Below are 72,089 nucleotides of genomic sequence, written 5' to 3'. Positions count from 1 at the left end.
CATCAGCTCCTTTATTGCCCTCTCACCTGTAAATATAAACGATGGGCTTGGCAACCCAGCCAATTTCCCTGGCTTCTTGTTGCTGGCACCACTGATCCAAGAGACCCCTGGGAAAGGGGCAGTGGGAGTCCCTGAATCTTTATGAATGTCCCTTTTAAATGGAGAAGGCCCAGTAGTGGGAACCCGTCCCTTTACTCCAGCACCAAAATAATTGACCTTTTTTAGACCTTGGCTCAGTCCGAGGCCAAACAAAATGAAAGTCCTCATGTCTCTGGGGTTCTTCTGACTCTTTATGTGGCCTTTCCTCTGCCCCTTTCACTGGCCTGTGCCCTTAAAATGCTTCCCTTCTCCCCCCTTTCTGTTGACACAATTTACTCCACACTGCCCACAGTTTACTCCCCTGGGAGCAGTGTTTTCCATCTTGGTGTTGGAAATGCCACTGAGAGCCTGACTTGTATGAACCCTGACCCAGGAGCAGTGAGCAGAGCCCTGCAGTGAACCTTTTCCAGTGGGATAACCCTGACCCAGGAGCAGTGAGCAGAGCCCTGCAGTGAACCTTTTCCAGTGGGATAACCCTGACCCAGGAGCAGTGAGCAGAGCCCTGCAGTGAACCTTTTCCAGTGGGATAACCCTGACCCAGGAGCAGTGAGCAGAGCCCTGCAGTGAACCTTTTCTAGTGGGATAACCCTGACCCAGGAGCAGTGAGCAGAGCCCTGCAGTGAACCTTTTCCAGTGGGATAACAGAAATTCTGCCCCATATCCTTTGCAATTGAAATGTTATTTGTGTCAAAGTTGACAGTTGTACAATCTCTTTCCAGGATTTTTTTCTTTTCCTGGTTGATCTAATTAATAAGGATGGAGCCTCCATCTGCATTTCCATTGGCATTCTGTCACCTGCCCATTGTGGCATTTGCCACTGACACTGCCAGTTCACCAGCCCCAGTTGGCATATTCCTTGCTCCTGGTGACCATCTCACCCAGCTTTGTTCTCTGGCTTAACCTCTCCTCCTTATCCCTCCTAACATCTTCCACCAACCCTGCCATCAGATCATCAATCACTACTCTGCAGAATGTTCACCTCTTCAGAATAGGGTTCTTGTTATCCATGACAGCATAATGAATGAATCTATCATCATCTTGGTACTGACAGAACTCTGGTTTACAAGCACCAACATCTTCCCCCTCAACAAAGTCTCCCTGCTTAGCTACACCATCCAATGCCTGCCCTGGCCAAAGGAGCTCTTATCATGAGGTCTCAACAACTCCTCCTATTCATCTGGCATCTTCAGCTCCTATGAGCACCTCCTATTCTTCCATCGTCATTGAGTAGTGCTCTCTCAAGCTGCTCATGACTTTCTCATCAAGATCCCCTTCCTTTTCTCTTCCTTAGCTTCATTAACCTTGGTAATTTCAAATTAAACCTAATCTCTCCAAGACTTCTCTCCTCTGACTTTGCTGCTCCCTATCTTCACACAATCGCACCCTTCATATAAACTTCCCCATGCACATCCATGGCTACCCTCTTAATGGCAGCATCTCTTGATGTCGCTTCACTTTTGATGTCTTGATTATCAACAAAACTATTGCTGACTTTTCACATCTCCCTTGCCACTCACATTGTTTGCCTTGTCTACTGCCACGACCCTCACCATCCACACTGGAATAAAAACAGTCTCATTATGTCACTCCCAAACTCCCAGCTCCCTCTTTTCTGACACATCAAAACATCTGTGCTGCTGTTAACGTGCTTAATTGATCCCTCAATGGCCTTGTTCCAAGCACAGCACTCACTGGATTTCCACCCTTGCCACTGACTCAGTACAAGCCCCACCTTTGCCCCCTTAAATCCAGCCATTAATCACCAGATCAGGCACAACCAGATCTCCTTGTCTAAAATCTCTTACTACTCCAGGATCACTGTGGAGGACAAGGACTCTTTTTTCCCACTTTCTCCACCATTACCCCCAATATTAATTGTGAAGCACTTCTGGATTTTTTCATCCCTAACGTCAAAACAATCATGGAAATCCCCTTGCTACTAATTGCCCATCCTCTCACTTGTTAGTCCTAAGTTCTCCAGTTTCCCACTCTCTCTAACCTGATTCCTCAGCAATGCAGTTTCTTTCCCATCTCCCCCATCCTTCCTGAGCTCATTTCCTTGACACCCACTTTCTGCTCCCTTGATACCCCCCTCCCAATTTTACTGCTGACTACCCACTATCCCTCCTAACCCCATGCTTTTCAATATTGCAGATGGCTCACTTTGCTCAGGCACCGTCCATCTACCTTGCAAAATTGCTGACCACAGACCCTCCTAAACATAAAACCTACCCTTGACTAATCTGTTCTCTCCAATGACTAAACTGTCTATAATGTCTTTATCCTCTCTATAGTCCTTGAATTTGTTGTCACTTCCCAGCTCTGTGTCCAACACTCCCAAAACTCTATTCAAATCCCTTCTGCTTGGTTTGGTTTGGCACAGACAAGGTCACAAATGCCATCGTCTGTAATTATGACCATTATAACTTATCCTCATTATTCTTTTTGACCTCTCTGCAGTGTTTGATCCAGTTTATCATATCAGTTCCCCACCATTGTCCCTTCTTTATCATATCAACCCCCTCCATTGCCTTTCCTCCATGATCCACACAGAGGGGCTGTTTCATGTGGTTCCATTCCTACCAGTTCAACTGAAACCAGTGGATCTCGAACAATGGCTTCTCTTACTGTTCCCCCAAGGATCTATCTTTAGCCCCTCCCCTCTTCACCTACATAATGACCCTCAGCAACATCATCCACAGGCAGGTAGTTAGCTTCCAGTCATATGGTGATGACACCCAATTCTAACTCTATGACACTTGCCTTAATTGCACAACCACCTCTGTGCTGCCAAACTGCCTGTCTGATGTCAATTGATGAATATGTCAAAAATCCTTTGAACATTGAAAAGATTGAAACATTCATTTTCATTCTTAAACATAAACTCCACTCCCTCGACATGTTTTGAATGATATGGTAGAATCCAGAACAAGAGAGCATAAGTTGAAAATTAGAGATAGGCTATTTAGGAGTAAAATCAGGAAGCACTTTTCCACGCAAAGGGTAGTGGAAATCTGGAATTTTTTCCCCAAAAGATTGTGGATGCAAGGCAATTGAAATTTTGAAGACTGAGATCAATGTACTTCTGTTAGGCAAGGGTATCAAGGGGTATGAAGAAAAGGCCTGTATATGAAGTCAAGATACAGATCAACCATAATCTAATTGAAAGGTGGAACTGGCTCAATAGGCTGAATGGTCTACTGCTACTCCCATGTGCATATGTTTATTTGCCATTGACTGCATCACACTCACTGGCCATCTGCTCAGGCTGAATGAAACTATGAACCTTGTTGTTATACAGCTCAGAGCTGAGCTTCAAACAATGAGTTCAGTTAGAACAAGATGGATTGAATGGCCTTTTTCTGTGCTGCAAACTTGTATGGTTCCAACCCCAAATCGTATTCATTACCATGTTCACAATATCACCTGCCTGCAAATCTCCCGCCCCACTGACACCCTTATTTTCTTGCCACCTCTAGATTCGATTACTTAAATTTCTCCTCCACTATCAATAAACATCAGCTTGTTCAAAACTCAGTTGCCCATATCCCACTCGCTCATCATCATCATCATGTTGATCTACATTGGCTTCCTGTCCCCCAGTGTAATAAATGCTCAATCCTTCTCTTTATCTTCAAATCCCTCTATGGCCTCTCCTGAGCCTATTCCCACAATCTCCTCCAATCTAACAGCCCTTTCTGCAAACTTCAGTCTTTCAACTGCTGTTTTTTGTGCATGCCTCTTCCCTTTGTCCCCCCATTGATTTGCAAGCCCTCAGCTGCTTCTCTTGGGAACTGCTTTACTAAAATCTTCCAGCTGTCTACTTATTTTTCCACCTTTAAGAACCTTTTGAAGATCCATTTCTTTGACTAAGCTCTCAGTCACCTCTCCCTAATTCTGCTACCTTGGTTCTGCACATGTATCTTTATTGTGATGGAAACCACACCTGCCAAATGGAAACATATTAATTTCATCATATGGAACATTAGGGGCGGCACAGTGGCGCAGTGGTTAGCACCGCAGCCTCACAGCTCCAGCGACCCGGGTTCAAATCTGGGTACTGCCTGTGTGGAGTTTGCAAGTTCTCCCTGTGTCTGCGTGGGTTTCCTCCGGGTGCTCCAGTTTCCTCCCACAGCCAAAAGACTTGCAGGTTGATAGGTGAATTGGCCATTATAAATTGCCACTAGTATAGGTAGGTGGTAGGGGAGTATAGGGACAGGTGAGGATGTGGTAGGAATATGGGATTAGTACAGGATTAGTATAAATGGGTGGTTAATGGTTGGCATAGACTTGGTGGGCCGAAGGGCCTGTTTCAGTGCTGTATCTCTAAATCTAAAAAAAAAATCTAAAAAATTATTTAAACGTTTGCTGGACATTGAAATAACTTGTTTAAAAAGACCACAGGACTGAGTGGCTGAAAACATGGCCGCACATTTGCATTCTGGGAGACAGTTACCCAGAGAGACAATGGAAGTACTCCTGGATTCAATTAGCCAGATGGGTTTTGTCAATAGTGATGATCAAAAGACATTGAGAGTGTAAGAGCTAGTATTCCACCATCCTACTGAGAGTGCCTGGTAAGCTTTGAGGTATCCACAAACCTTGTAGGTGAGGCTGTTTCAAACAAGGAGTTAGTCACATGACTAACCTGCGGGCCAACCTGGAGTTTGAATTGTGCTCACAGTAAAGTTTTGGGACAGAATGCCTTTTGAAGACGAAAGAGAAGCAAGGCCCCCCCCCCCGCCCCCCACCCCCTGCCATCTCTCTCTCATGCAAAGTTCCAGGGACCCACGGAAGTAACTTAAGCCTCAAGACAGAAGACCAGCAAAACGAGTTTCTGATATGTCTTCCTTTTTCCTCAACCGAGGATTTTCCCCCCCACCATGGTTGACAGGGCCCTCCACCGTGTCCGGCCCATTTCCCGCACCTCTACCCTCACCCCTTCCCCTCCCTTCCAGAACCATGACAGGGTTCCCCTTGTCCTCACTTTCCACCCCACCGCCCTCCAAATCCAAAGGATCATCCTCCGCAACTTCCGCCACATCCAGCATGATGCCACTACTAAACGCATCTTCCCCTCCCTTCCCCAGTCAGCATTCCGAAGGAATCGTTCCCTCTGTGACACCCTCATCCACTCCTTCATTACCGCCGACACCTCGTCCCCTTTCCATGGCACCATCCCCTGCAATCGCAAGAGGTGTAACACCTGCCCATTTACCTCCTCTCGCCTCACTTTCCAAGGCCCCAAACACTCCTTTCAGGTGAAGCAGCAATTTACTTGTACCTCTTTCAATTTAGTATATTGTATTCACTACGCACAATGTGTTCTCCTCTACATTGGAGGGACCAAACGCAGATTGGATGACCGCTTTGCGGAAACCTCCGCTCAGTCCATAAGCATGACCCCGAGCTTCCGGTTGCTTGCCATTTCAATACCCACCCCACCAGCTCTCATGCTCACATCTCTGTCCTTGGATTGCTGCAGTGTTCCAGCGAACATCAATGCAAGCTCGAGGAACAGCATCTCATTTACCGATTAGGCACACTACAGCCTGGTGGACTGAACATTGAATTCAATAATTTCAGAGCATGACAGGCCCCCCCTTTTTATGTTTAGTTATTTTTTCTTTTCTTCTTTTTTCTTTGGTTATTTTATTATAGTTGTTTTAGTTTGGTTAGTTTGTTTCTACTGTGCCTACCCACTGTTTCTGCTTTTTAAAAAAAATTTTAATGTTGTGTTTGGAATGCTTTGCGCTTTACAGTCAATTCACACCCTCTCTGTACTAACGCTTTGTCTTTCAGCACACCATTAACATACCGTTTGCCTTTGTTCCATGACCTTCTGGTTGGTTATTCTCTGTGACCTTGTCCTATCAACACCTCCCTCTTGTTATCTCTTGCCCCACCCCCCACTTTACTTGCTTAAAACCTTTTACATTTCTAATATTTGTCAGTTCTGAAGAGTCAATGACCTGAAATGTTAACTCTGCTTCTCTCTCCACAGATGCTGCCAGACCTGCTGAGTATTTCCAGCATTTCTTGTTTTTATTTCAGATTTCCAGCATCTGCAGTACTTTGCTTTTATTAAACAAGTTTGAAAATGTGCTTGGGCCCCAACGAGAACTGCAAGGCTTAACTTCAATCAAAGACTTTACATCCAACCCTAAACCAGTAACTGAATTCCATCTATTAATTCAAACCTTCCCCCCTTTAATTCTTTCTCCTCCTCTGTAGCTATTTGTGTGTGTGTTTATCATGTATGCATATTAGCATGGTCGCGTCACATATTCTTAGTAGTTTTAACTGAGTTAGAGTTTTAAGGTTAACAAACTTACACATTTCTTGTTTAAATCTGAGAAAACCTGCCTGGTTGATTTCTTTACAAGTACAATTAGAGAGCAGTGAACAAGGACTCACTGAGGGGAAGCTAAAAACACTGTGTTTTAAAAGTTAAACCCTGTTACTGCCAAACCAGGAAAAGGCCGAGAGTGGAACCCCACACCCCTTCCTCACCTGGTCATAACAGAAATTTGGGGGCCAGAGTCCCGGATTGGATCTACAGACAAACGAGAAATTGGAAGTGAGAAGTCAAATTGATCCCAATCAAAAAGTGAAAAGACTTCAATACAGGTTTTCTTGTGGTTGTGTGTGCTAGAATACTAACATGTTCACGACTGAAGTCAGTAACTACCCACGCCAGGGTGAAGTAACTTGGGATAATTTAAAAGCACAAAGAGTTGAAGAATATGGCTGAGCAGTGTGGGCTCACTTTCCATGCCAAAGCCAGGAAATCCGAACTCCTAAGACGAGTGTCAAACTGCTTTTCCCTCGAATCTGAAGAATCAGAAACAGGGTTAGAAATAGACTCCGGCAAGGTATTGCTAGCAAAGATACAATTGGAACAGAGGAAACTTGAGTTAGAAGAGAGAGAGAGAAAGAACCTTCCAGAAGGAACGGGAGGAACGAGAGCTGAGGCGGCTTGAGTTAACTAGGGGGCGACAGAGTAACCCCAGTGAAAGCATAAAAAATAAAAGTGGTGCGGAGATGTGTAAGGAATTTAAAAAGTTTTCCTAATTAATTCCAAAATTCAATGAGAGAGACATGGAAACATTTTTTGTATCATTTGAGAAACTTGCCAGGCAGTTAAAATGGCTGGCTAAGAGTGTTGGACTCTTCTGCTGCAAAGTAAGCTCACTGGAAAAGCCCATGAGGTTCATTCCCTGTTGGCAGATGAGAACTCATCAAATTATGAACTGACAAAAAATGCTATCCTTGGGGCACATGAGCTAGTACCAGAAGCTTCCCGCCAGAACTTCCGACCCCTCAGGGAGCAAGCTGATCAAACTTACACGAAGTTTGAGAGAAGTAAGCAGCTGGCTTTTGACCAGTGGTTGAGGGCTCTTGAAGTGCAGCCCAGCTACAAAAATCTCAGAGAGGTAATTCTCCTTGAGGAATTTAAAAACTTTCTCTCCTTCTCCATAAAGATGTGGAGGAACAGAAAGTTCATAGAGCAAGGCAAACCGCAGTTCTGGCTGATGTGTTTGCTCTAATATACGTCGGTTCCCCAAGGGAAAACCTTTCCCAGTCACCCCCACAAATCTGAAAAGGACACAGGGTGGGAAGGTGTTAGGAGACCAAGCAGTCCAGGGACAGAAAAGAAAGCAGGACAGACAGGGGGCCCTCCTCCAGCCAAAAAGGAAGGTGCTGTAAGTAGGAGTGACACCCAGATACCTGTGTGCTTCCATTGTAATAAAGCAGGTCATCTAAGAGCTGACTGCTGGAAATTACGGGGAAAGCCTGTAAGGTTAATCAGGGCATACCCACCCAGTGAAGGAGAAAGGACCCTGATGGAAAGCACAGTTGAACAAGCTGCGGCTTTAACTGCAGCAAGAGTAAAACACAGAAAACATACTGCTGTGGGTGCAGTAGAATTTAATAGGATTGCTGAAGGTTATCAGGATTTTCTGTCTAAGGGGATAGTAACCCCATATCCCTCGAGCGGGGCAAGCAAGCCCATAGTAATCCTCAGGGACACAGAGGCCACTAGATCTTTTTTACTGGGAAAAGGCCTGACCTTTCCCCCAGTGAGTGCAGTAAATAGCAGAATGGTGGTAAATGGTATTGGAGGGCAGTGTACACCTGTACCTTTACACTGGGTACACTTGGAGTGCGACCTAGTTTTGGGACTGGTGACTGTAGGGATTGTCCCTAGTTTGCAGGTTGACCTGCTCCTATGTAATGATATGGTGGGGGTGAAGATGGTAGCTTCCCTAGTAGTGAAAGAGAGACAACAGGAGGTCAAAGAGACAGGCCAGTCCACTGCAGTTCCCCTGAATGTGTAGTGAATTAGGCCATGACCAAACCATCTCCCCCAGAGCAGACTGAATTGATGCTGCAGGCAGATGACCATGAGGTCTGTCTGTCTGATACTTCCTTTGGAAAGTTAGAAGACCAAGGGAACGGATTAAATGGATCTTCCCTAGCTGAGGCTCAGCGAGCCGATCCAGTATTGAGAGAGTTAGCCCAGGCTGCCCAGTTTGAAATTGAAGCAGAGGGAGTCCCTGATTGTTACTATTTTAAAAATGAGGTACTGATGAGGAAGTGGAGTTCTCCTCAAGGACCTGAGGACAAAGAGTGGACAGTGGTTCCCCAGTTAGTGGTGCCGCAAAGGTAATATTAAGAATGGCCCATGAGATTACAGTGGCTGTACATGTCGGTATACGAAAATACCAAAGCCCGCAAAAGACAGCAGTTTGACTGGCCAAAACTCCACAAGGATGCGGTGGAGTACTGTAGGAGTTACCACATGTGCCAGATTGAGGGAAACCCCAACCTGCAGTGAAATCTGCATCCCTCATTCCTATATCGGCTTTTGGGAAATTCTCCAGCAGAGGGCTGGTGAATTGTGAGGGACCACTGCTGAGAACAAAAAAGGACAGACAGGCACAAGGCTGGCAAACGTTAGAGAGGAAAAGGGGCAAAGAGGACAAGTTAAAGGAAGTACAGGAGGATTCCCAAAGAAAAACCCCTAATGTCCGGTCAGCCCACCCTGAAGTGTTGGAAAAATTAGACCTCATATCCTCCTATGTAAATGCAGACACCAGAAGCATCCCACCAGAGTTGCGAACAGCATTTACAGAAACCTGCAAGGACAAAGCACATCCTCAAGAGGGCAGAAAAACTGTGAGGGTGATGCCTTACCTAGTCGAAGTGCTGCAGGGGAGGGCAGTAAAATCTGAACAAATACCTGCAAGCAGCAGTGTCTCAGAGGACAAAGGGAAGATTAGCAAAGAATCCACCCACACAGTCAGGAGAAAAGGGAACCAACCATCCCCTAAAGTGAAAAGAACTTGCATGACTCAGCAGAGCACTGAAAGAGAGATCACAGTGGATCCACCCACTGCTGACTCCCATAATCAGAACTCCAACTCTGAGCTAATTAAATATAACTCTCCCCCTGCAGACCTCAACAGGGACAAAGGCACCCTGGGCAATCATGGAAATGTGCAAACTGCAAACCTCCCCAAAAATCACATGAACGTATTGCGGGCTGATAGTGAAGAAACTTTAAACCCCTTGGGCAACACATAACTGTCTCAGACTCTCCTTAAGAAAGGGGACCGTTTAAAGCAGCACTGCTACAAAGGAAAGACGGACTGTAACAATTTTTAAGATTTCTGAATGAATGAGAGAAATGCATGCGTGCTTTCCAGTACTTTCGCTTCTTTCTATTTTATAATGAAATGCTCCCCCTAATGTTGAATTTCATTCAGCTGGATGTGGAGGTGTGATGGAAACCACACCTGCCAAATGGAAACATATTAATTTTGTCATATGGAACACTATTTGAATGTTTGTTGGACATTGAAATAACTTGTTTGAAAAGACCATAGGACTAACTGGCTGAAAACATGGCTGCACATTTACATTCTGAGAGACAGTTGCCCAGAGAGACAATGGAAGTACTCCTGGATTCAATTCGCCAGATGAGTTTTGTCAATAGTGATGATCAAGATACATTGAGAGTGTCATGCAGGCCCCCACCTGCCAAGAATGAGACACCTTAATTTCGCCATTGATTTTTAAACTGTTACTGGAGTAAAGAAAGAACTTATTTTTAAAAAAAACACAAGACCTTTGACTGGAAATACATTTGTACAATAAAAGACAGTATTTGGAAAGAACAAAGGGGCCACTTCCTGCTCCAATTTAATCTACAATGGGCTTTTGATTACAAAACGTTGAATGTGGAGAGGCTAGCCTTCCAGGTTAACTGCTAAGATGGCCGAATGCATAAACCGACGTGGTCAGACCAGTTCAATCACTTGACTAACTGGCTGTTGGAGTTTTATTGAATTTGAACTTGCCACATAGTTTTAAAACTCAGAAAGCTCTTTGCTCCTGGACTGAGAACTTCTCTCTCCTGTCTGCTCCTATCTCTTTCTCACGGAACTGAAGACACATTGAAGACACATGAACCCCAAGAGAGAAAATTCTCCTACAGTGAACAAGGTTTAAGAAGAATACTGGGCCCCATCAAAAAGCAAGAATTACATACAAGCAAGAACTACCTACTAAAGGACTACAATAAGCTTGAAACACAGTAACAAGAAACTCTTTTTATATTGCCTCAAACCTCTGCACTATTTTTCTTCTGCTCTTTTCTGTCTCTATTTGCATGCTAGCCTGGTGCGTGGCATGCAGCCATAGGCATTAACCAAATTAGAGTTTGTTTAAGTTTTAATAAATTTCACTTTTCTTTTTTAAACCTAAGAAAGCCTGTTTATGCTCATTTCTTTGCCTTATAATTGGAAAGTGGTGAACAAGGATTCCCCAAGCGGGAGCTCAAAACACAGTGTGCTTAAAAATTAGAACCCTGTTACAATAAGACCAGGTGAAGGCTGAGAAAGACCCCTAGACCCCTTTCTCACCTGGTTGTAACAAGAGTCATTGAATGTGTAACAGCCTTCATTCCACTCCCCATTGAGAGTGTCTGGTAAGCTTTGAGGAATCCACAAACCTCGCAGGCGAGGCTGTTTCAAACAAGGAGCTAGTCACATGACTAACCTGTGGGCCAACCTGGAGTTGAGTGAATTGTGCTCACAGTAAAGTTTTGGGATAGACTGCATTTTGAAGACAAAAGAGAAGCAAGGCCTCTCTCACTCTCTCTCTCTCTCTCTCAAGCAAAGTTCCAGGGACCCATGGAAGTAACTTAAGCCTCAAGACAGAAGACCAGCGAAACAAGTTCGAAAGTGTGCACTGGGCCCCAATGAGAACTGCAAGACTTAACTTCAATCAAAGACTTTACATCCAACTTAAAACCAGTAACTGAATTCCATCTACTACTTCAAACCTTCCCCCTTTTAATGCTTTCTCCTCCTCTGTAGCTATTTGTGTGTGCATTTATTGCGTATGCATATTAGCATGGTCGTGTCACATATTCTTGGTAGTTTTAACTGAGTTAGAGTTTCAAGATTAATAAACTTATACCTTTCTTGTTTAAATCTGAGAAAACCTGTCTGGTTGATTTCTTTACAATTACAATTAGAGAGCAGTGAGCAAGGACTCACTGAGGGGAAGCTAAAAATACTGTGTTTTAAAAGTTAAACCCTGCTACGGCCAAACCAGGAAAAGGCCGAGAGGGGAGCCCTAGACCCCTTCCTTTCCTGGTCATTATGTTATTCTTATCAATTTTTGCTTTCTTCCTCACCCCCCTCCACTGCTCCCCCAAAGCTCCTTGAGACATCTTCTATTGGAATCGTAAAGGATGGCATTAGATCCCATCAATGTGTAGTGATCAAAAGTAGGAACCCAGGCAGATGTCCCCCCTAGCATTGAGCTACGAGAAAACTAAAAATACAAGCCTGAATTTTCGGTGTCAATACGGCAACATGTCAGAGAGGCCCAGTAATGTCCGGAATGTGCGCACTGTAGTGCATAAATTTAGAAGTTGTGGTGGGCCATTCCATTCTACTTCGGAGGCCTCACAACTTCCACTGTGACCTGCAGATTTAAACGGCAAGTAAGAAACAAGTGAGAATCTGGGCTAATTGGCAATTAATAATGAACTATTCAGATAGAAAAATAATAGGCTGGTATTTCCAGGCATTAAGAAGACTACTCTCATTTCACAAATATTTAATAAGGAGGCTGGCACTGGCAGGGATCATTTAAATGTTCAAATGGATTCACTTAAATGGCTTTTTAAGAACATTAATCTGACTTTTTAAATGTTTTAACAATATTTCCACTGTTTTAATGACTTTTAAATAGGATTTATCAGACTTTTTAATTGTTGTAATGTTTCAGTGTTTTGTGTGCCAGCAGTGACTCTGCTTGCCTCAGAGTCATAAGCTTCAAGTCTCACTCCAGGCTGACACTCCAGTGCAGTACTGAGGGAGCACTGCACTATTGGAGGTGCTGTCTTGCGGATGAAACGTTAAACTGAGGCCCCATCTTCTCGCTCAACTGGATGTAAAAGATCTCATGGCACTATTTTGAAGAAGAGCAGGGGAGTTATCCTCAGTATCCTGGTCAACAACTATCCCTCGATCAACATCACAAAAACAGATTATCTGGTCATTATCACATTGTGGTTTTGCACAAATTTCTCACATTACAACAATGACTACACTTCAAACAGTACTTCATTGGCTGTAAAGTGCTGTGAAAAGTGCTATATAAGCAGTTGTGAAAAGGGCTATATAAATGCAAGTCTTTCTTTTGAATGTAAATGACTTTTTCATTGTTTTAATGTGAATGACATTTTAAACAAATCAGATAAATTTGTTAAAAGTCAATCTGAGAACTTTTAAAAGATCTGATAAATCTTGTTAAAGAGTAATTTATATTAAAATCTGATAAATCTTTTTGTAAAATGATACATATCAAATAAATCTGATTTAATCCAATGACTTTTTAATGTGACAGATGCAGCAGCCTGATTTATACAGATTTTGCGGGTGTGACTTCCAGTCACTGCACCATGTTATCTGCCGCTTTTGCCCAGGCTACAGACAACGGCTGGACCTTGCTGAGGCCCATGATGGGGGGGAATCCTCCGTCCTTCAAGCTCAAATTCTTGCCATGGGGATCACGCTAGGCAAATCCGTAGTTTGATTCGAGGTCAGTGTTAACGCTACTGCTTCTCCGAGGACTGTAAAATCCAGAACATTGGGCTGGATTTTAAGGAGCCCTCGACATCAGGATCCATGGCAGGGGGGGGGGCAGGGTACCTGAAGATGGCCCCGGATGCGGCCCATTATGGACTTCAATGCTAGCAGGGCCCGGCCCAATATTAATGGCGGCGATGAGACCTCGTGGCGGCCCCCCTGCTGCTCGGCAACGGGACCACTATTTAAATAAATTAAAATAATTGAATTAATTAATCTTACGACTCCTCTTGATCTGCCGCCATGATATTGATCCCGGCGGCCAGCACTGCTGCGCCTTCTGATCCCATCCGGGGGAACGAGGCGAACACTTGTGGGGAGGGGAGGGGGGAGGTCAGTTTATCAGTGTGATGGGGGTGGGGGGGAAACGGGGTCAAATTAGCATCATGGGTGTAGGGAGTAGTGGGAAGGGTTGGAGTTGAAAGTTTATGCAGTTTGGTGAGAGAAGGTTAGATGCTAAAGGTAAGTGCTTTGTGGTGGGGGGGGGGTGGCGGGGAAGGACAAATAATTAATTTAATTGTTATTGGGGGTGTGGGAGAGGGGCAAAAGAAATGTATTTATTTATTTTAATTCACTACACCTTTAAATATTTAAATTCCCCGGGAGGGCAGAAAGCCCTTTAAAAATGCGTCTGTGCCTGCGCACAGGCAGCTGACGCCATTGCTGGGGATGGACAGGCTGTCCCCTCTATGTGTTTGGGTGGGGTGGCCTGCCCTGGCTATTCAATGAGCTGCCGCACTTGGAATCATGGCGGCTCATTGGTGTGCCGCCCGCCCATTTTTTTCACCATTGGCGGCGGGCTTATAAAATTCAGCCCATATTGTTTGCAGAGGACCTCATTTCTGTATGGTTGTTATGAAAACAGGTCAAACAGGAACATGCCATAAGTTGGTCATAACTCCTGGGGCTTGGCCAGGAGTTCTTTTGCATATGAACAGGATGTGAACGTATTTGGTGCATTTCCTGGATCATCAAAGGATCATCAACCTCAAATGTTAACTCTGTTTCTCTCTGTACAGATGCTGAGTATTTCCAGCATTTTCCCTTTTTATTTAAGCATTTCCTGGGGTTGGGTTAATGTCCTGAATGACTCTCCCGATTTGATAACCCTGCCTGACAGCAATTTTGTTTAATGCCAGACCTTCAAATAAAACATTGCTGCAGTAATTGGTCATGTTTGTGTTCTTATGAAAAGGTAAGGGCTGTTAAATTATTCAAGCATTAATCACTCAGGGTTGGGTCCATATTTTAGGATTTGATTGCTAAGTCCAAATGCACCAGAGTTCCAGCTGTTGGACTTTGTGCATTATAGTCAGAGTCTTACCACGTTTATTAATAGTTCAAATCCTTTTTACTGTTGTTTGCATTTGATTTAATAGCACCAATGGAACTTGAAACTGTCAAAACTCTTGATTCCCTCAATAACTCTCAGACAGTTTGCCTCTCCCAACCTGCACACTTCCAGTATGTTGATGGGAGTAATGAGTCACTGATCTCTCTGCTGACCAAAAATATGTCAAGGAAGTAAAATGAAGCTGCATTCTATCTTTAAGTATGTGAAGAAGTAACAGTAGCCAGAAGTGTTTACTTAACATCTTCACAAAAATATATTCTAGCTGAAGAATTCCATTATTATAAATAGTACAAAAGTATTGCTGCAAGCTTGACATTTGAAACAGGTAAGTCTGGTGGAATTTACGTTCTTATGGTGTCTTGACTGATACTTTATTGTAGTACATGTATAGAATCATTTACCTCACCTTTATCCATTCTCCTCTCTTGAGAAAGTGCCGTCTGTCCAGCAATCAGTAGTATATAATTTCTGTCAAAAATGTGACACTTTTTAATCTTTACAATCCAAACAAGGATTTCATTCCCTGTGCCTGGTTACTCATCTCCTGTTCTAAACAAGTCTAATATTTCTTTCCTTCTATCTTTTTGATAAGTTGTGACCAAGAAATTGTCAACAAGTAGGACTGTCTATTTTTATGGGTCATCCAAAACAGTCATTAAGACTGTCACTGGTATCGAGTGAAAATCTGACTCAAAACAAGAATACAAGATTCAGCTGTCTGTGAATGAGCTCAAGGCAAATGGGAGAACTAACCAGAGGATCTATTGTTAAAAGGTTGTCCTGGGGCTCTTCGCTGGTATAGAGGGTAACGCAAAGTGGTACTGAGCAATAAAACTCAGGATGGTTCCTTGTTTCATCCCTGGCCTGCACCTAGTTATTTAGTAGGAAGCAGAAGAAATATGCTAGTACAATTTCCAAGTAATGCTACCTGTAACTCAAATAAGGAAATAGAGTCTAGTGAATTGAATAAAATCCTTTTCATACGCCATTCGGTCCTGGGAATTACTTGGATTTTGGTCCTTCGAGTTTCTCCAGTACTTTTTCTCTGCTGATATCAATTACCTTAATTTCCTCACCCTTATTAGCTCCTAGATTACCCTCAATTTCTGGTAGGTAACTTGTGTCTTCTACTGTGAATCCAGACGCAAAATATTTGTTGAATGTCTCTTCTATTTCCTCATTTCTCATGATCATTTCTCATGTCTCTGCCTCTAAGGGACATGTGTTTAACTTTAGTTACAACTCCTTTTGTATACTTGAATAAGCTTTTACAATTTTTAAAATATTTTATAATATTTTATATTATAGTTTACTTTCATTCTTTTTTCCCCTTTTTATCAACATTTTTAATGTCCCTTTGCTGGTTTCTAAAACACTCCCCATCCTCAGGCTTACTCCTATCCTTTGCATCTTCTTTTAATCTGTAACTTCCGTAGTAACCCATGGACGGATCTTTCTTGCTGAGTTTTGTTTTTAAATTGAATGTATTTTTGTTGAACATTTTGAATTGTTTCTTTGAATGTTTCCATTGTTTATTCATCACCATACCTTTTAGTTCATTTATCCAATCAACTGTAACCAGCTCTCCCCTCATACCTAAGTAATTGGCTTTGGTTAAGGTTCGTGTTTGGGACTGGAGTATGTCACTTTCAAACTTAATATGGAGTCCAATTATATTATGATCACTTTTTCCTAGTGGATCTTTTACTATGAGATTACTAATCAACCCTGCCTCATTGTACACTACTAGATCGAAAATAGCTTTATCCCCAGTTAGCTTCACAATGTATTGTCCCAGGAAATTGTCATGAAAACATTCTACAAACTCATCTTCCAGCCTACCTTTGCCAGTTTGATTGGTCCAGTCTATGTGAAGATTAAAGTCCCCAACAATTATTACATTACCTTTGTTACAACTCCAAAAATTTCTTGTTTAATGCTCTGTCAAATGGTATAATTACTGTTAGGGGAGCTATAAACTACTCCCACCAGCATTTTCTGAGCCTTGGTCTTCCTAATCTCCACTTATACTGCTTCTATTTCCTTATCTTCAAGCCAAGATCCTTTCTCACTACTGTCCTTATGTCTCCTTTACTATCAGGGTGACCTCTCCTACTTTTCCATTCTGTCTGTCTTTTTGAAATGTTGTATACACTGGAATATTTATTTCCAACCTTGGTCACCTTCTAACTTGATGCTCAAGTTTGGGGGAGGGTGAGCGAGTCCCGGTGCTGTTTGAGGGGCAGACTATGAGCTGAATTTTCAACGGAAGTGGCGACGGGTTAAAGGGCGGGCGAGCTGGTAATTTTGCTCCACAGCACGTCATGCCAGTTGCCCGACATACAGCCGCCTCCATGCGATTTTTCTGGAGGTGGCTTCTCGAGAAGAATGGCTGTCTGCCCGGTAGTGGAGGGCAGGCAATTACAGTCATTAAGCAAGTAATTAAGAGGTACTTTTAGGCAGGATAGCAATTTTATCAGAGGCACACATGCTGTGTCAGCACCTCATCCAAGCAGATAAGGTGTCAGCACAGTGGGAACCCCTTGACTGAAGAGGTATCCATTAATAACTCTGTATAAAAGGAGGAATCAGCAACCAGGAGCTCATCCATAGCGGCTGATTTTCCATGGTTTAAGCAGAGTTGTAGAATTGGGAGTGATGACTAAGAGGGCAGATCATGGAGAACAGCTTATTCATCAAGGTGCAAGGGAAATTTGGCAGCTGAGATCCTAGTGCCTGAGACTTTATATGATTATAGGGGACAGCTACTCAGAGGTGAGCTGCAGCAGTGGGGAGTAGCAGCAGTCCCAGCAGCAAAGGCAGTCTCTGGTGCACAGGGATGCAAAGGTGCTGGTTGAGGATCAGGAGGGGCCAGAAGGTGATACCCACGGAATCAAGCACACCATCAGAGGATCAGCTTTTTGAGCATGTCAGAGCAGCAGTGCCGCTGATGGCTTTGCCTATCTAGGCAGATGGTGTCTGAGTTGTGCACATTCCTGGAGGATGATCTAATACCTCAAGACTCAGGGTGAGACCTTATACCTGCATCTGTCAAGTTGACAGTGACTGTGAATTTTCTAGTTTCTGGCTCGTTTCAGGAGTTGGCAGCTGACCTATGTGGGATCTCGCAATCGGTAGCATATCTCAGGTGACTGATGCATTTTTTCTAAGGGCATCTGACTTCATTGCCTTCAGCACAGATGTGGCCAGTCAGGCACAGAGGGCTGTGTGGTTTGCCTCAGTGGCAGGATTCCCTCAGGTGCAGGGCGTGATGGACAACACACCTGTTGCCATCAAGACCCTGTCATCTCAGTCTGTAGTATTCATCAACAGGAAGCGGTTCCACTCATTAAACATGCAGCTGGTGTGTGACCAAAGTAGGTGGTTCTTGCATGTGTGCCCTAGGTTTTATGGCAGATGCCATAACTCTTTCATTTTGAGGCAGTTTCAAATGGTGGCGCTGTCACCGGACAACCTCCATGGATGGCTCCAATCTGACACGGATTTCCTGGTGAAGATATAGCTGCTGACCCTTGTGTGAAACCCCACAACTGAGGCACAGGAGAGATATAGCTGCTGCCATCTCAGCACAGGGACCACCATTGAGCAGGGGATCAGCCTCCTGAAGCTACGGTTCCAGTGCCTTGACCGATCAGAGGGTGCCCTGCATTATGCCCCTTCAACAGTTTCCTGCATTGTTGTGGTCTGCTGTGCTCTGCACAACATGGCCACCCAGAGAGGAGTGAAACTGGAGGAGGTCCATGGGGAAGACCGCATCTCCTCTTTGGAGGATGAGGATCTTAATGGGGATCAGCCAGATGTGACCTAGGGCCATCCAAAGATTGGAGTCATGCAGCGACACACTACTCAGAGGTTTGTCCTTCCTCCAAAACGCTTATGGCTGACAACTTGGCTTTGCACCTTACTTGCCTTGCCAGACCACAGAAGGTCGTTGAAGCGCTTCCTGTATTGGACCCATGTCCTGCTAACCACCCTGCAGCTGCTGACCTCTCTGGTGATCTCCAGCCATGCCTCCTTTGTTTACCTAGCTGCATACACTTTGATGACTGATGGGAGCCCTTTAAATGGGGCCCACCACTTCCAGCTTCCGCCTCCTGATTGTGCCCATTGTCTGTAATTGAACAGATATCACAGAGGCGACCCACTAATTCGTTCCCTGCCGCAAAATGCTGATGTGCAGCACAGTCCAACATCTAGGAGGGTTGGGACCCAGAAATGGTCCCAACGTGAAGTGCTGGAGACCTTGGGAAAATCCAGCCCTATCAGTGGATGCACTGCTAGAAGTATTTCCATGGAAAAGGAGAGCCAAGGTGTGGAATAGTGATCATGAACAGCATAGGTATTTCCAGGGATCCAGTAGAGGAGAGTAGTGGCCTTGCTGATTATTAATGTATACCAGTGGATGCAGTATACCAGCGAGGGATGAATGGAGTCAGCGACAATGGGAAGCAGCTGAAAAGTAGCAGAGCAAAAGTCATTTGCTAGTGGTGGAGCAGTATGAAAATTAGCAGAGACAGATCTGAGCTAGCTCAGTATAGAGTGAAAAATAATTGGCACAGGAGCTGAAAACGAAGGATGCAGCAGCAGGGCAGATAGTAGAGGCAAGGCAACTACTGTAGAAAATGTTGGCAATGTTGGAGGTTATTATATGGTCTAGAAGCAGTAGATAAATGGACTTCAGCCCAGGGGAAGTGGATTCTTGCCCAGGACTCCCACAGCAGCAAAGTAAAACTGAGAGACAAGCAGTGAACTGAAAGTACAGTCAGAAGCTCAGCAGGTAACAGCAGCAGGTAAGGGATGGGCTGTAGGCTAGAAAAAAATTACCATGAAAATTTGAAACGACTGAGCAGCAGAATCACAGCTAAGAGTGTAGCTCAGTTGAGCGATGTCGTCCTGGCGACTGAAGAATCCAGGTGTTAGAATGTCGAATTGGAGCACAGTTCCAGCAGTTGAAAAGGTCACTGTGAAAGAAGCAGGGTTGAGGGATGGACAATGGACTCTGCACAGATAACTTTAAATCTATCATTTGGGCTAAAATTCACCCACTAATAAAGGCAGGAGATATTATGCAGTGGAGAAGCTGAGATGGGAGAGGAAGGACTAAAGATGGCAATGGATGACCAAGGGTAGAGTTATCAAGGAGAGGGGTTTAGTAAGGAGCTGCCAGTCCAGTTGCCTTTAGTTCTCTTCACAGATGCTGCTTGACCTGCTGCATGTTTCCAGCCTTTTCTGTTGCGCGTTTCAGATTTCTCACAGCTGCTGCTTTTATTTTGCATTTTGTTTACACAAACAGTGGCTAGTTGAAGGAGGGGGCAGTGGTCATCTGGTTCCTGGAGCATTACACCCCAGCTGCAGTCAACAGCTGTAGGAAAGGGTGCAAATTGGCCAAAGAATCCTCCTCACGACCATGACTGTGTTTGACATGTGAATAATGCCACCTGTGACTACAGCCAAAGTGATTGAATGATTGTTTTGTTTTGTCTTGTTTCGTTAAACCAGTTTTCTTCCACGTCACCAGGTAATCTAGCAGAGGATGTTTGTATCCCTGCCAACATTGCACTGTTGGGCTCATTAACTCCTCCCAGCTATTTCCTCAGGTACATTTTATTTTTTTATCTGTGATATTGTTACACGGGTGACTTTGGACACAAAAAGAATAGGATTCCTTAACTCTTGATAAAGAAACTGAGCTTTGGATACCTTTATTTCATACACAATCAGTAAAGGATAGCTGCAAGGAAGTTACAATGGAGGATTCAAGGAGCTGCCAAAAACCACACTGGTGTAGGTTACAACATGACCTGGTCTTTGACATTTAGGTACAGTAACTAATTCACTCACTTATTTGATTGAATTGGAAGGCTAAAATAAGAAAAGTTTTCTTTCTTTTCCCTTTCTTTTTCAGCCTTTTTTCCTTTGTCTTGAAAATAGGCTACTGTTTCAAGAAAGATTCCTGGCAGTGTTCGAGGCAAGCTGCAGGTTTTAAAAAAATTTAGTAAAGCAGCAGTTGCTCCTCCGATCTCAGTTGGTATCGGTAGTGTGCAGCTTAGCCGAACAGATGAGCAAGCCCCAGGTTTTCCCTGTGCTAAGTCAGCAAGCTATACAGTCAGGGACAACTGTGTCCACACATCTCATTTCCAGCAGGGGTCATTGGATGAAGATCAGGAGTGGGAACCCTGGCCAATTGTCTCCTGCTTTACCAAGGGCTGCGGAGGGCAAATGGGGTGTAAGTATTGCCACCCTCTGCTTAAATCAACAAATTCAGCACAGGTTCTTTTTTTTTTGCATTTTTGGTGAACCCGCCAGAAAACCCCAAATCTGCCCAAAGTTTGGAAAGCGCTGTTCCCGCTCCCAGCACCTGTCAGCTGTGAAACTGACAATGTAATTCTTTTTAAAAACTGACCAACCACAAAGCTGCTCTGCTGAGCGTTCATGCTCTCTGCAACAGTCAGAGAGCGGGACAGAGAGAGAGAGAGAGAGTGAGGCAGAGAAAGAGGGAGAAGGACAGAGAAAGAGAGAGAGGGACAGAGTGGGAGAGAGGTACAGAGAGAGGAAGACAAAGAGAGAGAGAGGCGCAGAGAGAGACCGAACAGAGAGAGAGGGGGACAGAGAGAGGGGTCAGAGAGAGAGAGGGAGGGGGCCAGAAAGAGAGTGAGGACAGAGAGAGCACAGGGGACAGACAGAGAGATACAGAGACAGAGGGGGAAAAGAGAGGGGCAGAAAGAGAGAGGAATCAGAGAGAGAGGGGGCACAGAGGGAGAGGGGGACAGAGAGAGAGGGGGACAGAGAGCGAGAAGTGGCAGAGAGGGAGAGAGGGGACAGAGAGGGGGCAGAGAGGGGGGTCAGAGATAGAGAAAGGAGGACAGCGTTGGGGGGGGGGGAGGTGACAGAGAGAGGTGGGTACAGAGAGAGGGGGTACAGAGAGAGAGGGAGGATGAATGGGAGGGGGAGCGAGGGAGAGAGGGGCGTAGAGAGTGAGGATGACAGAGAGGGAGAGGGATAACCCAGAGGGGGAGATCTCAGAGAGGGGGAAACAGAGAGAGAGAGAGAGAGAGAGAGGAGGGAGGGAGAGCGATCAAGATCACTCTTGACAAATGGATGTCTATCCGGAATACTCCACATCGCTGCAAGAAATGTGCAGGAAAACATTGACTACTTGTGCAAGCAAATAAAATGCCAGGTATCTCACTAAATCAATGTCCAACATAGTGAAGAGGAAGTAAGTCAATAAATTAGTCTTCTCATTTAAAGCTCCTTCACAAAATATATCCATTTGTTGTTGCTTTGATTAATAGTAAGATAAAATGTTAATGCTTTTATCTTTCCAAAATTGTCTCACCAGCCCCCTATGTAAGACAAAAATTGTAATCTGCACCCCCCCCCCCCACCCAGTGCAAAATGTTTGGACACCCTTGCTCCAAGCCTTTAACCTTACCTTAGGTTATTTTAAAATACAAGTTTAAGTGCTTGCGTTACATCAACTCATTTTAAAATGGCAAAAGTCAATTATGGAATAGCTCAATTTCTATGCTCTGACATGCATTACTTTCACTCGGGACACAAGCTCAGTGACTTATTGAAAGTTGCTGGACTTTTATAAATGTCGCAATTCCGCTGCTATCCATTTTGAATCACAAAGTTCTAGAACTTGTATTGAGGAGAAAACAGGCAAGAAATTCCAAGGAATTTCCAGAAGTCAGCACTGTAAGTTCCTCATGAATACAAGAGTATGGTGTAATGGGGCTGAATGATATTGGCAAAAATAGGATGCTGCTGATCCATATACAATAGTCAGTAAATACAATATAACGGATAGCTTTAATAAAACTTAATCTATGATGAACAGTCTATGATTTCTTAATAAAAGCTATGCTGCAGTTGCAGTTTTAAAAACTGTCAGGAAGACATAGCAAAATGTATTATGTTTCAATGACCATGTTAGAAACAGTCATTGCCTGATTTTTTTTTGCTGCAAATTGGATTAAAGGACAAGTCTTACAAGTATGTCAAAGATCAGAAACTGTAACAAAAATTTTGCTTTTATATCAGTAACTGTAATTTGCTTCATTTACTATCCAGTTTGAGGGCAGATAACCTGAGTGGCCAATGTCATTTGAAGGTTGTCTATCATATAATTACATTAAGTTAAAATTGTACCTTTGCTAACAGGTAATAGATTTGGCATGGACATAAATTGGTTAGTCTGGAGTACAATAGATATTAACCAAACATTTTGTAACTGAATAATACATGCGGTAAAAACTGCTCAACATTTTTCAGAAAAGCTTTTCGTTAATAATTATCTTGAATTGCAATTGACAATGATAGGCTGAGATATAGATGTAGGTAAATTTAAGAAAATAATTTCATTGGATGAACTGAAAGGCACTCTTTAATTGTAAATGTGTCTCTCTAATTTTGTCACAAAATGACATTTTGTCCACAAGAGATTCTGGTGTTTCTATATTTTAGAATCCAGGACCTAGTTTAACAGCCTGTAAAGATGAATAAACTATAATAAAAACAAGAAATGCTGGAAATACTCAGCAGGTCTGGCCGCATCTGTGGAGAGAGAAGCAGCGTTAACGTTTCAGGTCAGTGATCTGTCAAGATGAATAAACTAGTCTTGGCTACCAACCATTAATCTCTCTGTCACTTCCTGTCCCACTCTGCTTTTCTTTTTTACATGACTCTTCTGAAGTACTATCTGCTCCATCCCATAAAATTCTCCTGATTTGGGGATCACTGCCCTTTTGTTGGCTGCCCTGTCTTCAGACACATATTGCAAGCAGGTGGAGAAGTTGCACAAACATTGACTATGGGTTAAATTGTCTTGTGACAACAGCAGTGTGAAAAATGGTTCATTTTCCTAATGCTGATTTTTCTACTGCCTCACCTCAATGACCACAATAACAATCCTCTCCTTGAGTTTTACGGTTTATTGAATGAATTTGCACTCTGACACAATGTGAATCCACAGAGGTCATCTGATATGGTCCAACTACCACCCCATGACATGGTGTAGCTAGCTCTATTCTGTCAACAAAAGTAATTTTCATTGGCATTGCCTACTATTTTTCTTGCTAGCTAGCTAATACAGTTATGTTGCTCTCCATTGATGTTTGTATGGTTAGCTACTTGATTTTTCGGGAGAAATGTATTTTAAATTGGACTGCGTTTTTGATCTTTTTTTATTCATTCGTGGGATGTGGGTATCGCTGGCTAGGCCAGCATTTATTGCCCATCCCTAATTACCCTAATTGAGAAGATGGTGGGGAACTGCCTTTTTGAACCTCTACAGTCCTTGTGTGGGAGGTACACCCACCCCCACCGTGCTGTGGGGAAAGGATTTACAGGATTTTGACCCAGTGACAGTGAAGGAACAGCGATATATTTCCAAGTCAGGATGGTGTGTTCCCATGCACCTGCTGCCCTTGTCCTTCTAGCTGGCAGCGGTCGCAGGTTTGGAAGGTGCTGGTGAAGGAGCCTTGGTGCATTTCTGCAGTGAATCTTGTCAGTGGTGGAGGGAGTGAATGTTTGTGGATGGGGTGCCAATCAAGCGGGCTGCTTTGTCCTGGATGGTGTCAAGCTTCTTGAGCTTTGTTGGAGCTGCACCCACCCAGGCAAATGGACAGTATTCCATCACATTCCATGGGGGTAGGCAGCGGCGTAGTGGCATTATCACTGGACTAGTAACCCAGAACCCAGTGTATTTCTCTGGGAACATGGGTTCGAATCCCACCACAGCAGAAGGTGGAATTTGAATTTAATTAATAAATCTGGAATTAAAAAGCTTGTCTAATGATGGCCATGAAACCATTGTCAATTGTTGTAAAAACCCATCTGGTTCACTAATGTCCTTTAAGGAAGGAAATCTGCTGTCCTTACCTGGTCTGGCTTACATGTGACTCCAGACCCACAGCAATGTGGTTGACTCTTACATGCCCTCTGAAATGGCCTAGTAAGCCACTCAGTTGTACCTAACCGCTACGAAGTCAATAAAAAGGAATGAAACCGGACGGACCACCCGGCATCGACCTAGGCACCGGAAATGACAATGGCAAACCCAGCCCTGTCAACCCTGCAAAGTCCTCCTTACTAACATCTGGGGGCTTGTGCCAAAGTTAGGAGAACTGTCCCACAGGCTAGTCAAGCAACAGCCTGATATAGGCACACTCAAGGAATCATACCTTACAGACAATGTCCCAGACCCACCAGCAGGACAGACCCACCAGAGGTGGCAGCACAGTGGTATACAGTCGGGAGGGAGTTGCACTGGGAGTCTTCAACATTGTCTCCAGAGCCCATGAAGTCTCATGGCATCAGGTCAAACATGGGCAAGGTAACCTACTACTGATTACCAACTACCGCCCTCCCTCAGCTGATGAGTCAGTCCTTCTCCATGTTGAACAGCACTTGGAAAGAGCACTGAGGGTGACAAGGGCACAAAATGTACTCTGGGTGGGGGACTTCAATGTCCATCACCAAGAGTGGCTCGGTAGCACCACTACTGACCGAGCTGGCCACGTCCTAAAGCACATAGCTGCTGGACTGGGTCTGCGGCAGGTGGTGGGGGAACCAACACGAGGGAAAAACATACTTGACCTCATCCTCACCAATCTGCCTGCCGCAGATGCATCTGTCCATGACTGTATTGGTAGGAGTGACCAATGCACAGTCCTTGTGGAGACGAAGTCCTGCCTTCACATTGAGGATACCGTCCATCGTGTTGTGTGGCACTATCACCGTGCTAAATGGAATAGATTTCGAACAGATCTAGCAATGCAAAACTGGGCATCCAAAAGGCGCTGTGGGCCATCAGCAGCAGCAGAATTGTACTCAACCACAATCTGTAACCTCATGGCATGGCATATCCCCCACTCTACCATTACCATCAAGCCAGGAGACCAACCCTGGTTCAATGAAGAGTGCAGGAGGGCATGCCAGGAGCAACACCAGGCATACCTCAAAATGAGGTGTCAACCTGGTGAAGCTACAACCCAGGACTATCTGCATGCCACAACAACAACCACAACCATCTTCCTTTGCACTAGGTATGACTCCAACCAGCGGAGAGTTTCCCCCCTGATTCCCATTGACAGTTTTGCTCAGGCTCCTTGATGCCATACTCGGTCAAATGCTGCCTTGATGTCAAGGGCAGTCACTCTCACCTCACCTCTGGAGTTCAGCTCTTTTGTCCATGTTTGAACCAAGGCTGTAATGAGGTCAGGAGCTGAGTGGCCCTGGCGGAACCAAAACTGAGTGTCAGTGAGCAGGTAATTGCTAAACAAATGCCGCTTAATAGCACTGTTGACGACCCCTTTCATCACTTTCCTGATGATTGAGAGTAGGCTGATGGGGCGGTAATTGGTCAGGTTGCATTTGTCCTGCTTTTTGTGTACAGGACATACCTGGGCAATTTTCCACTTTGCCGGACAGATGTCAGTGTTGTAGTTATACTGGAACAGCTTGGCTAGGGGCGCAACAAGTTCTGGAGCACAGGTCTTCAGTACTATTGCCGGAATGTTGCCAGGACCCATAATCTTTGAGGTATCCAGTGCCTTCAGTCATTTCTTGATATCACATGGAGTGAATCGAATTGGCTGAAGACTGGCATTGTGATGCTGGGGACTTCAGGAGGAGACCGAGATGGATCATCCACTTGGCACTTCTGGCTGTAGATTGTTGCAAATGCTTCAGCCTTATCTTTTGCACTGATGTACTGGACTCCCCCAGCATTGAGAATCGGTTTCTTTGTGGAGTGACCTTCACCAGTTAGTTGTTTAATTGTCCACCACCATTCACGGCTGGATGTGGCAGGACTGCACAGCTTAGATCTGATTGCTTAGCTCTGTCTATCACATGCTGCTTACGCTGTTTGGCACGCAAGTAGTCCTGTGTTGTAGCTTCACCAGGTTGACACCTCATTTTGAGGTATGCCTGGTGCTGCTCCTGGCATGCCCTCTTGCACTTTTCATTGAACCAGGGTTGATCCCCCGGTTTGATGGTAATGGTAGAATGGGGGATATGTTGGGCCATGAGATTCCAGATTGTGGTTGAATACAATTTTGCTTCTACTGATGGTGCACAGCGCCTTATGGAGGCCTAGTTTTGCATTGCTAGATCTGTTCGAAATCTGATGGTCCCATTTAGTGCCAAACAACATGATGGAGGGTAGCCTCAATGTGAAGACGGGACTTCGTCTCCACAAGGACTGTGTGGTTTTGATGGCATTAGATTGGCTATTCACTTTATATACAGATTAATTGCCCCAATGTCTGTGGCTGAGTCAATAAATTGGTCAAATGTCTGTGGTGCAACATATCGTTGCCTATCCCTGCTCATGCTAAGATGGTGCAGTCCGAAGATGTGCCTTCTAGGGGCAGGCCTGCTCGAGGTCATCCTGCAAGGCCATCTGTTGTCTCCCCCACTGAAAGTCAGCAGGCTTCAACCAGCTATGTTGCAGCCACTTGGGTAGCACTGTGTAGGGGTGCTAGGACAGACAAAGGCACCAGCAAGACAGGGACTAAGGGAATGCACAAGGGTCATTAGTTAGTTTTTGTATGGAATATTAGATGTTTTGTTGAATGGGGTTGGTTTGGAATATCTGTTTTGTGGTGGCTTTTATTTTAGCAAGAGAAGACGATGATGGTCAGTGACAGAAGGATGGTCAGGTGTGGGACTGTTGGCAAATGTTAATTGGGGTTGCATTCACTGGTACCGCAGTTGAATGAGCTGATCACAGCCAGCCTGGCTGGAAAGGGGATATGATGATTACCTCTTCCTCTACCTCCTCCTGTGCAGCTGCTCACTGTATAGCTGGTAGCAAGGGCTATGCCCGCATGATGGTGAGGTTGTTCAGGATATAGCAGACAACGATGAATCATGACACATGCTCAGCCGAGTACTGTAGGGCACCTCTAGTATTTTCCAGACAGCAGAAGTATTGTTTAAGCAGCCTAATAGTGTCCTGGATGATGTTTTGTCTGGCAGCATGGTTCTCATTATCTGCATGCTGCCTATATGTGGTTGGGTTGCACACCGGAGTCATGGGCCAGGTGGTCAGTAGATAGCCCTTGCCACCTCGCAGCCACTGTTTGGTTTGACATGGTGGCCCTAATACTGAGGGAATAGTGGACTGGCGCAGAATAAAGGCATCATGACTGCTGCCAGCATAATGGGAATAGACCTGCATGATGTGCTCAGCATGGTCACACACTAACTGTACATTAAGGGAGTGGAATCCCTTGTGGTTGTGGTACATCTCTGCATTTAGATGTGGTGCCCACAAAGCCACATGTGTTCAGTCAATGGCACTCTGCACTAAGGGGAAGCCCGCTATCCTGGCAAAGCCACATCCACGTTCTGCCTGTTTCTCTCGTGTCAGAGAGAATGCTATGCATTTCCTTCTCCTGGCATAAAGAGCGTCAGTCATCTCCCTTATACAGCAGTGGATGGCAAATTGGGAGATGCTAGAGATTTCACCTACTCCAGTCTGGAAGGGTCCCAACATGAAAAAGTTTGTGTCTATGGTCACTTTCACAGCCACTGGCAGCATTATTCCCACCCTGTTCTGAGGCTGAGCTCTGCCTGCAAGAGGTGGCAGATTTCAGTGAGTACGTCCTTCGTGAAACTAAGGCGTTATACGCACTGCTCCTCATTAAAATTGAGGTAAGAGAAATGCTCCATGAAGAACCTGGGTGGGTATGGCCTCCTGTTGAGAGTCCTTCTCCCTCTCCTCTTCCTCCCTCTTCAAGCAGCTTGTCCTCCTCTGTGTCTCCTCTGCTCATTCTCCCTCATGCTGCAGGCCAAGGGGGATAGAAACTACTGCACCCATGTCTGGGACCAAGTGGTGTGAACAGAACTCTTGAAGTGAGAACCCAGGCTTTCACTAAATGTCACACCACTCCTGGCAGACTTCACCAACTTTAAGTAGCAGCAGAAAACTCACAGCATTTCTACAAACTCTACAAGAGACAGTCGAAATTCATCAGCCAATAACCTGAAAGTAGTTGATGATCCCTTTAAATAGTGCTGGTGGGAGGCTTCATGTTCAGCTGTACAACGTTAAGAGTTAGCTGGAGTGGTGAGGTTGAAAATGGCACAACTACAGTCAAATTAGTGTTATGTGCTGATGGACAGCACAATCTGTCTACTGTGGATACTTCTGGTGCACACTTCTAACTCCTGTGCTAACATCCTCACCATAATGGCATCTGTCGCAGACTGCAGCAGATCTGTGCATGTGTGTGTGGCATGGATGACATTTAGCATCCACAGTGGTACCCATAGTGCTGAAAATACGAGCTCAATGGAACTGAATTTTGCAGCCTTAGTTTCCCTTAGGCTTAATGTACTTCATCATATGGTTAAGGTATTTCCGCCCCAAAAAAACCTTTTATTCCATTCGCAGTGCCCTTATTCATCACATACAGCATCACGGCCTCCGGCAAAGGAGAGCTCACACAACCAGTTAGTGCTGAGCACCACAGAGTATATTAGGAAATGCCATTCTTTTCAAAGCTTTTGGCTGCTTTGTTGGGAAGGGTGTGGTACCCTAATACCTGACAACAAAGAATCAATATGACAACTTTTTTCCTTCCAGTTATTTTCCTGAGGACTCTGACTGACACTGGAAGAGAGTTACACAGGACGGACCAACCTAGGGACTTAGGTGAAGACACCATTCTTCATGCATGAGTCTTTAAGTGAGTATCAACAATTCGATAATTATTCTGCAAAGCTCTGAGAAGACACTTAACGTCAAAAGCAAAATGAGGCAGTATCTGTGGAGAAAGAAACAAAGTGCCTCAAAATAAACATTGCCCCCCCCCCCCACCCTGCTGGGCACAAGCGGGTGAAATATGCATAATTTGGCCACAACATGCTGTGCTGTGCCTACTACTGGCAGCTATCAGTGCTCCAAAATGTCCTGCATGGAGAGATGGGAGACAGGACGCTAATTAATGTATATAAATCAGACACCCACAGTGCAGCTGGGAGGCCATTTTGAAATTAATTAATGTTGCGTGGGTTTCCTGGGATTTGGGAAACCCAACAGTGAAATGGAGGAAAATGCTGGAATCTATTGTTAAGGAAATCTTAACAATGCACTTAGAAAAGCATAGTATGATTAGAACAAGTCAACATCATTTTACGAAATGGAAATCCTGTTTGACAAATTTATTAGAGTTTTTTGAGGATGTAACTAGTAGGGTAGACAAAAAGGAACCAGTAGATGTAGTATACCTAGATTTCCAAATGGCATTTGATGAGGTGCCACACAAAAGGTTAATTGGCAAGATAAGGGCTCATGGAATTGGGGGTAATATATTAGCATGGATAAATGATTGGTTAACAGACAGGAAGAAAAGAGTGGGCATAAATGGGGCATTTTCAAGTTAGCAGGCAGTAAGTAGTGGGGTTCAGAATGGATCAGTGTTGGGGCCTCAGCTATTTAGAATCAAAATTAATGACCTAGGTGAAGAGACAGAGAGTAATGTATCTAAGTTTGCTGATGATACAAAGGTAGGTGGAAAGGTAAGCTGTGGGGAGGACACAGAGAGGCTGCAAAGTGATATAGACAGGTTAAGTGAGTGGGCAACAAAATGGAAGATGGAGTATAATGTAGGGAAGTGTGAAGTTATTCACTATGGTCACAAGAACAGAAAAGCAGAATATTTTTAAAAAGGTGCGAAACTTGTAAGTGTTGATGTTCAAAAAACTTGAGGGTGCTTGTATAAGGAACGCAAAAGGTTAGCATGCAGGTACAGCAAGCAATTAGGAAGGCAAATGACATGTTGGCCTTTATTGCAAGGGGATTGGAGTAAAGAAATAAAGAAGTCTTGCTACAATTATACAGGGTTGTGGTAAGAACACATCTGGAGTATTGTGTGCAGTTTTGGTCTCCACATTTAAGAAAAGATATACTTGCATTTGAGGCAGTACAGTGAAGGTTCACTAGATTGGTCCCTGGGATGAGGGGGTTGTCCTATGATGAGAGGCTGAGTAAATTGGGCCTGTATTCTTTGAAGTTTAGAAGAATGAGAGGCACCCTTTCAGGATGAGGGGCTGAACGTTTAGGACTGAGATGTGGAGAAATTACTTCACTCAAAGAGTTGTGACTCTTTGGAGTTGAGGCCTAAGATCAGCCATGATCGTATTGAATAGCAGAGCAGGCTTGATGGGCCATATGGTCTACTACTGTTCTTATTTCTTGTGTTCTTGTGCTCCACAATGAAAATTGCTCTTTCAGCACTACTTGTGGGCCAGGAAAAGTAGGAGTGCTTCCCTAGACGCCCTCAAGAAAGCCTTCGGCTTCCCCTAGCCCCAATCCTTTGCCTTCCCCTACCCTCCTTACCTCTGCACCACCCAATTGTCGCCTAGAGATTTCTCACCAATGCCAACTACCCCCTAGGCCTCCCAGTTGCCAATCTTTTCCCCCTCCCCCCTCAATTGCCATGGCCCATCCTCAAGGTCTCCAGCTGCAGTCTCCTGCCAGTAGTGTTCCTTCCTGCTCATTGGCTAGCTGCTGGACGGACGTTGCAGCTACAAGATACAAATGAGGCCCTGTCGGGTTCTTTGGCCATTCTCGGCCTCACCAGCACCTTCCCCATCTCCCCAGAAATATCTGGGCCAATGGCCTGGATTTTTGGTGGTAAGAATGGTGAAGCTGTCAGCATTCACCATCAGTACTCCTCTGAAATTGACAGCAACTTCTGGAGTCCACACATGCGCAGTTAAACCTGGAAATCCAGAAGTTGTTGTAAGTGATTTTATGTTTCTCTATTGTTGAAGTACCCAGATTCTGCAATCAATTAGAAATCAATGAACTGATGAAAAATGCCCTTTTGCATGATTAGTCTCGCTGTAAAAACCCTTGAAAAAGCTACACTTGTTGAATCAGGTATAATTGGATTTTTAATGGTGTACTAAGTTCATAATTACCTCTGAACAGCCTCACTGGCCCTAAAAAACTAACTTTATATGTATGAAATTTCAAATTTCTCCATTATGATAAAAAAAATTCACTTCTGTAAAAAACAGCCTTTAAGGCTGGATGCATAGAGATCCCCTTGACTTGCGCCAGATTCAAACTAACATCAGAAAAGGGGAAATTCACACCACAGAGATTGCTAGATCTTTGTGGGTAGCTTTCTTCGAGGTCAATGGCAAGCGCTGTTGCTTCACTGATGATCACAAAATGTGGGTCAACGTTTCGGGTTGATGATTTTTCATTAGAACTATTTAACACAAGGAAAACAGAAAGTAAACAGGCTAAAGGGACAAACAAAAAATTCCATCAGAGAAAAACACAGAACTTCTTCAAGGTGGTCATTCCTGGAAGAGAGGTGGCATTGAAGTAAACACTGAAGCAAAAGCAAAATACTGCGGATGCTGGAAATCTGTTCTAATGAAAGGACATCAACCTGAAATGTTAGCTCTGTTTCTCCCAGTTGCTCCCTAACCTGCTGAGTATTTCAGCCTTTTCTTCTTTTATATTAGACATTTAACACCTTTGTCTATTGCCCCCCCCCCCCACCCCGCCCCCCGTGGGTTCATAGGTAAGTGTACCACATAAAGCACTTGTACACTGATGCTTGTTTAGTTCAAAATTGAAGAGACTGGACTCCATGAACCATCTCTCGGTGTTTATACTACTAAACCCAGCTCTCCTTGCTGGGCAACAACAACTCACATATATATAGTGTGGTAAACATGGTAAACCATCCCAAAGTGTTCATATCCTTCTCGACGTTTCTGCAGCCTTTGAAATGTTTGAACACACCATCCACCTCCAACATCTCTACATGGTTACCTAGGTGGGTGGGACTGCACTCATCTGGTTCCATTCTTATCTACCCAGTTGTATCTGCAATGGCTTCTCTTCTCACTGCTGCACCAATCCTATAATGCTCTTGTGAAGTGCCTTTGAATGCTTAACTACATTAAAGGCGCTATATAAATGCAAGTTATTGTTGCTCATGGGAGCGATTATCAAACAATATTTTGACACTGGGCCACATTAGGAAATATTAGTACAGTTGACCAAAAACTTGGTCGAAGAACAAGGTTTGAACGAATGGTTCCAAGGAGGAGACAAAGGTAGAAAAAGGTTTAGGAAGGGAATTTCAGCATTTATGACCAAGGCAGCTGCAGGCACAGCCTCCAGTTGGAATGGTGAATGTGGGATGCGCTGGAAGTCAGAATTGGAAGGAAGCAGAGATATCGGAGTTTTGAAGAGAATGAGGAGGTAACAAAGAAATGGAGGGGCAAGACCATGGAGAGATTTGAAAAGAAGGATGAGAATTTTAAAATTGAGGTCTTGTCAGGCCAGGAGTCAATGTCGGTCAGTGAGCACAGGTGTGATGGATGAATGGGACTTTGTGTGAGTTAGGATATGGGCAATGGAGTTTCGGATAAGCTCAAGTTTACAGAGGGTGCAAGATGGAGGGTCAGTCGGGAGAGCATATCATAGAACCACGGAAAACTGGCAGAACAGGTCAGCCACTCGAGCAAAGGAATCAGATTTAGCAGTGTAAATTGGGAAGATTTGCCTCTTGGACATACCAAAATAATCTCGGAATCTTACCAACACAAGAACAAGTTTCAAAGTGTCTGTGGTGCTATACTAAACCATATGGCCCATATAGAAAACAGTGCTGCAGCCATCAGCAACTAGAACTGTAAAATAAGTAAGGTGTGTTAAAGAAAGATGAAAGAACTGGGATTTATAGAGCACCATTAGCACCCTCAGGATGGTCCAAATCTTCTTCTTCTTCGGCCTCCTTGTCTCGAGAGACAATGGGTAAGCGCCTAGAGGTGGTCAGCGGTTTGTGGAGCAAACTGATTTGTGGTCCAAATCAGTTCATAGCTAATTAAATACTTTTTCTGAAGTGCAATTACAGTGGGGAAACATGGCAGCCATGCTGTCTTTTGGATGTGATCATAAACTGAGATTTGCCCTTTCAGGTGGGCCTAAAAGATCCTATGGCACTATTTTGAAGAAGAGCAGGGGTCTCACTGCTGCCCTGACCAATATTTATCCTTCGCCCAACACATAAAAACAGATTAGCTGGTCGCTATCACATTGCTGTTTGTGGGATCTTGCTGTGCACAGATTGGCTGCCAGGTTTCCTACATTACTGCAGTCACTATGCTTCAAAAGGACTCCGTTGGCTATAAAGCACTTCCGGACATCCTGAGGCCGTGAAAGGTGCTATAAATTAACAAGTTTTCACACATTACCAGACTGTGCATAAATTCCCCAAGCATCATAGAAAGGCTTTAGCCAGAAGATAAAGCTGCAATTTGCCACTTTCAAGCAAATATGAATTCACAAAATTGAATATGTGCTCTATTGCTCTGAGTGTTGCAAATCTATATGACATGGTTTCCACAGCTCCAGGAGCTACCAGATATTACAGACCACTCCCTACTTGAAGCAGTTCCAGAACATAAGGAGCTTTTACTTTTTCTATTTTTTTTTGTTTCTGTTTGGGGAGGGTTACTTCCCTGCACCATAATAGAGAAGGAAAGTGATGGAGAGGCACACATTCACAAATCATTAAAAGTAGTGGCTAAAGTTAATAAGACTATAAAAATTATAGAGAAAGCACTGAGGTTAGTTTCTAGAGGAATAGAATTGAAAAGTAGTGAAGTTATGTTAAACTCGTATCAAATCTTGGGTAGACCACACTTGGAAAACTGTGTGCAGTTCTGATCTCCATATTACAAAAAGGATAGTGGGGCACTGGAGAAGGTGCAAAAAAGATTTACAAGGATGATAACAAAACTGAGAGATTATACCTATCAGGAAAAGCAAGTTCAGCACGTCATTCGGAAAGCTAATAGAATGTTATCACTTATTGCGAAAGAAATTGAATACAAAAGTAGGGAGGTTATGCTTCAGTTATACAGGGTATTGGTGAGACCACATCTGGAGTACGGTGTACAGTCTTGGTCTCCTTATTTAAGAAAGGATGTAAATGCTTTGGAAGCAGTTCAGAGAAGGTTTACTAGACTAAAACCTGGAATGGGTGGATTGTTTTATGAGGAAAGGTTGAACAGGCTAGTCTTGTATCCGCTTGGAGTTTAGAAGAGTAAGAGGCAACTTGATTGAAACATACAAGATCCTGAGGGGTCTTGACAGGGCGGATGTGGAAAGGATGTTTCCCCTTGTGGGAGAATCTAGAACTAGGGACCACTCTTTAAAAATAAAGGGTCGTCCATTTAAGTCAGAGTTGAGAAGAAATTATTTCTCTCAGAGGGTCGTGAGTCTTTGGAATTCTCTCCCTCAAAAGGCAGTGGACGCAGAGTCTTTGAATATTTTTAAGGCAGAGGTAGATAGATTCTTGATTAGCAAGGGGGTGAAAAGTTATTGGGGGTAGGCGAGAATGCAGTTTTGAGATTACAATCGATTCAGCCATGATCTTGTTGAATGACGGAGCAGGCTCAAAGGGCCAAGTGGCCGACTCCTGCTCCTAATTCATATGCTTGTATGTATGTTCGTACATAAAAAACATTTTTTGATTCTATGAAAGGCTGAACAGGCTTTTCTCCCGAAAAAGAAGGCTGAGGGGTGATCTGATAGAGGTCTTTAAAATTATGAAGACGTTTGATAGGTTAGACATAGGAAAGATGTTTCCAACTGTGGGGAGTCTAAACAAGTGTCATAAATATAAGGTAGTCACTAATAAATCTAATAAAGCATTTAGGAGAAACCCAGAAAGTGGTTACAATGTAGAACTTATTACCACATGGAGTAGTTGAGATGAACAGCATAGTTGCATTTAAGGGGAAGCTAGATAAGTACACGAGGGAGAAAGGAATTGAAGAATATTGAAATAGTGTGAGATGAAGTAGAGTGGGAGGAGGTTCATGTGGAACATTAAAACCAGCACAGACTAATTGGGTCAAATGGCCTGTTCCAATGCTGTAAATTCTATCTAATTGTCTGTCACTTACTTTGTGGGTAGATGCAGGTCTCTGTAGAACTGCTGGGCTCTAATGTAAAATGCAGAGACCTATGTAAGTTAGCAGTGCCAATTCTGGGACCAGCTGCATGTGCTGCAGGAGGAGGCTGTATTCCAGTCCTCAGTTTTACTGTTGGTTTTCTACATGTTGGCTTGGTTACCTTTAGCCAATAGCAGGAGAGTAGGAATTAGAGATTAATCACCTGGACTCGCTACAAGTCTTAGGGGCATTAAAACAATGTGTTCTTTTCATTTTCTTTGAACACTTTCATTTATTAGTCAAAAAATACAGTAGGTTGGAAAACAGGTTATTTTACTGGGTGGGGTGGTTGGAAACGGCAGGTCATGTGATGAAACCTCCAGGAACACTTCCAATTAGAGCTGGCATCTCTAGGAGGATTCCTGGCCCAAATGATCTCAGCCAGGGAAACATTGCAATCGCAGTATCCCTGAGCTCCAGAAGAGATAAATCATTCAAAACCCAAGCTCCTTAGCCTGTTTTGGAGACAGAATCAGCATTATCTGGGCAGGAGGGAAATACGTGGAGCAGGGCCTGTTTTCCCACCGGATTTCGCCTTTTTGGCCTGGCTGCTGAATCCTGAAAGGGGTTCGAGGGGCTCTCCAACATGACATGACGTTTGGGATGGGACTGGTTGAATGCCAGGCTTCCCCAGAAATCTCAACCGTTCTGCCTAACATGTGGCCAACAAGTAATTAGGCCTGCATGAAGTAGGTGTAGATGGGCCCGACAATACCATATCCTGATGGCAACCAACCTCAGAGAGATCGATTACCATTAAGGAGACAACAAATGGATGGTAAAGCTGCCAGCACTTCAAATGTTTTCCAATGAATACTGAGGTCAGACAGGCCTATATGCCTCTCTCCAATCTAATGGAGCTGCAAGGTGTCATTCTGAAGCCCCACTGCCCCTGTGAGATTGGATCAGAGCCAGGGCAATCAGACAGGTGAAAATCCCACCCCATGGCACTTCCAGCAGCAGAGCAGGGCTCCTGGAATTCTAGGCCCTGTTCTCAACCCAGTGATCATTGCCAGATAATGCACTGGTGGATGTTGGGTCAAGCTTGGCTGTGATGCCGCCCCGCCTCCATTAACAAATACCAAAGTTCACAGTTTAGAATTGTTAATGAATGATCCAGCTTCGTGAGGGATTGGAAATCTGCCGACACATCAGTGCTTTCGGCAAGGAGAGGAAAGAAAGTTTTGCTGCAAGAACATGCTGATGTACTTCACTTAAAGGATGGCTATTAATAATCATCAGTGCAGAACAGTCAAGAAAGCTAGTACCCAAGCAGCCTCATCAAATATCTCTGCTTTTCTCTGTAAGCAAGTTGCGGTAATGCAAAATGTGCAGTCTAGCTTCCCTTTTAACATATAAGGCAAATCCTCACCTTTCAGTCTGTTGTAAAGCTAATAATACTTAACAAAAAAATGCAACATTTGCATCAAATGCAAATGACACAGCTGAGGCTTCTAACTGGGAACTTCCTGTGAATCGAAAACCATTCCTTTTATCCACAAGGTATGTAGCACAACTAGTTTGTATACTGATCGATATCCACAGGCAGCAGCACAACCCATCAGTGTCCCAGGACTGAAGTCAGAAGAACATAAATCAGTTCCATCTTTTACTCAAAGTTTGCATTGGGTGAAAATAAAGTGTAAATCTGGCCCACTAAGATCCATGGTGTTGCATAGCAACAGCAAGAATTGTTGGAATGTGAACTCAATGACGATGTGAGATTGAATCAAATGAACTCTTTCCAACCTGATTAATAAAAAGTTACTATATTCATTAAGCTTGGCCTGCCCAGATCACACTATTTTCAAAATAACCAAAACACATGAGGGTCATAAAGGGAAGCTGAGGGTGGATAGGAATAATTAAGCTTTCCTAGACTGTGCTGAGTGAGCTGATCTAAGTTGGTGTTCTAGCTGAGCTAGTACTATTGATCTCAGGACCCTTACTTTAGGGAAGGGAAAATAATCAGGCAAGGTTCCTGCCACTGGTCACTCTCCAGAGCTCCATTTTGGAAAGTTCCTGTGTCTGGATACTGGATGGAGATGAGATTAAGCTCGGCCTGACACACTGTATAGTTGTATAGTCATCACTCACTGTTGATTGCCTTGCCTCAACCTACCTCTGCAAAATATTCCAGATTTACATCCCCTTCTATGTCCTCTGGTCCTCTGACTCTAGCCTTCTGTACACCATTTCTGCCCCCCACCCCCACTACCCACTGCCTCCTCTGCTCCACCAGCAGTGCCAAAGAGAGCAACCATCTTGGACCTAATCACTGAAATTCTCTCCTTCAGCCCTTCCACCTCATTACTTCAAATGTTTCCTGAAAACCCATTTCTTTGATCATCTCTCTTATGTTCCCCCACACCACCCCCACCTCCCTGCAACCCCCCACCCCCACCCCACCCCACCCCAACCCCTGCCCCTCCCAGCCACCCCACCTAGGCTCAGCATCAGAATTCACACTTTGTATCTTTTACATCACTAGACAGTATTTTATTACAAATAAAAATTGGAAATACAGTCTAACAAAATATTGCACCAGCACAGCTCCAACCTCAGTCCCATGGGGCAATGAAGTACAAACAGAAAAACAAGTTTGTTCACTGAAGCAATTAGCTTCTTACATGTTGGAGTCACAGTATATGTAGAAAGCAGTTCCCATGTTTCCTCCCATGCAGCTTGTGCTACGACGCGATAGCTTTTATTTCTAATACCATGCATTTTAAAAAAATTCCTTCTAGACTCTTGGGAACAATTAATACATGGAGCTGCCTTTCACAAACCTCGAAGTGGCTTTCATCCTGCTGGCTTTTGTGATTTTCTCTCTGTTTACTTTGATGTCAATCTACAGTAGCCCAGAGTTGGAAACTACAGGTACGTCTGTTTAGATATTTCACGAGCAGTAGTATGGTAATATTTTGGAAGTAAATACTTTGGAACCTGAACGTTTGTGTTAGTTGCTCACTAATGAGAGACCATTTCCAGGATGAGCCAGGTCCTTACAATGTAAAAACTGAAGAAACATTCAGGTGATCTTGTTTAAAAATGGTGTACAGTTCCTCTAGTGATTTAATGTGCTTACATGGAACAGGAAATCCCCAGATATCTCCCTCATTAGCTGATCCTGGAAGGAGTTGTAATATAGTACTACAATTGGCCCTCCTAGCTAAGAGTGGGGAAAATCATTCAAGGAGCTGGATTTTGTGCTGGAGGTGGGCTTCTGGTGCCAAGCTGAAAAGGTGGGGGATCCCTGCCTCTGCCTTTTCATACCCCTTGCAACCACTGCCCCCACCCCCCTCCCGCCACTGCCCCCAGAATGATCCTCTTGTGTTTTTAAATCAAAGTTTCAGGAGACAGGATCTCCATCCCTTGAAAGACAGGATCCCACATCCAAGAGCTGTTGGCCAATCAGAGGGCTGGCAGTTCAGCAGTATCAGCAGCGCCACCGGGAGCGGTGGCCACTGCTGGTACTGCAGAGGCCTCAGTCTCAGGCCCAGCACTGGAACCCTGGACCCAAGGTGAGCGAGGCAGGGTAATTGGGGCCCAACTGGAAAGCCCTGGTGAGGGGGAGATGGGGGGGGGGGGTGGTCGTGCAGTCCAGGGAGAAGGGTATGCCAGGGGGTAAAGTTGTTCCCGGTGGGGGTCCTCTGTGGGCCACAGATTGCCCACGAAGGAGGGATCCCCCACCTCAAGCCTGCAGGAAGAGCGCCTCATGTTGCATGGCAGAGGCAGCCTCTGCTGCTGGTAAGATCCCAACGGCAACAGGAAGGGGCCCTTAATTGGGCATTAATAGGCCACTTAAGGGCCTCAAATGGCCTCTGGGCAGGAAGGCCAACGTCGGCCTATTCCGCCCTGAAAAGATCGCTTGGCAATGGGGCGGTGACAGCCCCTATGCCCTTGCCTCCACTGCCACCCATCACGATACTCCATGCCCACCCCCCCTGCCTCTGACCTCACCTCAGGAGGCCACACAAAATCCAGCCCAGGGTTTCTGTTCCTGATTGCTATCTGATGAGCCCTACTGGAAATGTATGGGTGTGTGCCAAAGACTAGGACAAGTTTGGGCTCAGATGTCGTCCCTAGTTGTTGAATAGCCTGGCAACATTTAGGGCTGATTTTCCTGTTCCCCCTTTGTCAGGTGACAGGCCAGCAGAATGTACTCCGCTTGGAATGACCAACACTGCCTCCATTTTGAGTACAGCTCATTGTCAGGGCTAGGATATACCTCAGGTTCAGGCTCACCCTCTGGTAGAGCCTTGCACCCAGGGAAGGGGGCATATAAGCAATCATAAAGGCTAATGAGATATTGGCCTTTATCTCAAGGGGACTGGAATACAAAGGGTAGGAAGTTATGCTTCAGTTGTAAGAGCCTTGGTCAGATTCCATCTGATGTACTGCATTCAGATTTAAGGACTAGACCTCAGGAAGGAGATACTGGCCTTGGAAGAACATCCAGCACAGATTTTCCAGAATGATATTGGGGCTTGGGGGTTATATTATGAAGTCAGGTTGCTTAAACTTGTCTTATACTCCTTTGAGTATAGAACAGGGTTGTCTAACATATGGCTCACGGGCCAGGATCTGGCCCACCTAAGGTTTCCATCTGGCTTACGGATATATTTCAGAGATGAGAAATTTTCCATTGTCTTCTTCTTCCAGACAGTTTTTGAAAAAAAAAATCACAAGTTAGTTTCACAGCCAACAGGTGCTGGGAACAGCGGTTTACCAACTTCGGACAGATTCAGGGTTTTCCGGCGAGTTCCGACTTTTTTTAAAAGGCTGCCGGAAAACCCTGACTTTATCTGAAGATGGGAAACTGCTGTTCGCATTTCCAGCACCTGTCAGCTGTGAAACTGAATTGTGATTTAACAAAAAAATAACTCATCAATCACAAACCCAGATGGTGTTTCCAGTTGTACTCTTAAGTTGCTTTGCTGAGCGCTCCTGCTCCCTGCAACTATCAGACAGAGGGTGGGGGGAAACAGAGAGAGAGAGGCAGAAGAGAGGGGGAACAGAGAGAGAGAGGGGGAACAGAGAGAGAGAGGCAGAGAGAGAGAGAGGGGGAACAGATAGAGAGGGGGGAACAGAGAGAGAGATACAGGGGGAACAGAGAGACAGAGAGAGAGTGGGAACAGAGAGAGAGGCAGAGAGAGGGGGGGAACAACTAGACAGAGAGAGGGGGGAACAGAGAGAGAGGGGGGACAGACAGAGGGAGAGAGGGGAATAGAGAATGGGAGGGGAACAGAGAGAAAGCGGGACAGAAAGAGAGGGCGACAGAAAGAGAGAGAGAGGGGGGAACAGAGAGACAGGGGGACAGACAGAGAGAGATACAGAGAGAGAGAGAGGGAGAGAGAGTGATCAAGATCACTCCTGACAGATGGACATCTATCTGGAATACTCCGCATCACTACAGCAAGTGTGCGGGCAAACATTGACTACTTGTACAAGCAAATAAATGCTAGGTATCTCACTAGATCAGTGTCCAACATAGTGATGAGAAAGTAATTCAATAAATTAATCTTCTCATTTAAAGCTTCTTCACAAAAATGCACATTTATTATTGTTTTGATAAATAGCAAGATAAAATGTTAATGCCTTTATCTTTCCGAAATTGTCTCACCTGCTTCTATGTAAGACAAAAATTGTAATTTGTCCTTCCACGCGACAAGGTTGGACAACCCTGATATAGAAGGTGATCTAATAGAGTTGTTTAAAATGTGAAAAGGATTTGATAGGATAGATACAGCGAAACAATTTCCACTGGCATGGGAATCAAGAACAGGGGAACATAAAATTAGAGCTAGCCCATTCAGAAGTGAACTGAAGAAGCGTTTTTTCACACAAAGGGTAGTGGAAGTCTGGAATTCTCTCACCCAAAAGGCTAAGGATGCTTGGAAATTGGAGCTTTCAAAGATGAGATAGATAGAATTTTGCTAGGTAAGGGTACTGAGGGAAAAAGAGCAAAGGTGGGTAACTGGATTTGAGGTGTGGATCAATCATGATCTAATAAATGGGTTGAATGGCCTCCTCCTTTTCCTATAAATAGTTGTTGCCTTATGGACCTTCTGGCTGCTGTCAAAAAACAGGTCTGAAGATTATTGGGGAAGTAAAAGAAAGGTCTTGCTTACTTTTTTATGACCTCCCTTGCCTCGCTGCCTGATTCCATCCGAGGGAGACCATGTACAAGGTGCACCAACAAGCTCCCCTGGTGTCCCTCAAAATTTGTAACCTTCAAGTAATCCTCAAGAAAACTGAAGTGGGAGAGTGGGCAATAGCCTCCAGCTTCATTACCTTGCCTGTCCTTTACATGTGCCTATTGTTGGCTCACACTTGATGAATAGCCACATGACAAGATACCAGAGGGCATGTCTGTAACCTTACTCCAGCAAGTAGTTAACTCTTATAGGAGAGGAGGGAACAAACCTTGCACAAAAATTGACAAAAAAATGAAACTTTTTGTTTGTTATTCTTTGCCTCCTGTTAACACCTTTTGTCACGCTTGGCAGTTTTTCCCCATTATAATTCACTGTGTCGATATTTATGGAATCTACCTGTTTTAAGTTGAAATGCTGCAATTACACCCTCCCACCAGCTCCTCAGATGACACTGCAGCAAAACCTCTTTACGCCAACCAAACACTACGGCTGCAAAATTTGGCATTGTAGCGCCAGTAATTTCGGTGCTATGGGTGCTAGTTTAGATGAAAAGTGGCGTCAGTTCCAGTGCTGAATGTGCCGAACACCATGTTGTTGAGGGCAATATGTGATAAGTGTTACGTGCGTGTGCTGGAAGCATGCAGAGTAGGCTGATTGTGACGTCAGTCAGTGTTAAGCGCTGATTTGCTTCCCAACCTGCCATTTTGGAACTCGCCACTTCTTTTAGCATCATCTCTGAAATACACAAAGCTGAACATGCGTTCAGAGGCTTAAGGTCCCCCCACCACCCACCAGTGCTATTTAAAGGCATCCATCCTACTTGCAGGTTATTTGCTTATTACTATCTACTGGCTCCTGCTGAGTTTGTGGAAACACTGGGCTGAAATTTTACTCTTGCTGCTGAAATCAGCAATGGGCAAAAACAATGGCAGCCCTCTGTGCAGTTGATTTACAACCACGCCCAATCATGCTGGTGAATATCCTCTATCCTGGCAGCAGTTATGATTCATTCAACTTGTGCCAATCCACTGTGCCTGCAATCTTCCAGTCATCACAGCAAACTAGAGGGTGTTGCTTGGTGACAAGGGCTAACCACTCTAAACCTGGCTGATTATTGCCCTCTGCAACCCCACCACACGTACATTCCCTTAGTGCCTGTCCTGCGGCTGCCTTTCCCTGTCCTGATGCTCCTACGCAGTGCTACCCCAGTGGCTGCAGCATGGTTGATGGAAGGCTGCTGACATTCACTGGGCGAGACTGGCTTTGCCTGATGCCCTTGAACAGCTCTGGGCGTTGAGGGCCTGACTTCGGACTGCACCTCCTCGGCATGGGTGGCAGCAGTCTGGGCTGGTTGGCTGAAAGGCATCAGTGAGGGCACTGGTTGTGCGGCAGTGGTGGGGGCACAAATCCTGTCATCCTGAGAGAGAACAGCAGGCTCGCACTCCACAGAGTCAGTGCCAGTCCCCCGAGGCAGCACCTCAGCTACCCTAATAATCTGCTGGATGACAGATTGCTGGAATGCTGTGAGAGCCTGCAAACCCCTTTGAGCAATGGTATCTATAGCCATGATGGCAGCAGTCTGAGCTTGCGTGGCAACAAGCATAGATTTCATGACCTCATTCTGACCTTCCACTGCAGCACTCAGATGTTGGGTAGCTTTTACTTGTGCTACAATGGAAGCTGAGACATCCGTCATAAGATGCTGCATCACGGCTGGGTCTGCAAGTGCTCTTATGGAGTCGGCCACCACTTCCATGGTGAAAAGGATGGTCTCCAAGCTCTGCACAATGCCCTGTACTAAGTTGGAGCCATGCTGCTTGACAGTAATAACAGGCTCTGTGACATGACAGGCCTGCCAAAGCACCAAGCTTCTCTGTGTGCATGCCCATTAGCAATTTTCTTTACTCCGCCCTATCGAAGTCCTCGTTTTAATCTTCTTCAACTGAACCTGTGTGTGGCCTCGCCCTCTGGGGAGTTGGCACTTGTGTGATCCTTTCCCCCTGGCTTGGCTGCATCCCACTCATGCCTGGTGACTCATCATGTGCAGATCTTGCCTCTATACTACACTCTAAAGTGCATGCAGTGCCAGTATCTGAGCTTGTGGCTGTGAGTGTCAGATCAAGTGATGGTGTTTCTTCCTCCTCAATCTGCTCTCCCTTGAGGCCTTCAATCTCAAGTACCACTGGCTGGCCAGATAGTAGTTCTTGCGTATCTGAAAGCATAAATGCACAATGGTAGGGTTGGGGTAAAGGAAGGGGATTGTGGGGGCGGGGAGTGAGACGTGCGCGGTTTATACCATCTGCAGCTTGTACACCACAGCAGACTGCGACATGGGGTGAAATGGGATTTGAGAAGGTGCATTAGGCAGGAATATACCATCATATTCAGTGATTTCAGCCATGGCCTCAGTGACAGCCAGTCCAAGTATTCCTGGCACTGTCTCCTCCATAGGGTCAGCACATGCAGCCGTGCCTGTCTCCTCCAGTTAGTTACAGCTGCTGTCTATTCTTGGCCACCTTTCCCCGCAAAAGAGAGGGAAGTGTGTTAGTGCATATGGTGCAATGTGTTTGGGTGATGTGCCTACCACAGTTGAATAACTGGCAGTATGTGCAAGCTGTGAGACGTGTGTGCATGGCTTCCAGCAGTGCTAAGTGTGTGATGGTGAGATGAAGCATATGAATACGAAGTTGGAGTTGTGGTTGATATAAATTGTTGGTAGATGAATGAAGGGGGAGTGGTGAATGGAGCAGTGTGAGAGGTTATTGATGCAGTTGGTAGGATATGGCATGTAAGGATGCATTCACTGATTTTGACCATTCAAGTTAGTCTTGCAGCACTGTAACCAGGTTCTCGGGTCTAGACTGGTGGCATTGATTGCTCCCACTGCCTCCTGAGCACTTGGCTGAAGGGCCTTCCGGTCCCTTGAGAGAAGAGAATCTCTCTCCTCTGGTCCAGCTAGAGTACCAGTGACTCCAGGGTGGGGTCCAGGGTATGCTTTCTGGCCTGTTGCGTCATTTCTGTTCCTTCCTCCAGGTCTTTAAATTCTCCAATTAATAAAACATGACCAGTCTGACTTTAGTGCAGCCTAGCTTTACGTGTTGCTAGCCTCACACAAAATTGGCCCCATTGCTAAGGCTCACTCAGCAGCTGTTCAGCACTGGGCTGCAGCACAAAGTTTGCTTGCTGCCTGTATCACTTAGAATGGCATGGGTTAATCATGCATCTCAATCCTGCGCCTGATTTCAGGGGCTATCCAATTTAGCACCCGACTTCTCCACTTCTCTAATTGTTGTAAATGTTGCTATTTAACTATAAATAATAATGTACAATAAAATATTATGTAACAAAAAGGATAGACTGTATATCTTTAAAATGGGGACTAAATTACATCGTGGTGTCAGGTGCTGCTCAGTCGCAGCCCTCTTGCCTCTGAGTTAGATGGTTGTTGCTTCAAGTCCCATGCCAGAGACTTAAGCTTAAAATCTCGGCTGACCCTCCAGTGTAGTACAGAGGGAGTCCTGCACTGTCAGACGTATCGTCTTTCAGATGAGATGTTAATCTGAAGCTCAGTCTGCCCTCTTAGATGGACATAAAAGATACCATGACACTATTTTGATGAAGAGCAGAGGAGTTCTCCCCAGCGTCTTGGTCAATATTTATTCCTCAACAAACATCACTTAACAGATTATCCGGTCATTATTACTTGCAGTTTGTGGGACCTTGCTGTGTGCAAATTGGCTGCTGCATTTCCGGTAGTTCACTAGTGACTACACTTCAAAAGTACTTCATTGGCTGTAAAGCACTTTGGGACATCCTATGACCATGAAAGGTGTTATATAAATGCAAGATATTTTTTCTTCTTTCCTTACATCTTTGTAACCTGGTCCAATTATTCTCTGCCAGCCAATGTCACTTAACATGAATATTACACCTGGTCTTAATCCCCGCTTGCAATGTCACAGGAGATTGACTAGTTCTTTATTATAAATCAGATATATGGCGCACACTTCCTATCAAGAAACCTTGCCCTGATTTTTGAGCAATATTTTTAGATCAACATTTACAATGTTAAATGGTGCATATAACATTTATAAGGGCATTTTTTGCTGTATTAGCAATGGTGTGTCACAAGTTGGTGCCAGGCCTCCGTCCAGTTGATGACACCCTTGCACTTCCTGTTTCCGTTTCTCAACTGCTTACCCTTTACTGGCCACACCTCTGAATCTCCTCCGTCCTGCTTCAGATTCTGCCTATCTGCTTTAGAAGTTTGCTGTAAACCTAAACATTTACTATAAAATGTTGGCATTTATTAGAATTTTTTTCAATTCAAGTTTGCTTAAAGTTCTGCTTAAAGTTCCTGCCAGTTTGTGGCCTGCCCTAATTTTTATGTTTCCTATAGATCTTTGATCCAGGCCACCCCTGGAATTTTACTTTTCGGTCTTGCTCTAATCTCTTATTGTTCCTTCAGGCCTTGTGCTGTGGGCCCAATCTCATATTTTGCTGCTCTCTTTTGGTCTTGCATCTCAGCCTCACCTCTATCCCCACTCCAACATTTTATTGCACCCCAGTCCTGTTCTATGGCTCCATCTAGCCTGAACACCTACACTGTCTAGCAGTGCTGCTTCATGTATTTCATTTCTCAATGGCAATTAGGGATGGGCAACAAATGCAGGCCTTGCTCATATCCCATGAACAAAGAAAAAAATTATTACAAAATAATGTTCTACTGCCCTCTTCCTGCAGTTCTGAAGTTCAATAGCTCCAATAATCCTGCTGAGTTCCTCTGCAGACTCCAATCAATGATTCTCGGTGCTGTGCTGACAAGGTGCCTTCTCGCTGCCAGGGTACAGTTCCAGGGAGCAGGATTTTCAGAACGGAGGTGAATGGGGTCCGAAAATACCGGTACTGGCTGGTGTGCCTGTTTCCCAACCCTGTCATTTTTGCAGAGGCGGGTTCGGGGCCAGCAGGGCTACCCACCCCCATGAGGCAAGTATCCGATTAGACGCATTAAGAGCCTTGTTAACAGCAATTAAAGAAGGCTGACTGGAATTTTCCCAAACTGTGGGGGCAGTTTAACTGCCTGGAGGTGGGCACCCAATGGCAGGCTGGCAGGCCAGCGCTCCAGGCAGGCCTAGAGGTCCTCCCTGCCTGCCTGGGTGTGAGAACAGCCACATGCAGCCCTGTAGAGGGATTCCACCTCCCCCCCCCCCCACCCCACCAAAAAAAAAACAGTGGTGGCCTGGCTGCCTAAACCAATTTTAATTGAAATATCCAAAAAATTGTTCAGAGGGTGCCTCCATTTTGAAGTACCTTCTCTGTTACTTACCTGCTATCACAGCCTGCTGCTCCTCTGAAGCTGGAAGGCCTATCATTGGTCCTCCAGCTTCGAAATCCTGCCCACCACCCTTAATTGGACAGGGAACCTGTCCCATTCAATTAAGGGGGCGCCTCTGTGAAAATCCCAATGAGTGACTGTTTTCCCTGGGGCAGGTTCAGGACCTGGAACCAGTCCCGACTTCTGTTTCCTGCCCCCGTAGGGAAAACCCAGTTCTGAGTATCGTCAGACCACGTAGGCATCACAATTGAGCCAAACGCATTCCTTACCCAACAACCAATGCCTTCACTTACACTGTGTAATTCACCAGATGACAATCGGAACCAGGTTCCACACTGGCAGTTCGCATTCAAAAAAATCAGCCTTTGGGTTTCCGCAGAAACAGGCTATCAATATTGTGGCTCAAAGACTACAAAGTGTCATGAATGAAGCAGAGGTCTGAAGATTTGTATTTTAAAAGAATGGGATGCTTTCAAACAGTATGGCTCATGTAGGAACACGACCATTCCCAATGCTGCCTGTATCTAGCATCTGCACATGGTCCCTTTCCAGCAGGGGTAACTGTATTATGTTCAAGGACGCTGGCTGATGTTATCACTCACTAGCTCAGGTGAACTGTAGTGCTCCTACCACTGGCCCAGTTAACTCAACACAGACCAGAGATCAAACCTGGGCTCTGCTCTCCTAATGGCTCAGATGAAGCTAAGGTTGAGCATCTACATTAGACAGATCAGGAAGGTTCCAGCTTCAATCACCGGCTTGTGCTGATTTAGCAAATATCAGCCAGTGTGGATGCATGCTACAATTACCTAGGTAAAAAGGGAAATATCAATCAGAGTTCCTACTTCTGATCACTGTCAAGTCATCCTTGTTGGATGTGAGTGTCTGTAGACATCAAAGGGTAGATTTTCTAAGTCTTTGCCTGGGTGAGATAACTAGTCCGTAGACGTGCTGGCAACAATTTTCCATCCGTTGAATTCAGCAGAATAAAATTCTGGCCAGCATGGTCACAATTATTGAGTCTGGACCAAGTACCTGGCTCCAGCCAAGGACCTGGAAAATTTACTTTCAGGTGAGAACATTGGTGACCCTGTAGTTGAATAACCTTCCAAAACTCACCATGGGGGTTCACACATGAACAATAACCACTGGAGTCATGTACCAGAGGGTGTTTGATGCCATTACCTCAGCTAACTCACCATGGACCAGGGATCAAACCAACAAGGGATCAATGCCTTTAGATAAAGAAAAATGGAAAAGAGATAAATTTGTCAGAAAAGGAGGAAAATGCTGTTTGTTGCAATTCAGTATTGAATTAGGCACTCCATTTATCACCTCAGCTTTTGGGAGAGCTTACTAACCTGAATAATAAAGAAATTCAGGCTTTGTAACTAAACCCAGCAAGAAAATCAACTGAATTACTGTCTTGAATGTAACCTTATTAATTTCAAGATCAGGCCAGCACCATGACTTACTGCACCATTGATGCTCACATGATTAAAAATCTAAGCATGGGATTGATGTCCAAAGTGCTGTATAATGACAAGGTTAAGCACCTTTGGAGTTATGTGTTCTTCTTTGGATTAAAATTGCCATTAGACAGGTGCAGTCTGATCTAGTTACTACATTATTTTTCTAATACATGGGATTCTTTAATGTGATCAATTTTGTTTTAAGCGGTTGCATTCTCTGTGCCAGAGCTTATAAAATGTCCTTTCCAAACTGTGCTGCTTTAAAACCATCTCCAACTATCATGTAATGAATGCTCTTAGATAGTACAAGGGACACTTATCTCTACAAACTGAAGTAATAAGAGCCAAATATGTCCTTGAATTGCCCTTCGAGGTCACTGTTGTTTTTCTGAAGTATCTGTTCTGTTTGTTAATTCCTTCCAGTTCTAACTTTTAAATTCAAAATCTTACTTTGGCCTGGTTATATCCTATGTAGAACACCATTTGTGTACATTTACTTTAGCCTGTAATTATTCTCCTGGAATGTTTTGCTAGATATCTTGTGCATTCAGGGGAAATGACGCTGATAATCAAAGGTTATTTCATTGAAAGGTGACTTTACCAAATATTGACATACCTTTCTAAAATGCATTGAACTGGCAAACAAACACTTTAATGATCAGTTTTTAGAGACTGTTGTAACCAGACAGCTGGGCAAACCTATGACATATTACTTCATACAGCTATTTGTAGATATGCCACATATCAGTATTTTACAGATACTGGGCTGTACATTTATGGACTCCATAAACCGACATTCAGGTCCCATAATATTTGGCACAGCCCTTCAAATTTCCACATAAATGCAGCCACCTATAATGTATCACACTGACAAAGGAATATCCAAATAAAATTAAACTCAAAGCATGTTTAAATTTCCAGAGACAAAGACGACATAAGCAATGCTGTGATACATGTACTTTTACCTTCCTTATTACTGCCAAAAGTGTTCTGTAAGCAAGCTGCCTCATATCCCTTCATGTAAAAGAAAAAGAAGGGAAATAATTTACTTATTTCTTGCAAAGTTTTCTTTATCTTTTCAACATAATATGTCAATACATTAACAAATCACTGTTGCATTTACTAGTTAGTTGCACAGAAGCTGGATGTCTGGCCTACTTTGTCTCATGTTGTAGATAGACAGCCCATTATTTACAGCCAGATGGAGCATTTCAATAAGTTGCAAATAGAATTTGCAGCATAGAAATAGGACACTTAGTCCACTGGTCTATGTTGACATTTATGCTCCACAGGAACCTCCTCCCAACTCTCTTCATCTTACCCTATCAGCATATCCTTCTACTCCTTTCTCCCTTGTTTACTTATCTAGCTTCCATGGGAAAGGCTTCCTCTGCTATGTCCAGACTGGCCAAGAGAGTGTGGGAAAATGGCGCACTGACACAGAACACAAAAGTCCAAGTGTATCAAGCATGTGTCCTCAGTACCTTGCTCTACGGCAGCGAGGCATGGACAACGTATGTCAGCCAAGAGCGACGTCTCAATTCATTCCATCTTCGCTGCCTCCGGAGAATCCTTGGCATCAGGTGGCAGGACCGTATCTCCAACACAGAAGTCCTCGAGGCGGCCAACATACCCAGCATATACACCTTACTATGCCAGCGGCGCCTGAGATGGCTTGGCCATGTGAGCCGCATGGAAGATGGCAGAATCCCCAAGGACACATTGTACAGCGAGCTCGTCACTGGTACCAGACCCACCGGCTGTCCATATCTCCGCTTTAAAGACGTCTGCAAACGCGACATGAAGTCCTGTGACATTGATCACAAGTCGTGGGAGTCAGTTGCCAGTGATCATCAGAGCTGGCGGGCAACCATAAAGGTGGGGCTAAAGCATGGCGAGTCGAAGAGACTTAGCAGTTGGCAGGAAAAAAGACAGAAGCTCAAGGGGAGAGCCAACTGTGGAACAGCCCCAACAACCAATTTTATCTGCAGCACCTGTGGAAGAGTCTGTCACTCTAGAATTGGTCTTTATAGCCACTCCAGGCACTGCTGCACAAACCACTGACCACCTCCAGGCGCTTACCCATTGTCTCCCGAGACAAGGAGGCCAAAGAAGAAGATGAAGATGACTTATCTAGCTTCCCTGTAAATGTATCTACACTATTTGCCTCAACTACTCCTTATGGTAATGAGTTCCACATTCTTTAAACTCTTTGGATAAACAAGATTCTCCTGAATTCCATATTAGATTAATTTTATTTAGAGATGCAGCACTGAAACAGGCCTTTTGGCTCACCGAGTCTGTGCTGACCATCAACCACCCATTGATACTAATCCTACATTAATCCCATATTCCTACCACATCCCCTCAATTCCCCTACCACTTACCTACACCTAGGGGCAATTTATAATTGCCAGTTTACCTATCAACCTGCAAGTCTTTGGCTATGGGAGGAAACCGGAGCACCCGGCCGAATCCCACACGGTCACAGGGAGAACTTGCAAACTCCGCACAGGCAGAACCCATAATTGAACCCAGGTCGCTGGAGCTGTGAGGCTGCAGTGCTAACCACTGCACCACTGTGCTGCCCAATTGGTGCCTGTCCTATTTATGGCATTTAGTTTTGGTCTCCCCACGAGTAGAGGCATCTTCTCCATTGAAACTCAAATAGCTAAGCAGTGAAGGTAAAATATAGGAGCACAGTCTTTATCTACTTACAAGCTTTTATTTACAGAGACACTTACTCAACAACCTCCTCTTTCAGTCTGTTCCCATATATATATGACACAGGTGAGTTCTCAAGTATTGTCCACCACCTGATTACAATTAACATTATCTACATCTACTCTATCAAAGCCCTTCATAATTTTAGAGACATCTGTGAGGTTACTCCTCAGTCTTCTTTTATCTAGAGAAATGAGCCCCACCCCAGACAGCCTTTCCTGGTAGGCATATCCTCTCATATCCTCCTTATAAATCTTTTTTTCATCTTCTTCAGTGCGTCATATATCCTTTATATAATATGGAGACCAGAACTGTGCATAGTACAGACCACACAGTAGAGTGTGGTCGAACAAAGTTTAACATAACTTCTCTGCTTTTGAATTATATTTCTTTAGAAATGAAACCCCATACTTCGTTTGCTTTTTTTTAAAATGACCTGAATAATCTCTGCCGCTTTTAGTGATTTGTGTATCTGTATTCCTAGATCCTTTTGATCCTCTACCCCATTTAGTTTTTTTTATCCAAGCAGTATGTGGCCTCCTTATTCTCCACCAAAATGTAACACCTCATACTTATCTATTTAATAAGATATCAATATATTATTTACTGAGAAATTGCTGAAGAAAAAATCGCAACTCTTTCAAAGGTAATGCTTTTTAGTACACAAAATCAACTTGCTTCCAGTTTAGTGAAAGAATGTGCATTTGTACTGTACATTAGAAATATTCATGAATTTGTTTTTGAAGTGCAGTCATTATTGTTTTGTAGGCAAATAAATAACTAAAATATTCAAACCCAAGGTTACAAGAATATATTCCAATAACTCACGCGAGGATTATCCTGATTGTCCTTGTGTCTTAAGTTTATGATTGACGGAAAGCCAGGAAAAATGGCATAAACAGCTAGGGTTTCTGCTGCATTTCTGCCAAAGTTACAGTAGACGATTGGGAATTCACTGTGGAAATTCAACCCCATAATGTTTGTGAGGTGCAGTGGCAGTAGGCAGGTTGTTAACTCCATTTCACTGAGTAATTGGAAGACATGATTTCCCAAACTCCAAAGATAACAACTGAATTGGAAATTACTTGTATAAGGAATATGCTCTCACTGAAAGACCTGAGAAAATATGATTTTTCAATCAACGATGTGTAGGTATGAAATAATGTAGAACAGCCTACTGATCCAGACTGGTACTCTTTATGTGAGTCAGAAGTTTGTGTGTTGAGCACTTGATCCAGATTAACATTTCAGTATTACGCTGAGGGAGTGTCGCATTGTCTTTCAGACGAGATGTTAAACCAAGAGCCTGTTTGGGTGAATGAAAAGATCCCAAGACCAGGTGTTCTTTCAGTGTCTTAGTGTGTATTTTTCTCTCAACTAACACCATCAAAAAGCAGATTAACTGGTCACTCATGCCATTTGCTGATCATGGGACTTTGTGCAGATTGCACTTCAAAACTAATTTATGAGTTGTGCAGCACTTTGGGTTGTCCTTAGGATGTGAAAAGGCACTTATAAAAATGTAACTTCGTTTATTTCTTATTGATGACGTTTCATCAGAACTGGGAAAAGTTAGTATTGTAATAGGTTGTAAGCAAGTTATAGGGGCGAGGGTGGAAAAAGAACGAAAGGGAAGGTCTGTGATAGGGTGGAAGACAGGAGAGACTGACTGACAAAAGACCAAATGCAGATTGGGTGACTGCTTTGTGGAACATGTCTGTTCAGTCTGCAAGCATGACCTCGACCTTTCTGTGGTGGCCTGTCATTTTTTACTCTTTTACATTTTTATTTAAAAATATTTAAAAAAACAAATTCAGCAGCCAGGCCACCACTGTAGGGCAAGGACGGGAATCCCTCTACAGGACAACCCATGGCAGCTCTCACACCCAGGCAGGCAGGCAGGGAGGGCCGCTTGGCCTCTCTAGAACACTGGCTCCCTGTGCCCACTTCTAGCACCTAGACTGGCCCCCACTGATGGGGAAACCTGAAGGCTGTCTGGAAAATTCCAGTTGGCCTCCTTTAATTGCTATTAACAAGGCTCTTAATCAGCTATCTGCCTTGTGGGGGTGGGTAGCCATGCTGGTCCTGATCCTGCCTCTACAAGAATGGCCCAGAGGCGGGATGGACCTGGGGAACCACCACGCTGGCCGGTGGGGCTAATTTCTGGGCCCACCCACCTCCAATCCTGGCTCCTGTGCAGGCTGAAAATCCTGCCTATTAACTTGGGTTTCTCTCTCCACAGATGCTGCCAGACCTGTTGCATATTTCCATCATTTTCTGTTCTTATTTCAGATTTCGAGCATCTGTAGCATTTTGCTTTTGCTTATTTCTTAATGCACTTACGAATGACTAAGTTTTTTGAATACATTTGCCATATTTCTAAGCTGAATATTCAGGTCTGTCACTTGAATTTAGCTGTTACACTGGATTTATTGCTGATCATTTTATTGAAAAGTTTCCCGTGGTCACTATTATCCCGAATAGTCCAGCCTCTAGTTCTGTTCCAAATTGAACAATGAGAAGGTACAGGACCAGAAAAGATATTTTTCTCAATCTGACTGGCCCAGAGTTCAATAGCATAATCTCTATATCATTTAATTGAACACTTGGCCAACCTCATATTATTATTAACTTAACTCTCGTTCAAACATTTACCACCTACTGTGTGAAATACTTATATCTGATTTTCCCATTTACCTTCTCTCTTCTGACCGTCATCTGATATTCTTCCTGGTTATTCTCACCGTTATCAGTTTCTCAAGTTTAAAGTTGTCCATAAACCTAAGGATCTTGAAAACATCAATAACATCCCTTCTCAGTATTCTCCAGAGTAAATAAACTCAACGGACTGGATTTTAAAGCCCCTCTGTTGTCGGGAACGGTGGTGGTGGGGGGGGGGGTAATGAAGATTGGTGTGGAGGAGGCTCGCCACCGACCCTGACGGCAGCACACCCCGTGCTGATCTCGGCAATGGCGGTGGTGACCCCGCGTGGCGGCCGCCCCGCCACTCGGCAACTGGACCCCCATTTCAATATGTAAATTAATTTACATACCTGATTTAATGAGAGTCCCGTCACCGCCTTAATCACTGCACTGATCTTCATTTGGGCGGCCGACAATACCGTGCCTTCGAATCCCCGTTTGGGGAAATGTGGCGCGACACCTGTGGGGAGTATGGGGAAGAGGATTTTTTTCTCTGTGCGGGAGTGGGGGAGTGGGGTAACAACGATGCAGATTGGTTGGGGGGTGATGAGAGAGGGTAAAGGGCAACATTGCCAAACTTTGGGGGATGGGGAAGGTCAATTTCACAATATTTGAATTCCGGGGGTTGGGGGGGTGAAGGGCGCAAATGTCTGGGAATGCCACTGGGGGTGGGGGAGGGGGGGGAAATGCATTTAAAGGTCATTTAATTGTGTTTTGTGGAAATCTACCTGGCCCTTTAATTTTTAAATGACAGTTAAGGACTGTAAGCCCTTTAAAAATGGCACTGGCCCCTGCGCATTGGCCCTGGACGTCACGTCCCCTCCATGTCATCGTGGGGGGCGGGGGGGGAGGGGAGGGGTGCCATGGCCATGCAAATGAGCTGCCACGTTTGAAATTGCGGCGGCTCCGTGACACAGCAGCTGTGCGGGTGGGCTGCATTTTTTTACATCCGCTGCCTACTTCAGTGGCAGGCTCTTAAAATGCAGCCCAACTCTGTTGTCACTTTGTAGCTCAGGTAGCTGATGCCTGATAACAGACAGTCAGCCCTGTGCTGCATCTTTGCCACTGTCATTGTGTCCTTCCTGTAACTTGGCAACTAGAATGGAGCACAGTATTCCAGATGGAAATAAACAATGCCCTGTATAAGCTCAACATCACATCCTGTGATTTGTATTCTCAGCTGAAACTCTTATTGGCATCATTTACCACTATGCAGGCAGTTTCAATAATCTGCACACTAACATCTCTAAAATCAATTCCTAAGTTGGGTCCTGTATTAACACCATTTAATTTAGAGTTCCAATGTTTATTCTCCTTCACTGATCTGATCACTTTGCATTATTCACATTCATTTTCATTTCCCATTTCTCAGCCTAACATTCCGAATCTATCTAGATCCTACTCCATTTGATCAGCCTGCTCCTGATTGTTTGCAGCTATACCCCAGTCCCCATCTTGATATTCTCAGTGAATTTTGACTGTTCTGTTACTAAACCCACTTCAAAATTATTGACGTACAACATAAATAGCAATGGTCTCACAATTGGCCCATGGGACAACGCATGACTTATTTCCTGCCACTCCAATGCAGCTCCATGTATGACCACCCTCCATTTCCTTTGAGGCAACCATTTTCCAATTTATTTTAATAATCGTCCACCTACTCTATGTTTTTCTACTTTGTAGACCAATCCCGTATGTGGGTCTGTATCAAACTCTTTCTGAATTATGTTAAAGAATTGAAATCAATCAAAGAACAGAAAACACTCCAACACACCCTGACACAGGCCAACCTGAATGAGAAAAATATCTACAATATGTACTTGGTTATATTTTCTGTATGATTGCAGGAGGAGCAGCAACATTCCTGAAACTGGATTTCGTGTACATGTGGATATGTTGAGCAGGACAACAGTAAAGCACCTGATTGAAATTTATCACTTTTCCTTCTTTAGAAGCAGATGAAGAAACGAAAGAAGAAGATTGCCAGAAAAATAAGAAGGAAAAGAACAAACCAAAGGTGAAAGCAACGCTACCTGATTCCAGTGCATCCCAAACAGTTGACTAAAAACTAGTCACTCATTGTCCATATTGGGTATCAGGAATGCATTCTGCATATATTTCAGAGCAACTTAGCTAAACCACGAGAAGAAGTGAGGATGAAATTGTTCTCGTGTTGTGATTGCTGGCTGTGTGGAAGTCAGGCCATGCAAAAACAGTGATGTGTAAATGTCTTACGGATGGTACACTCTGGCATTTATATCTTCTTACGTTTATGTGACTACATAACTGTAAACTGAAAGATTTCTAATTCACTGTGGAACACACCAGCAGAAATGGGCGTTGCATTACTCTGGATAGGAAATATATGCTATTTTCAAGTTGTGCAAATGAGACAATTTTGAGGCACTTTCTTTCATAATCTTCAACAGGATTGAATCCAATAATGCTAATTCTGGGTGAATTCTAAAAGCATCATCACAGTCTTCCAACCAGCTTCCGATTGCATTACTGTATGTAAAACATTTTTGGACTGTGCCTGTACTGATGTCCTGGAGTTAGGCATTCCTGTGAAGATCAGACAAAAAAGGATCTCTGCAAACAACAGTGGTAATTTAAGCATTACACCTTTATTTTACTGAAATACTAGTTGGGTTTCTCAATAAGGCTACTGGATAACCATGCAAACTGATAGAGAAAATGTCCTCATCATTGGGTAAAATGTTATCTATTGACCAATGAAAAGGCTCTGGATGATCAAAAGAAAGCACCATCATGGAGAAGGCCTACCAAATATTTTCTATTCACTGGATCTTTGGACCAAACTGTGGCTGACAATTGGTGAGTTTGGAAAATTGGGAGTACGCGATGACGATCACTGAAGAACTCTGATAATACCTGAGAGGACTGTAAACGTCATGGCATAACTTTTCAAAATCAGGGTAATTATTAAAGTGCCCGCCAAATAGGCTGCATGGATGCAAAATAAAGTCAGATCCTACTCCAAAGTGGTACTGAACAAATTGTTGGAGCTGCGGGCTGGCAAGTCCCTGGATCCTGATGGACTTCATCCTAGGTTGTTAAAAGAAGTGGTTAGTGAGATAGTTGATGCATTAGTTTTAATTTTCCAAAATTCCCTAGATTCGGGGAAGGTTCTGTTAGATTGGAAAATAGCGAATGTAACTCCTTTATTCAAAAATGGAGGGAGACAGAAAGCGGGAAACCACAGGCCAGTTAGCTTAACATCTGTCTTAGGGAAGATGTTAGAAACTATTATTAAAGACGTTATAGCAGGGCATTTAGAAAAATTTAAGGTAATCAGATAGAGTTAACATGGTTTTGTGAAAGGGAAATCACGTTTAACCAATTTATTGCAGTTCTTTGAGGGAGTTACATGTGCTGTGGATAAAGGGGAACCAGTGGATGTATTGTACTTAGATTTCCAGAAGGCATTTGATAAGGTGGCACATAAAGGTTATTGCAGAAAATAGAAGCTCATGGTGCAGGGGGTAACATATAGGCATGGATAGAAGATTGGCTAGCTAACAAGAAACAGAGAGTAGGCATAAATGGGTCATTTTCTCGTGGGCAAGATGCAATGAGTGGTGTGCCACAGGGATCAGTGCTGGGGCCTCAACTTTTTACAATTTATATAAATGACTTAGATGAAGGGACCAAAGGTATGGTTGCTAAATTTGCTGACGACACAAAGATAGATAGGAAAATAACTTGTGAAGAGGACATAATGGGCTACAAAGGAACATAGATAGATTAAGTGAGTAGGCAAAGACCTGGCAAATGGAGCATACTGTGGGAAAGTGGGAAATTATCCACTTTGGCAGGAAGAATAAAAAAGAAGCATATTATTTAAATGGTGAGAGATTGCAGAGCTCTGCGATGCAGAGGGATCTGGGTGTCCTAGTGCAAAAGGTTCGTATGCAGGTACAGCACGTAATTAGAAAAGCTAATAGAATGTTATCATTTATTGCGTGGGGAATTGAATACAAAAGTAGGGAGGTTATACTTCAGCTATACAGGGCATTAGTGAGACCTCATCTGGAGTACTGTGTACAGTACTGGTCTCCTTATTTAAGGATGTAAATGCATTGGAGGCAGTACAGAGAAGGTTTACTGGACTAATACCTGGAACAGGCAGGCTGTCTTATGAGGAAAGGTTGGACACGCTAGGCTTGTATCTGCTGGAATTTAGAAGAGTAAGAGGTGACTTGATTGAAACACATTAGATCCTGAGGGGTCTTGACAGGATGGATGTGGAAAGGATGTTTCCCCTTGTGGGAGAATCTAGAACTAGGGGTCACTGTTTAAAAATAAGGGGTTGCCCATTTAAGACAGAGATGAGGAGAAATCTTTTCTTTCAGAGGGTCGTGAGTCTTTGGAATTCTCTTCCTCAAAAGGCAGTGGAAGCAGAGTCTTTGAATATTTTTAAGGCAGAGGTAGATAGATTCTTGATAAGCAACAGGGTGGAAGGTTATCAGGGGTAGGTGGAAATGTGGAGAAATCAATTCAGCCATGATCTTATTGAATGGCGGAGCAGACTTGAGGGGCTGAGTGACCTACTCCTGCTCCTAATTCATATGTTCGGATGTTCGTAGTGGGAATTCCAGGTACACCAATATCTATTTATATATTGACCTGGATTTTTCTTTGAGAATAATGGTGAGGCTAACAGCGCTCACCGTTAATATGAAGTAAAGTAACAGGAGCCTCTGGAAAATGCACATGCACAGCTCAATGCAGAAATCCATAAATTACTGATTTACGCTGCTCCTCCATAGGCGGCAATATTACGGTTCCTCATCGAGAGACTCCGTATTGAAATCAATGTAAGGGCACGAAAGTGTGGTACTTACCCACATGATATGTGACACATGATAAGTGATAAACGATGATAAGTGCATGAAAAGTGATACTTACTGCCAAACAACCACTCTGGCCTTGAAAATTTAATTTCGCAAGGGTGGAGTCTCATTCCTTCAGAATTTAATTAGTGTTGGAGATTTTAAAAATTATTTTTTCTTTGCTTTTTCTGACTGTCTCTTTTATCACTCTTTCTTAATCCCATCGTCTCTCCCAATCTTTATTTCACTTTTTGTACATGATTTAAATCTGATTAATACTTCCTGGTTTATACTTCCTGGTTTAGGTGCTGCATGTCTCAGTAAGGATTCTTTAATCTGATTGGTTGAAGACCCTTGCTTTTGCTTGCCCTGTTCACAAACGCCAGAGATGCTCTGTAGAAGGTGCCACACTGGATCAGATGCCTGATGACGGCAAGTCTTCGCTCAAGAACCCATGAAAACTCTGTGGGAAGCTTTCAGCATAGTGAATGGCAAGCGCTGTTCCTTTGCCGCTGACTGCAAAATCCGGGCCATTATTAAAAATCCTGTGGAGGGCTTGCATTTCTTGTCCATAAACCTTATTTGCAATGGTGAAATTTTTGTCACACTTTTCTGTCAACCGTTATCATAGCAAATTACTATGTCAATATTTCCCATTCTATTTTGCTATAATAACTGTTATGCTGTAGTTGCAGGCTCTGATGGTGACTGTGGAGCAGTTTCTGAAATCTGTCTCCCAAATCAATTGTAAAGTATAGAAAAAACCTATATTCATGGACACGCCATTGTAATTTACAAGTAAATTGCTAAATAGCTTGCATAGAGCGCACACTTCCAGTCCACAGCCCTTACTTCCTTCTATCACAACTTTGTCCACACTTCCATTTCAATATTTATGATTATAAATTGCCATTTCAGCATTTCCTATTAAATTTTATGTCAACCATAAGCATGTAATTACAGGATTCGGCCAGTCGGTGGCATGGTGAAATGAGTATCTGACATCTCGCGCCCATATCTGTCACTGCCTTGAGTATAAAATAAACTTGTATTCATCAACAGACTGTTGACAACGCTACTGACAATTCGCAAGTTATATGTATTTTTTTTACAATTGATTTTTTAAATATTGAAACAAAAGAAAGACACTGGTGTTACCAAGACCATTGGGATGCTTATGTGGCCTGTGTTTCATTTCCTTTTTTTTAACACTGTGAAAATATAATTTCTGCACTAAAATCAAAATTGATTAAAGATTTTCAATTATTATCTAAATTTGTCATTAACTGAAGTATATTGCCTATGTTGTGTTCGCATTTCGTTCTCTGATACATACTGAATAGAACCTTTTCCTCCAAATCTACATTAGAAAATAAGATTAAAATATATTTATTTCTCAGAAATGCTTTCAACACTATGGAGATGTGAAGGCAGGTGGATAGGATAGTATATTAGTTATGGTGTCAAGTTAGCAGCTCAGCATTTTTGAGTTCAAATCCAAATGATACATGTGGACCCTACCTGTAAGCACAGTATCTCAGAAAAACCTATCTACCCCTGGGTACGCTATTAATATTAGGTACTTGTGTACACTGAGTTGATTGTGTATATTTAGGTGCTTATGCATATACACAAAGTTGGTTGTGTCCAAAGAGGACATTAAGTATATTTAAGGAGGTCAGATACATTAAGAATGTTTGATACATTAAGAAGATTGGAGTACATGTGCACTAAGGTGGTTGTATACATTATACAGAGGTCAGGTACAGAAAGGAAGTTGGAGTTCAGTTAGTTCTCACTCAGATTATTTTCATTACATTATAAAGTGAAGCAAAAGAGCACACATAATATGAAACATTTGTAGCCAGTGAATGCTGATACAACCAGATATCAGTGAGTCTATTTGCTGGATGCCAACTGTTGTTGGGTATAAAAAGCCCAGACCCAAGTGCAAAGCTTTATTTTAAATGGTGCTTTAAGGAATGCACCATAGAGTGATACAGCACTGAAACAGGCCCTTCAGCCCACCAAGTCTGTGCTGACCAACAACCACCCATTTATACTTCTTCTTCTTTGGCCTCCTTATCTCGAGAGACAATGGGTAAGCGCCTGGAGGTGGTCAGTGGTGTGTGGAGCAGCGCCTGGAGTGGCTATAAAGGCCAATTCTAGAGTGACAGGCTCTTCCAAAGGTGCTGCAGAAAAATGTGTTTGTCGGGGCTGTTACACAGTTGGCTCTACCCTGGCACTTCTGTCTTTTTTCCTGCCAACTGCTAAGTCTCTTCGACTCGCCACTCTTCAGCCCCGCCTTTATGGCTGCCCGCCAGCTCTGGCGAATGCTGGCAACTGACTCCCACGACTTGTGATCAATGTCACAGGACTTCATGTTGCGTTTGCAGATGTCTTTAAAGCGGTGACATGGACGGCCGGTGGGTCTGATACCAGTGGCGAGCTTGCTGTACAATGTGTCTTTAGGGATCCTGCCATCTTCCATGCAGCTCACATGGCCAAGCCATCTCAAGCGCCGCTGACTCAGTAGTGTGTATGAGCTGAGGATGTTGGCCGCCTCGAGGACTTCTGTGTTGGAGATACGTTCCTGCCACCTGATGCCAAGTATTCTCCGGAGGCAGCGAAGATGGAATGAATTGAGACGTCGCTCTTCGCTGACATACGTTGTCCAGGCCTCGTTGCCATAGAGCAAGGTACTGAGGACCATTTATACTAATCTTACATTAATCCCATATTCCCTACCACATCCCCACCATCTACCTACACTAGGGGCAATTTATAATGGCCAATTTACCTATCAACCTGCAAGTCTTTGGCTGTGGGAAGAAACCAGAGCACACGGTGGAAACCCACGCAGTCACAGAGAGAACTTACAAACTCCGCACAGGCAGTACCCAGAAGCGAACTCATAGCTGGAGGTGTGAGGCTGCGGTGCTAACCACTGCGCCACTGTGCCACCCTACCATTTCATGTTCTATTATATATGTGTCAATATGCTGTATATTTAGATGTAGGGAGGTGAAACTATGAATGCTGAAAATCTGAAATAAAAACAAAAAATACTGGAGTTACGCAGTGGGTTCATAAAAGTCTGAAAGATGTATTTTTGAGACAAGACAAAACTTTATGCTGTCTTTCCCTTTTTCTGATTGCTGACAAGCCTCCTGTAAATATCCAGCATTATTTGTTTTTATTTCTATAATTATATTTCGGTTTTGCACTGATGATGAAGTGAAGTGGTCCATTTCACATGTAGAACATGAACAGAAATGATGGAGTGAGATGGATTGCTAATTTCTTATATTGTCTATAAGAGCCTTAAAATTATGTTGTGAAATACTAGTACATGAACACCTAACATGTTTGTCACAAATTCCTTTCTCTGCTATCTTGTGGAGGCATTACATTTTTTAAAGTAACTGGCATACTACCACCGTTAAAATAGTGGAGAGAAGAATTTGGGACAAATATATAACTCTTCATACTTCAGTCTCTCTCATTTATACATTAGTCAGGCAAATTTCTAGACCCAAGTTCTTTTTCAGTCCATGCTTCAAACTCTTCCCTAACTACTGACTCCATCCCTCTGCCTGGCAACATTCTGAGATTAAGACAGTCTATTTGTAACCTTGGTGACACATTTGAGCCCGAGATGAGCTTCTGACCTCATATTCGTGCCATCACTAAGATCGCCGATTTCCACCTCCTTAAATCGCCCAACTTTGCCTCTGTCTCAGCTCATCTGCTGCTGAAACCCTCATTCTTGCACTTGTTATTTCTAGGCTTGACTCTTCCATTGCGTTCCTAGCTGGTTTCCCATATCATATCTTCCATTAACTTGAGGTCATCCAAAACTCTGCTGCCCATGTCTTAACAACAACTCGCACCAAGACCCATTTGCCTATCACCCTGACCTACATTGACCTACATTGGCCCCTGGTCAAGCAACATCTTGATTTCAAAATTCTTATCCTCGTTTTCAAATCCCTCCATGGCCTCACCCCTCCCCATCTCTATAATCACCGCCAGCCCCACAACCCTCTGAAATATCTGCGTTTCTCTAATTCTGGCCTCTTGAACATCCCTGATTTTAATCACTTGACCATTGGTGGCCTTCAGTGTCCCCAGCACTCAGCTCTGGAATACCTTCCCTACACCTTTCTGCCTCTCTACCTCGTTTTTCTCCTTTAAGACACTCCATAAAACCTACCTCTTTGACCAAGCTTTTGGTCATCTGACCTAATAGCTCTTATGTGGCTTGGTGTTATATTTTGTTTTATAATGCTCCTGTGAAGCAATTTGGGATGTGTTTTTATGTTAAAGGCACTATCTATAAGTTGTTGTTAAGACCTTCACTAACGCAGCATCTCACTGCACCAACAGTGTTGGAATGATGTCCCCTGTTCACAATCTTATATACATTGTAAAGAAGTTAAATGCTAGTTTATATTACAGATTTCTCTATGTGCTTGGTGTTTTGTATCTGTTTTATCGTGCCATAGGTTTGAGTGCAACTGCTTTGCATTAAATGCATCTTTGTCACTTTCATTAATAACTTGGACATCCTGAAGGTAACCTTGCCTTTGAATGATGGTATAAAACAAGCAATTTAGATTAGAGATACAGCACTGAAACAGGCCCTTCGGCCCACCGAGTCTGTGCCGACCATCAACCACCCATTTATACTAATCCTACACTAATCCCATATTCCTACCAAACATCCCCACCTGTCCCTATATTTCCCTACCACCTACCTCTTCTAGTGACAATTTATAATGGCCAATTTACCTACCAACCTGCATGTTGAGTGAGTTGCCTGTTATTCATCTCTCTTGTTACGACCCAGTGAGGAAGGTGCCTAGGGGTCTCTCTCAGCCTTCACATGGTCTTACTGGAACAGGGTTTAATTTTTAAAACACCGTGTTTTTAGCTCCTCCTTGGTGAATCCTTGTTTGCCGCTTTCCAATTATAAGGCAAAGAAACCAGCACAAACCGGTTTTCTTAGGTTTAAAGAAGAAAAGTTGAAATTTATTAAACTTAAACTTAAACTCTAAATCGGTTGGCACTTACGGATACACGACGTGCCCACGCTAACATGCATAGGCGATACACACAAGCAGATAGAGACAGAAAAGAGCAGAAAAAAATAAAGTGGAAAAGTTTGAGGCAATATCTGAAGAGTTTTTGTTATGGTTCTTCAAGCGCACTGTAGAGTCCTTGATTGTAGGTAGTTCTTGCTTTTCGTTGGGGCCCAGTATTCTTGTTAAACCTGTTCACTGTAGGAGACTTTTCTCTCTTGGGGTTCATGTGTCTTCAGTGGATTCAGAGGCTTGTGAGAAAGAGAAGGGAGCAGACAGGAGAGATCTTCTCAGTTCCGGAGCAAACAGACTTTCTGAATTCAAACTGTTCGTACAATTCAGCAAACCCCAGGTTGCCACGCAAGTTAGTCACGTGACTGACTGGTCTGTCTCACCTTAGCAGTCTCTGGAATGCTCCTCTTACACACAATACCTGGTGATCAAGGTCCATTGTGGGTTGAATTTGTCAGGGAATGGTTCTTTGTCCTTCAAGCATCAAATGTCTTTTTCAGCCATGTCTGATCTGTTTAACAAGTCCTTTTTTCACTCCAGTAACAGTTTAAAATCAATGTTCATGACAAAATTAATGTGCCTCATTCTTGGCAGGTGGGGGCCTAGCATGACACCTCCACACCCAGCGGAATGAAATGTGATTTGACAAAAGGCGCACTTCATTAAAAGGGTTGAGAGAAAATATAAGATACAGAAAAAACCCATGCATTTCTCTGATTCTTTCACAAATCCTAAAACATATTAAAATTGCCCCTTTTTTGGCATCCCAATAAACATGTGGTTCTGTTTTGGGGAAGTTTCTCTTCCATTTGCCCATTTCCATGGCTGCCTAGGGTCTTTGCTCCTGCTGAGATAAAAAAATTTTCAGGAGAGTCAGTAGTGGGCGGGTCCATCCTGAACTCTCTTTCAGTTCTTTGCTGAGTCCTGCAAAGGCCTTTAACTTTGGAAGATGGGTGGTTCTCTTTGGTTTTGACTGTGGGGGAGGATTCTTTGCTAATCTCCCCTCTGTTCCAGAGGACACTTCTGCCTGCAGGTATTTGCGCAGTCTCTACTGCACTCCCCTTCGACGAGATGGCACATCAACTAGATGAGGCATCACCCTCATGGCGTCTCTTCCCCCTAGAGGTCTTTCGCTGTCTCTGCATGTCCCTGTAAATGTTATTAGCAACTCTGGTGGGGTGCTTCTAGTGTCTGCATTTACGTAGGAGGATGTGGGGTTTAACTTTTCACATTTTCTGGGGTTGGCTGACCGGACAATAGGGGTTTTCATCCGGCATTCCTTCCTGGACCTCCTGTAACCTTCCCTCTTGGTCACCTGTTCCCCTTCCCTGTCTAACCTTTTGCCAGCCTTGTGCCTGCCTGTCCCCTTTTGTTCTTGGCGGGGGTCTCTTACAGTTCACCAGCCCTCTGCTGGAGGGTCCTCCTAAGACTGGTATGGGACTTAGGGGTGCAGGTTTCACTGTAATTTGGGATTTCCCCTCAATCTGGCACATATGGCAACTCCTGCAGTACTGCACCACATCTTAGTGGAGTTTTGGCCAGTTAAACTGCTGTCTTATGCGGGCTTTGGTCTTTCGTACACTGGCATATAAAGCCACTGTTGGCCCTTCTTAATATTTCTCTCCGGTACCCCTGTGGCACCACTAACTGGTGAACCACTGTCCACTCCTTGCTCTCAGGTCTGTGAGGAGAACTTCATTTCCTCATCAGTACCTCATTCTTTAAATAGTAGCAATCAGGAACTCCCTCTGCTTCACTTCCAGACTGGGCATCCTGTGCTAACTGTCACAATACTGGGTCAGCTCGCTGAGCCTCACTTAGGGAAAATCCATTTAATTCATTCCCTGGGTCTCCTAACTTTCCAAAGAAGGTCTCAGACAGACAGACCTGGTCATCTGCCTGCAGTGCTAATTCAGTCTCCTCTGGGGGAGCTATTTTGATCATGGCCTGATCCACTACACATTCAGGGAAACTGCAGGGGTCTGTCTCATGCCACTGCCCTGTCTCGCTGACCTCCTGCGGTCTTTCTTTCACTACTGGGGGTGGGTGGGGTGGGTTACCGCCTTCACCCCCACCAGATCATTACCTAGGAGCAGGTCAACCCCGGCCACAGGCAAACTGGGGACAATCCCTACGGTCACCGGGCCCGAAACTAGGTTGCAATCTAGGTGCACTGGGCGTACAGGTACAGGCATACACTGCCCTCCAATACCATTCACCACCATTCTGATATTCACTGCACTCTCCGGGGGAAAGGTCAGGCCTTTTCCCAGTAAAAGGGATCTAGTGGCCCCTGTGTCCCTAAAAATTACTATGGCTTGCTTGCCCCACTCGAGGGGTATGGGGTTACTTTCTCTTCAAATATAAAACTCTGATAACCTTCAGGAATCCGATTAGCTTTTCCTGCACTTGCAGCTGTAAGCTTCCTGGGTCTCACTCTTACTGCAGTTAAAGCCACAGCTTGTTCTGCTCCGCTTTCCATCAGGTTTTCTTTTTCACTGAGCGGGTGTGCCCTGATTAACCCTATCAGTTTTCCCTTTAGTTTCCAGTAGTCAGCTTTTAAATGCCTTGCTTTATTACAATGGAAGCACACAGGTCTCTGGGTCTCACTCTTGCTCACAGCACCTTCCTTTTTGGCGAGAGGAGGGCTCCCTGTGTCTCCTGCTTTCCTTTCTCTCCTAGGACTGCTTGGGCTCCTATTACCTTCTCATCCTTTGTCACTTTGGGATTTGTGGGCGTGACTAGGAAAGGTTCTCCACTGGGAAATGACTTATGAATTAAAACAAACTCATCGGCCAGAACGGCCACTTGCCGGGCTCTCTGAACCCGCTGCTCCTCTACATGCATCTTTATGAAGAGTGGGAGAGAGTGTTTAAATTCCTCTAACAGAATTACTTCTCTGACAGTCTCATAGCTGAGCTGTACTTTAAGAATCCTCAACCACTGCCATATAAACCATGGCTACAAGAGCAGGTCAGGGGCTAGGAATCCAGTGAGTAACTCACCTCCTGACTCCCCAAAGCCTGTCCCCCATCTACAAGGCACAAGTCAGGAGTGTGATGGAATACTCTCCACTTGCCTGGATGGGTGCAGCTCCAACAACACTCAAGAAGCTTGAAAGCATCCAGGACAAAACAGCCCGCTTGATTGGCACCCCATCCACAAACATTCACTCGCTCCACCAACGACGCACAGTGACAGCAGTGTGTACCATCTACAAGATGCACTGCAGCAATGCACCAAGGCTCCTTAGACAGCACCTTCCAAACCCGTGACCTCTACCAACTAGAAGGACAAGGGCAGCAAATGCATGGGAACACCACCACCTGCAAGTTCCCCTCCAAGTCACACACCATCCTGATTTGGAAATATATCACTATCACTGGGTCAAAATCCTGGAACTCCCTTCCTAACAGCACTCTGGGTATACCTACCTCAATGGACTGCAGCGGTTCAAGAAGGTAGTTCACAACCATCTTCTCAAGGGCAATTAGGGATGGGCAATAAATGCTAGCCTAGCCAGCGACGCCCACATCACATGAATGAATAACAAAAAAAAAGCCTGCTGCTTCTTTCAAACTCCAGATGCGTTTCATTAGCTTGCTTCTTGAGGGTTCTAAACCTTTGGCAATAGGCTTCGGGTACTAATTCATATGCCCCGAGAATAGCATTTTTTGTCAGTTCATAATTTGATAAACTCCCATCTGGCAACAGGGAATAAACCTCATGGGCTTTTCCAATTAGTAAAAGAAGCCAGGTCTCAGCTGTCCATTTTAGCTGCCTTGCCAGTTTCTCAAAGGAAACAAAAATTCTTCTACATCTTCCTCATTGAATTTTGGAATGAGTTGAGCTAGTTTTAATAATTCTGTACCCAGCCCTGATTTATGCTCCTCCATATTGGCCATGCTTTCATTGGGATAACTCTGTTGCTCCCTAGTTAATTCAAACCGCGTCATCTCTCTCTCTTCACATTCCTTCCAGAATATTCTTTCTCCCTCTCTCTCCTGTTCCTTTACCTGTCTTTCTCTCTCTTCACGTTCCATCTGGAAGGCTCTTTCTTTCTCCCTTTCCTCAAATTCAAGTTTCCTCTGTTCCAATTGTATCTTTGCTAACAATACCCTGTTGGAGTCTGCTTCTAATGCTGTTTCTGCTTCCTCAGATTCAAGGGAAAAATAGTTGGCCTCTAGTCTTGAGAGTTCAGACTTCCTAGCCTTGCCACGTACAGTGATCCTACACTGCTTAGGCATTTTCCTCAACTCGTCCAGGACAGTGCTTTTAACTTATCCCAAGTTACTTCATGCTGGCTTGGAAGGCTACTAGCTTCAGTTGCAGACATGTTAGTATTCTAACACACACAACCACAAGAAAATCTATATTGAAATCTTGCTCTTTTTTTGATTGGGAACAATTTCGCTTCCCACTTCCAATTTCTCTCGCTTGTCTATGGGTCAATTTTGGATGCTAGCACCCAAATTTCTGTTACGACCCAGTGAGGAAGGTATCTGAGGCCCCTTTCAGCCTTCACCTGGTCTTACCGTAACAGGGTTTAATTTTTAAAACACCGTGTTTTTAGCTCCTCCTTGGTGAATCCTTGTTTGCCGCTTTCCAATTATAAGACAAAGAAACCAGCACAAACCGGTTTTCTTAGGTTTAAAGAAGAAAAGTTGAAATTTATTAAACTTGAACTTAAACTCTAATTCAGTTGGTGCCTACGGGTACATGACGCGCCAACGCTAACATGCATAGGCGATACACACATGCAAATAGAGACAGAAAAGAGCAGAAAAAAAAGTGGAAACGTTTGAGGCAATATCTGAAGAGTTTTTGTTACGGTTCTTCAAAATCACCGTAGAGTCCTTGATTGTAGGTAGTTCTTGCTTTTCATTGGGGCCCAGTATTCTTGTTAAACCTTGGTCACTGTAGGAGACTTTTCTCTCTTGGGGTTCATGTGTCTTCAGTGGATTCAGAGGCTTGTGAGAAAGAGAAGGGAGCAGACAGGAGAGATCTTCTCAGTTCCGGAGCAAACAGACTTTCTGAGTTCAAACTGTTCGTACAATTCAGCAAACACTAGGTTGCCAGGCAAGTTAGTCACGTGACTGACTGGTCTGATCACGTCTTGGATTGTCTCACCTTAGCGGTCTCTGGAATGTTCCTCTTACACACAATACCTGGTGATCAAGGTCCATTGTGGGTCGAATGTGTCAGGGAATGGTCCTTTGTCCTTCCAAGCATCATTTGTTCATATGCAAAAGTATTTTCCAGCCACATCTGATCTGTTTAACAAGTTCTTTCTTCACTCCAGTAACAGTTTAAAATCAATGTTCATGACAAAATTAATGTGCCTCAATCTTGGCTGGTGGGGGCCTGGCATGACACTCTCAATTTTCATTTTTGTTAAGATGATTAGAAGTAAAAATCAGGTGTGATGTAAAACAGATGACATTTCACACTATCACCTGAAGTCAGGATTACCCCCAGTGGGTGAAAGAAAATAAAGAGATGTCAACTGACTTTGAATATCCTCTTTCCCACACCAACATCAAATTAACAGATCATCAACTGAAATGGATTCTGCAAGATTTTGCTTATGGTGTAATTTAGTCTTAGGAATTTCTAAGGAAAGAGGCAGTTTAAAAATAAGTTTTTATCGAAATTAAATGAAGATAAAGTTTGCTTCCTTGATAATTTATTTAATTTTACATTTTTGAGAATGGTCATTAATTCATGACTAAAACACCATAGAACCCACAGTTCTGGGCTTCTGTCTCCTCTCTATAATGTGTGGTGGAGTGGAGCTCCTGTGCATTGGCATGGAAAGTTGTAGACAAACACTGTCCCCAAATCCTGTGGACAAGGTCATATAACTGGTCAAGATGAATGTTTGCAAAAAGCAATATGGTCATAATTTTCCTTATGGAAAGGAGGTATCGGATTAATAGGGCATTAAATTCTAACAGGTGACATGGATCCCAAGAGTGCAAGGCATTGTAGATAGCACTCATATATTATAGTGATCATTGAATCTGGCTGCCACTTCCTGATAGTGTTACAAAAATGCCTCTGTGTTTTGTTAAATATATATTTTGATGATTCATTTTTGAAAGATTGAAGAAATGTTAAACTTTGGTGTTTTCAAAGGGGGTCATGTAAAGGCCACTTGACTTTGAAAAACAGTCCCTGGAAATGGTTTTTAAAAGGGTCACTGTGAGGTCTTGTGAAGAAAACAAGCCTTTCTGGGAAACCACCTGACTTCCAGCTCAATAAACAGAGAACTTCCAAGGAGAGAAGAGAATTCCCAAGGTAGGAGAGAAGACCACAAGCCAGCACAGCATTCCAGTACCTCTCTAAAAGACTCTGAGAAGTCCATTGTGTCAACTCATTTCATCTCCGGTCTTTGAAGAAAAGCCTGCTAAATTAATTCTCAATACCACCTGAAAAGAACTGTTCTAAAAGATCCCAGTGACCCGGCCACATGTACTTGGAGGCCAGACTGTATGCCAGTTTTGGAACACAACATATCTCATCTTCTGTTTCTTCAAGAACAAGCAAGGATTCAGTCCGAGTGTTTTTTTTGTCTGTTTTTTTTGTAACTGAGTTCTAAAGCAAAATTTCCTTTTATTCCAGTTAACCGGTGTGTGTTTGTGTGTGAGGGGTTAAGGTAAAAAAGGAACTTTAATATTTCAGTCTGTGTGTTTATGCTTTACTTCATTACCGCTTAAGACTTGTTTTATAATAAACTGACAATTTTGTTGTTTATTAAAGAAACCTGGTTGGTGTGTTTTATTCTGGGAAAAATAGAGTTTATGATTGACCGTTATCGGTAAGTGGAAACATTTAAATATATGTTGTGATCTGTGGAGAAGTGGAACTAGAATAAACAGCGCATTCCTCCTGCCTCAGTCGTAACAACAGAATGTACTACTGTGTTCTGGCAGCCCTCCTTGCACCCACTTCATGCAGCTGTACATCCACTTTATTATTCCATTCAGCAGAACATACCATATTAGCACTTACCCACAAACATTTTTCATGATCTCACAATGGGTTTTGTTTCACATCATCCACCTCCATCCTGCAACCACACACACAGCTTTGGCAAAGGCAGACAAACACTTGAAATCCATTTTGAACCTTAATATACAGCCACTTAGCTTTAAGTGGACAAGCTCCTTTCTGGATGAGCTGCCAGCCAGAATTTCCACGACCCCATTAGATTTGCTGTCAGTGCAAGATTAAAGCTGTGCTGGAAGTTTAGACTCATTACTCATATAAACAGATGCCAGAAAATTGTATAATAAAAGCAAAATACTGCGAATACTGGAAATCGGGAATAAAAACAGAAAGTGCTGGAAATACTCAACAGGTCTGGCAGCATCTGTGGAGAGAGAAACAGAGTCCACGTTCCAGGTCTGTGACCTTTCATCAGAGAATTATACGTAGTTGGTTTATCATGCTATGGACCAGCTTTAATCAGATAAACCAATCTTGGCACAAATTTTGGCAGGACTACTAGATTGGGGCTATAGTCTCACACTGTGCTTCCAGATTCTTTCCAAAGTGTAATCAAATTCATCCATCTTCTACAGACTAAAGCATCCAATATCTTAGAAACATAGAAATGTAGAAAATTGGTGCAGGAGTAGGCCATTCGGCCCTTCGAGCCTGCTCCGCCATTCATTATGATCATGGCTGATCATCCAACCCAGGAACCTGTTCCCGCTTTCCCCCCATATCCTTTGGTCCCTTTCTCCCCAAGAGCTATATGTAACTCCTTCTTGAAAACATACAATGTTTTGACCTCAACTGCTTTCTGTGATAGCGAATTCCACAGGCTCACCATTCTCTGGGTGAAGAAATTTCTCCTCATCTCAGTCCTGAAAGGTTTACCCCGTATCCTTAGACTATGACCCCTGGTTCTGGCCTCCCCCACCATAGGGAACATGCTTCCTGCCTCTACCCTGTCAAGTCCTGTTAGAATTTTATCGGTTTCTATGAGATCCCCCCTCCCTCTTCTGAATTCCAGCGAATATAATCCTAACCGACTCAATCTCTCCTCATACGTCAGTCGCGCCATCCCA

The 72,089-nt window shown here is 43.9% G+C and overlaps 1 protein-coding gene across 1 annotated transcript; it reads left to right on the top strand.

Moving 5' to 3' along the window:
• Window positions 1-37,100: 37,100 nt before the first annotated feature.
• LOC137353408 (small integral membrane protein 31-like) lies at window positions 37,101-40,965 on the top strand (the record flags this gene model as incomplete). The annotated part of the gene is made up of 3 exons (XM_068019702.1): window positions 37,101-37,164; window positions 38,409-38,541; window positions 40,913-40,965. Coding segments are annotated over exons 2-3 (165 nt in total), but the record flags the coding sequence as incomplete, so codon positions are not given.
• Window positions 40,966-72,089: the final 31,124 nt, after the last annotated feature.

Source organism: Heterodontus francisci, chromosome 1 (assembly GCF_036365525.1).
Source record: "Heterodontus francisci isolate sHetFra1 chromosome 1, sHetFra1.hap1, whole genome shotgun sequence".
NCBI classification, from domain to species: domain Eukaryota; kingdom Metazoa; phylum Chordata; class Chondrichthyes; order Heterodontiformes; family Heterodontidae; genus Heterodontus; species Heterodontus francisci.
Note: the sequence above shows the minus strand (reverse complement) of the source record. Positions and strands in the feature narration are given on the sequence as shown.